This window comes from Nuphar pumila, chromosome 7 (genome assembly GCF_984573655.1).
Source record: "Nuphar pumila chromosome 7, dmNupPumi1.hap1.1, whole genome shotgun sequence".
Taxonomy (NCBI): domain Eukaryota; kingdom Viridiplantae; phylum Streptophyta; class Magnoliopsida; order Nymphaeales; family Nymphaeaceae; genus Nuphar; species Nuphar pumila.
Genome location: NC_143255.1, coordinates 42,141,917 through 42,214,005, shown reverse-complemented (window position 1 = coordinate 42,214,005; position 72,089 = coordinate 42,141,917). Strand labels below are relative to the sequence as shown.

The 72,089-nt window shown below is 38.3% G+C and overlaps 4 protein-coding genes across 5 annotated transcripts; 3 read left to right on the top strand and 1 right to left on the bottom strand.

Annotated features, from left to right (window-relative positions):
* The first annotated feature begins 12,631 nt into the window (after nt 1-12,631).
* LOC149832062 (SURP and G-patch domain-containing protein 1-like protein) lies at nt 12,632-30,690 on the top strand. 2 transcript variants are annotated; one of them, XM_090014299.1, is made up of 9 exons: nt 12,632-12,714; nt 23,082-23,510; nt 26,069-26,198; nt 26,592-26,698; nt 28,317-28,460; nt 29,419-29,556; nt 29,646-29,825; nt 30,112-30,290; nt 30,487-30,690. In XM_090014299.1, the coding sequence occupies exons 2-9, from the start codon at nt 23,114-23,116 to the stop codon at nt 30,511-30,513; spliced, it is 1,302 nt and encodes a 433-aa protein (XP_089870425.1). In that variant the 5' UTR covers nt 12,632-12,714; nt 23,082-23,113; the 3' UTR covers nt 30,514-30,690. The 2 variants fall into 2 exon arrangements, with proteins under 2 accessions (XP_089870425.1, XP_089870424.1); XM_090014298.1 differs by having other exon boundaries at nt 12,633-12,714; nt 28,314-28,460.
* A 5,793-nt stretch (nt 30,691-36,483) lies between these two features.
* LOC149832061 (SPX domain-containing protein 3-like) lies at nt 36,484-38,716 on the bottom strand. The gene is made up of 3 exons (XM_090012346.1): nt 38,414-38,716; nt 38,017-38,182; nt 36,484-37,218 (listed from the first exon to the last, which is right to left on the bottom strand). Exons 1-3 carry the CDS (start codon nt 38,684-38,686, stop codon nt 36,851-36,853), a joined length of 807 nt encoding a protein of 268 aa, XP_089868472.1. The 5' UTR covers nt 38,687-38,716; the 3' UTR covers nt 36,484-36,850.
* Nucleotides 38,717-44,178: 5,462 nt separating this feature from the next.
* Nucleotides 44,179-56,137, top strand: LOC149832060 (uncharacterized). Its single transcript, XM_090013147.1, has 4 exons — nt 44,179-44,238; nt 54,413-54,517; nt 54,616-54,969; nt 55,903-56,137. Exons 1-4 carry the CDS (start codon nt 44,179-44,181, stop codon nt 55,987-55,989), a joined length of 606 nt encoding a protein of 201 aa, XP_089869273.1. The 3' UTR covers nt 55,990-56,137.
* An 8,096-nt stretch (nt 56,138-64,233) lies between these two features.
* LOC149832059 (transcription factor MYBS1-like) lies at nt 64,234-66,305 on the top strand. The gene is made up of 2 exons (XM_090014297.1): nt 64,234-65,165; nt 65,745-66,305. Exons 1-2 carry the CDS (start codon nt 64,771-64,773, stop codon nt 66,196-66,198), a joined length of 849 nt encoding a protein of 282 aa, XP_089870423.1. The 5' UTR covers nt 64,234-64,770; the 3' UTR covers nt 66,199-66,305.
* The last annotated feature ends 5,784 nt before the right edge of the window (nt 66,306-72,089 follow it).

Sequence of the window (72,089 nt, the reverse complement as noted above, 5' to 3'; positions counted from 1 at the left end):
TCAGCAGGGGAGGTCGACACGTCCAGCTACAATGGCCGACCACCACGGTGGAAGAGAAGATGGGTGGAGAGAGAGAGAGAGAGAGAAAACAATTCAGCCGTTTTCTCCTTTCAGCCCCATTTAACTTACTTCCCTACTTAGGGAAATTTTTAATTTTTTTCAAAAACCTAATCTCCAGCCCACCTTTTTAGTGGGTGCTTGGAGTTTCCAATACTACCCCTCCCTCTTATTAGCAAAGTTATTCAAACTTCATTTTTTTTTCTTTTAGTGGTACCCTCCCCCATTTGGTGGGATATTTTTCTTGTTTCTTGAAAAAAAAGAGGAGCTAAAACCACTCCAACACGTTTTTGGTGGGAGGTGGTTATGAGGTAGAGTTTATTATTATTATTATTATTTTTTTTTTCTCATCATCCTCTTTTGGTGCAAAAATGAAAAATCCATGCACAGGGGGTTTTGAACCGGGGTCCTCAACCTATGGGGTAGCGAGCCCCACCACTTGTGCTACACTATTTTTCGTTGCAAAGTGTGTGAATTAAAGTGTATTTAAATCTTTTAGTCTTGTTCCAGATTTTATGAAAAAAAGAAAGTTTTTTCATTTCTACGTGGGCACTCTGGGGTTTTGAACTTGGGTTGTGGCTCCCCACAACCGTGCATCCTAATTCTATTTATGTCATATTTGGATGTTTTTTTTTTTTTTTGTCGATGGATTTCTTCCATTTTCAGGTGGATTTTTTCACCCGTTGGTTCTAAACTTGCCCTCCTTTACCTTAAATGTGTTTCGGATCTCACACTATTATCCCGAAACCATTTAATTTATCATTGGTTCCTGTGAACCGGGTCGGATTATCGGATCTTGCCAAGATCCGGATCCAAATACCACTTTTGAGAGTTTGTTACAGGTTTCGTTCTAGAAACCACAAGTCATAAAAAAAATTTGTACTGCCTAACTTAAAATCTTACTATTTCACATAACTGTTCCCTTTTATTCATTTAGAATTTCATAAATTTCACGGATTTTACATCCTTCCCCTCTAAAAAGAAATTTCGTCCGCGAAATTTGTAATACATATCAATCTAGAGAAAATGTTTTAACTTATAAATTTTGACTTATAAGTTATGTGAAATTTTAACTTATAAATTTTGCAGGAGGTTGCAATGTAACACCCCAAAATTTTAACTTATAAATTTTGAAAACATCTAGAGAAAATGTTTCAAATTTTAGGGTTTGGTTTTAAAGACTTCAGAGGAAGCAATTTCTTTTTAGAAAGGAAAACAAGTTAACAATTATGGACATGTTAGCTTTATAAACCAACCTTATCCACAAAAAATAGTCAGGATGCCAGCAGAAAAAGGGTGATCTCGAGCCATGTTGCATCGCGCCATCGGTCGTGTGTAAAGTTCTACTTGCCACCTGCCCATGAAATATGTCAGTTTTATAACAAACTGGTAGGTGCACAAATAGACAATGTAGAACAAATAAAGTAGGACATCACAAGATAAACAGTTTATTTCATTGAAAGCAGTAGTAACATTTATAATTGCGATAAATTAAATATGAGCAACATATGCAAAGAACATCTAAACTGAAGGAAAGAGACAACACAAGATGTAAGCAACATTACATGCAGTTAACTAGCACAATTAGCTAATTAACACAAGTAAAAAAACTACATAAGTAGTTTAACTAACAAGTGTAATGCCACAACAGGCATGAACAATTCAACTGGCAATGAGAACAGATTTATGTTTCGATATTAGTTGGCCTTGTGGGTATGCACAAGGCATGAATCGTAGAAATAATTGAGACTAGTTTGGGGGTCAATTATGCCATGTATTTTCAATACCCTGAATAGCGAGTTGAGTCTGCTCCTAAGAGGATGGTTGGTGACTGAAAGAGAATTTCTCAAAGGCCACTTGTTTTAATAGATGCATCCAACTTCTGCAGAAGTGCCTGAAAGCTATTTTTTGTAGCCCATTTCTCCTAACTCCAATGACTGGAGAAGTCGAGTCTTTTGCTCGTAACTACCATTAATGGCCAGTCCATCAAAGTTTTTGTACCTTCACGTCTTCTCTTTTGAAGGGAGTCAGCAGTTTGAATGGGTGCGTGAAGTATTAGTTAACTGAAGACCCATTCTACATGCTCTGGTCTCTCAACCAACTCGAGCATCTTGCATGTGAAGGCGAATCATCACCATTTATGTGATCTCAACATTGTATTATTTGCACGCATCGAGGTTACCACAACCTCATCATCCCAAGCATCGTAACACTAGTGTGACGTACTTGTCTAAAAGTATAGCCATATTTTTCTAAAAGTACAACTACGACAAAAGAAGATCATTCAATATGTTGCAATTCATTTGGTTCAATCTTGACATGCATAGCACTTTGAGCATTTGGCATGTGGAAGCGAACGACATTATCTTTATTTGTTTCAACAAAGTGCTTATTGCACAACTCGAGGTGCTCAACGACCTCTCATATTACTCATTATAATGAACATATAGTACCTCTCAAAAAAGGTCTGGCGATGACAGTAGGTCATGGGTTTCTCGAAGGATAACCCTACACAGTGTTTCGTATGACTTAAAAGCAGTAATATACTTGGCATACTCAATCACTACGAAACAGGAAATCTCAAACAAGTCTTGTGATCGCCATAGATCCAATCATTCCTTCTGAGTAACCGACTTGGGGTACAATTAGTTGAATCTAGCAACACAAAGATGGAACACAAGCTAGAACTAATACTAGCAAATCTAAGCATATGCAGTACGACAATAACAAAAAGCAGGTAAAGAAAATTAATGACAGGAACTAACTACAAAACTAAATAAGCATGCAAAATATGGCGGCTATAAGAAGCATATAATTTTAGGGATATAAGGACAAGCAAGGAAGAGTAAATCACGAGTCATATAAGTATCATATGTGATTATCTCAATTTCCTAAATCTATATTTAATTCATCCAAAGTTCTCGTGCGACTTTCCTCTACCTCGGAAGGTTTTGACGCTGTGAAGGCCTACGAGTGTAGGTGATATAGAGCTCGGACCGCGGAGCACGGGCAGGATCCATTGTGCAAACTGCAAACAATTAAAAGTGCTTATTAAAATACAGAAAACGTTGACTGAGTTGGGACCAACTCCATGCAAAGGAAATAGGGGGCGGCAGGAGTGGGTCATACCCGACTAACCCGAAAGTTGAGGTTAAGTTGGCCCCCAATATGATGTAACATAGGGTTTTGAACTTGCAATGTCCTGACACAAGGTGGTGTGCACTAACTGGCCTACCAAACAAGGGGAATTAGGCAGAGGCATCGCCCCTTCTTGCCAGCTGGAAAAGAAAGGTGACAGGGGTGTGCCTCTGCATACAAAAATTAGAGAGGTGATAGGGGGTGAGCCCCCTACCTGCCGAAAACAGAAGAGCGACAGGGGCATCGCCCCTGCCTACCGAAAACCCAGAGGCGGCAGGGAGTGAGTCCCTGCCTACCGAAAATCCACAGGGTGGCAGGGGGCGAACCCCTGCCTGCCGACAACAAAAAATGAAACATAGAGGGGGGAAAGGGGAAAAGAGAGCGCGGCAGGGAACCACTGGCTCTCTGACAGCCAAAAAGAGAGGGGGGGAGGCTACGATAGGGGCCATCGGCCTCCTGTTGTCCTCCCAACAGACCAAAAGAGAAAGGGAGAGCACGGCAGAGGGCCGTCGGACTCTTGTCGGCTCTCCGATAGCCAAAGAGGAAGAGGGGGAGGCCATGACAGGAGCCACTGGCTTCCTGTCGACCTCCCAACAGGCCGAAAAAGAGGGGGGAGAGTGCGACAGGGGGGCGTCAGCCTCTGTCAGCTCTCCGACAGCCAAAGAGAAAGAGGGGGAGAGGGAAGGTGCGATAGGGGGCGGCTGGCCTCTTGCCGACCTTTCAGCAAACACAAAGAGAGAAGGGAGGCGCGACAGAGGGCTGCCGACCTCCTGGCGAACGCAGAGAGAGAGGGGGAGAAGGGAGAGAACGCAACAGGAGGCCCAACTCTCTGGCAGCCAACGAGGAAGAGGGGGAGGCCACAGCAGAGGGCCAATGGTGTCCTGCCGCCCCCCAACAGTCTAAGAGAGGGGGAGAAAGTGTGGTAGGGGGTCGTCGGCCTCCCGATGAACCAAAGAGAGAGAGAGAAGGAGGGCACGGTAGGGGGGGCGTCGGCCTCCCGACGAGCGCATAGGAAGGAGAAGAAGTAGAAGTAGAAGAAGAAGGGAGAAGAAGAGGCATACCTGGGGGGGGCATCGTCGGTCAACGTCTTCGCATGTAGGGAATGAGAGAGGGAGAGTAGCAGTGATGGTCGACTGTGGCGCCAGGGTACGTCGAATGGGAGGAAGCGAGGGAAAGGCAAGTGTCTGGCTCACCGGGGGTTGCACGGGAAAGGTCACCGGAAGTGGGAGCGAGGAGGTTGCAGGTCGAGAGCCCTTCATCCCCTCTGTGTGATTTTAAAGGGGCACGAGGGGGGGGGGGTTGAGTCAATCAGTTCCCCTTTTAGTAGAAGGAGGAAGGGGGAAAGCGACGCGGGTGGGGAAGATGGTTTAAAAAAAAAAAAACTCACCCCCTGCATCGGGTATTATAACCCTAACGGGTTATCGGATCTGTTCTGAGTCTGGTTTTTTTTTATCTCATGGGTTTTACATGCAATGGGGGCTGAGCCAAGCTTTTCTCACTCCTTTGACTGTTTTGGATTGCGAGCATTTATAAATGCTCAAGATTCTGATTAAAATTTTTAAATAGTCTGTTATTATTAAATTTTGAATGTAATGGACTTTTATTTGATTTATGAATATTTAATTTTCTGAATTAAATGCATATATGAATGTGAATGTGATCAAGAAGTAACGCACCAAGTTTTTTTCCTATTTGAATTTTTTGTTGTAATTTTATAAAAGTATTTCAAAAAAGTCTATGATTTTCGAGATTCAAAATTTTAGGGTGTTACAAGGATCTAGCGAGGTGGTGGAGCCCTTTAACTAGAGGTATGGTCCTAGTTTCTTTGAATCTGGGTTGGGACCCATTTAGCCTAAAGAGAGCTAACTAGGGCCAATGAGGTTTTTGTGGTTAGAGCCTGGATGGATCTCAGTGAGATCCAACCTAGGACCCAATCCAATCTAATGTTATTTAAGCATTAACACCCCCTCTCAATCCCCTTTCACGTTTTGCCACCCTTCTCTCTCATGTATGTGCTCTTCCCTCTTAACCGAACTCACTCCCTCTTCTTCCCCTTTGTTTTCTATTTCTTTGAGCCTTGAGTGTGCTCCTCTTTCCTTTATTGATCTTTATCGTTGGTCCCGACAAGCTGCACCATCATCTTTCTCATCTGGCCTGCAGTTGAAAGGTAGCTGCGAGGTGAGGACTTTGTTGTTTAGGTGGAATGCGTAGAGGAGTTCCAAGGAAGGAGCAAGCCAAGGTAGAGGACTCAATCCCTCTTCTCACGATGGTGGTATGCGTAGGCACTCTTGTTTGCCTAGATATATACTTCTCTGGTTGTTTTGATTATGTTTGAGAGTTTGTTATGTGCATTGGTTGGGTTTTTGTAAATGTATGAATTTTGGAGAAATATCTCTATAAGGGAGTCAATTCCCTCGAAAATGTGTATGTGATGATTTCAGAAGGATGAACTGTGGTGGGTCCTTTAGAAGAATTATTGTGGGTACTTGTTCATGCTGAGAAATTGGCATGTTTGCATCTTTAGTATTTTGGATAGATGTTTATGTGATCCTTAAGAATGTTGATATGGATTCCTGTGCAGAAAGCTTGCCAAAAGATCATACTTTTCAAGTGTTTTTGAGTTCTAAGGGACACAAGAGTTGACCCCTATTGTGCAAATTCAACCCATGTATGCTCATAGCTAGTGTGAGGAAGACTCATGTATACTCATAGCTAGTGTGAGGAATACCCGATGGTCGACCCTTGGTTTTATAGGGTCAACACTCGGGTGATAGATGGCCCAGTTTCAATAAGGGTTGACCCATGTTTCTGGGAGTCAACTCCTATTGTGTGTCTAGGTTGCAGAGGCCACAAGAGTCAACCCTTGTTCTCTGAGGGTTGACTCTTGTTGGGTGTGTGTGTTGACCCTTGACCCACTAGGGTCGACTCTTGTTGAGTCTTGGGTTGACCCTTGATTGTTTGCATCGACTTTTATTAGCAAGAGTTGATTCCTGGTTTCAGGAGAGTCGACTCCAGAATATCCTATGAGTACTTTTGATGTTTTGATGAAGTTTTATTAAGCAGAAGTATTTTGTTTCAAATTATAAGTGTTAAACAAAATCTTGTGAGAAACCCTTGATTCATTGAAAGATTTTGCTAAATCTACGATGTCAAAAATGTTTTCAGTATTCTTGAAAGTTCGGATTTTTTAATACTTTAGAAATGTTCTCAAAGTTCTTGTATATTTATAGATTTAGTGTATCCATGAGAAAGTTTTTGAAAATCTTAAATATTTATAAAATCATGCGTGTTTTATAAAGAATTATGAAATCTGAAGTATTTATATGTTTTGAGTTTCTTTAGAAAAGCTTCTGAAAAGCTAGAGTATTTGAAAAAGTATATATATTCTTTAGAACAAAGATAAATGTTTCTAACATTCCACATAGATGTAGGTTTTTGTAAAATTTATCGAATGTTTGCAAGGTAGAGAGAAATTTGTATAGTTGTGCCATGTGTTATTTTTTTGTTCTAGAGGAGTTAACCAAGGTTATGAAGTGCAAAGTCAACCCCTGCTACTTCAATAGCTGCTAGATAGACCTGAATCAACCCTTGTTCTTGAGAGCCGACTCTTAATAGTCCATGGTGTTGACCCATGTTTTGAGGGTCAACCCTTGAGAATGCAGATTCAACCCTTGTTCTCGAGAGTCTACCCTTTTTAAACAAAATTAAGTTTCTGTCCAGGGAGAGTCGTCCCCTGAGTGATGAAAGTCAACTCTTCTTAACAAAATGGAATTTTGTTTTAGAAAGAGTCAACTCTATAGGTTGTTGAGTCGACCCTTGTTGGATAGAATAAGCTTTTGTTCAAAAAGAGTTGACCCCTGAGCTCTGAGAGTTGACTCCTAGTTAGGGAGAGTTGATTCATGAGTTGACAGAGTCAACTCTTTTGCACCTATATGCATGTTTATTGTGTTTTGAACTTGAGTAAAGGCTATTTAGCCTGGGTTCTGTATGGACAGACCTTGGAATAAGTTGAAGAACCTCTGTTTGATGTGTATAAGGGTTAATTGAATCAGTTTGAGTGTGGTGGTTCAATAAGGGAATCAAATTAGGTTGAGATGCACATTATGATGAATATAAATGAATGTATAAATTGGTTTTCAGTTAGTATGTTGTATAATTCTTGTATGCTTGAGCATGGGGTTCAATTGTGTGCATTTGAGCATGTTTCTGCAATATATAAAAGCATAGAGTAGAGCGTAGGTGCTTAAACATTAGGTGCTTGCAATACATGCATGATGGGGTTTTTTGCAGTTTCAATATTTTTTTTGCAGTTCTGACCCCATAAATTTGTTAAGCATGGTCGATTCATTAGGAATCCACACTTGGATCATGCGTTTTTGATGAAAAAAAGATATTTGGAGCCTAAAAATTTTATGAAGATTTTAGACTGCTGATTTTTTAAACCTTATAAAAACCACCCATATATCAAAATCAAACACTTCAAGAGTTGATCTTTATAAAATCAAGTACATAGATCACATCCATATGGTGAGAATTTTAAAATAAAATAAAAAAAATATTAAAAATCCATCAAGCACCTACACTGTACTCTATAAGCATGAGTAGAGCATAGGTGCTTGAACATTAAGTATTTGTGATATGTGTTTGATGGGTTTTTCTGCTCTTTGGGTGTTTTTTTGCAGTTTTGACTCCATAAATGTGTCGAGCATGGTCTATTTGTGAGGAACCCATAATTGCATCTTGTGTTTTCAATGAAAAAAATGACATTTGGATCCTAAAAAATTTACAAAGATTTTAGATTGATGATTTTTTGAACCTTATAAAAACCCACCCATGAGTAAGAATCGAACACTTTAAGAGTTGATCCCACTAAAATCAAGTATATATGTGGAATGATGGTTAAAACATCATGTTTTTTCAGCATTGTTAGAAATATAGTACCTTTGTTTGAGATATGGACCTGTGCTGAATAGATACTAAGTTGAGTGAAAATGTTCACATTATAGATGCTTGTAGATGTGTAAGTCTGAGTAAACTACACATTATGTTAGAGATTCGTAAAAATACTGACTTTATAAAATGATCCCTAATAGTTAGATTTAGACCTTCAGAAATGAATTTGCCCAAGTGTGTGCCTATTGTGGATGGCACTGAGGCTGAGCCTACTATGGTTAGTAGTATGACCTAGTTGAATATGATGTTGTCGAGACAAGAAGGTGAACTTAGGTGTGCAATTAAGTGCTTGCACATGTAATTGTTAATCTCATAAGTTGAGAACTTTGTGTAACTTGTGGAGCAAGGCCCTGTGTATTAGAGGGGTACAATGAGAAATTAATAATATATGTTAACTAAAGATAAAACAAGTTACACAGAATGTGAAGGTTACACCTTAAGAGATGGGGTGATCTATTTTGGACTCAACTCGTTAAGCGAGTTAGCACAAACTCCGTGAAATGTTGAGTTGTCGATCGATATGCTCTCAGAGGGTGAGTTGTCATCAATTATGCTATCAACAATGGTGTGGTAAATACTAAGTTGTTGATGGATACAGTCTCAATGACAGTGCATAAATGTTGAGTTGTCGACGAATACACTATAAGTGATGGTGCAAAAATGTTGAGTTATTGATTGATATGCTCTCAGTGACTAAGTTGTCATCGGTTATGCTCTCAACAACAACATGATAAATACCGAGTTGTTGTTAGTTATGCTCTCAATGACGATTTGATAAATGTTGAGTTATTGTTGGTTACGCTCTTAGCGACGATTTGGGACATGTTGAGTTGTCGACAGATACGCTCTCATCAACTGAGTTGTTGTTGAAACACTTCTCAGTGATGGTGGTTTTTTGAAACCATCTTAGTCACCAAGGGTGAATTTGTCCCCAACTATGAGAACTTGGGGTGCGAGGACTCCTTATGGAAGAGATCTAGTTAAGTACACTAGCAGTAGTGCACTACGATTTTTCCAATGAAAGGAATGCCATGATGAAGAGTTTCGTATTTCTTAGTGCGGGTGGATTCGTATGCATGGGGTTAATAAAAGAGAAAGATACAAGTTTTTGAAATTACCCCCATGTTAACTGGTGAGCCTATAGTAGTATCCTAGGCAATAGTGTCTTGGTAGAAGCAAGTAATTGTAAGTACTTTATGTTGAGCAAAAGAGAAAAGCTTAATAAGAAAAACATATATATTTGTTCTTGCATTTAGGATATGCATGAGTGTGTTGTTCTCCCTCTTAGATAGAGGTAGAGTCGAGTTAGATCCCGCGGAGAGTCGGGTGTTCGAACTTGTGTTGAACCATAGACTTGGTTGCAATCTTGTTAGGTTGTGACCTATCCATTCGCTATTACGAGATGGGTGGTTGAGTTTTTGGTGAGACGGTGGTTGGTCTCACCAACCTATAATTTAACTTTTTCAGGTACCCATAGGTTGGCAGTGTTGGTAGCGATGGATGCAGGAAGAGTTCAAACACCAATGGAGTTGGACTTGGACTCTTCTATTCTTGAGACTGCTATTGTGCGCTTTGGGTCTATTTCAGGTTTTGAGATCCTTGTATTTTGAAATTATCACTGTTCTTATCCTATATGAATTGATTTTGTAAATGGTACATTTAGTTCACTGTAATTTCGTATGGAATTTGGATTTATATAAATAGAATGGTTTTAGATTCTGTTGTGCCAAGATCCTAGTTATGAGGTATTTTGTTTCCATCATTCAAGTTTTAAAAAAAGGGAATTTAAAAGTTTGTCTTCGAATGTGTTTTAAAAAGAAATATTTTAATGTTTCTTTTTTGTTGCGTTAAACCTTTTAAGAAAATCTTGAAAAAAATTTGGCCAAATTTCTAAGAATAAAGAGCATTTGTTTTAGTGATTGCAAAATTCCATAAGTCTTCCCTCCAATGTTGTCAATATCGATATCGACCAACAATTGAGGTGAATCAACCGATACTAATTCTCAAGTGAACCATTTTCAATCGGCTAAAAATAATTAAAAAATATTTCATGTCAATCAAAATATGACATAGGTTAAAATAATAAAGCATTTTTTATATTTATTAAAAAATAGCAGATTCAGTTTAGTATCTTATCGATTTTCTATTGATATGATACCTATCAGCCAATTCAGACCCATATTGACAACATTACTTCCCTCTTTGCCCACAAGCAATAATAGTTTTCTGTTGACTTCAATCTTACGGCAAAGAACACAAGCCTTATGATCTTTCAACTTAAACATTTTAAGCTGATTCACTTACTCAATTGTGCATAGCTCTTTCAAGCAATTTAATGGTAAAAATGTTATTTTAGGGTATGTTTGATGGTTTGTCTAGGATTGGATGAAATGAACAAAAAAGACATAACATAATATTGGTTTTGTTTGTTTCGTAGTAAATGTACCAAGTCCAACATTTGTTTGGACCGTACTCAGATGTTATGTTACAAAATGTATGTTGTTTGAGAACGATGTACAAACAACTTGGATAGTCATGGATAATGGGTCATATTACATCATTTTAGATCGTATGACCCAATATGTCCACCATTTTACATGTTTTAACAAGTTTATTATGGATTTTTGGCCCGAATATGGATTCAATTATAAAAGTATGTATAAAATCTTGGTTTTTTGCCTTGAATATAGATTTTTATCCCGAATATGGATCTCAAATTGGATCTAAATATCAAAACATACAAAAATGTATGTAAAACAACTACGCATGACATTATAATTGGTATTGGATATGGATCTAAATATGAACATATGTCTAAAATCACAAATAATAGGTTGGATTACTTCATTTTGGATCAGATGAGCTGATCCATCTACCATTTTACTCGTTTTAACATGTTTATTATGGATTTTTGGCTCGAATATGGATCCAATTACGAAAATATGTCTAAAATCATGGATTTTTGTCTCGAATATGGATCTCAAATTAGATCCAAATACCAAAAACATACAAAAATGTGTGTATAACCCATGTATTGACAAAGCATTGAGAAGATGTATGATTGAATAACATGAAATTTATGGGTATTGACTTGAGCGTAGCTATTGTTGGATAATTGTTTAGTATGTTTGTTTACTTGTGAAATGACATGCATTGAAAACAACTTCTAAAAAATTAAGAAGCTTGTAGATATGCGATTCACTCTGAAAGATGGTATGACATTGGCTCATACTATTGAGATTGAGCAAGTGGGTCAAATGAAAATCTAAGTTTGCACCAACTTCGTGAAAATTGCGGTCCCGTTGAATGTAGACTATTGCAGTCTCATCAGGTCAAATGTGAACCCTTCTCATACAATGACGGTTTTAGGAGACTTTGTACTCCGATACACGTGATAAAGTTTGAGCTGCAACTGTATGCCTATAATAGTGCACCTACGATGTTCCACTACTAAAGATGATGTGACAACGTGTCTCAGACTTTAGTGCTAGTCTCTTGTTCTCTTGGGGATTAAAATTTTAAAAATATAAATTGTGTTAACGAACATTCTTAGAGAGATTTGAGTATACATAGTTGGCCGAGCATGGTAGCCCAGGGTAACATGATCAAATTTAAGTTTAATGTTTGTAAGCATTGCATGAATTGCAAAAAAAATTAATTAAGAGAAAAAAACTATTCCTGCATGAGGTTTGGGGTCGGGGGTGAGAGAGTGTATGAGGTATTTTTTTAACTTGTTGGTTCCCCATCCCTGCTCTTTTCGTAACACGGCGGATGATGTTCCACGTAAATCACATTTGTTAAAAAAAGTGTGGAAAGAGGCCTTCTACAATGTCACAAAGACACGTGATGCAACACCTTTTTGAAAAATCAGACGGAGGACATGGAAGTTTTTAAATTTTTGATTAATAAAAAACTAATATTTTGATACTTTAATATTTAAAATTACATTTTTACTAAAATAATATTTCAAAACATTAACAATATTAAAATATTATCTATACGTGTTAATGTTGTGTCCATGCGTTGACACCAACAAAAACAGCGTGTCCCTGTGACATAAACTGACAGGCCAATATGACGAAGATCAGGCCTTACGGTCATAGAATCAATTTACAAAATCTATTGTTTTTTTCAACAATAAAACATTAGAGAGGGGTAAGCCCCACAGAGTTTGACGCTAAAGAAACATTAAAGAGGTCGGTCGGATTAAATCCAAATCTGATTTCTATTCCGTGCCCGCCACGAATATACCTGACCAAGTCTGTTCCAGATCCGGATATTATACTATCTGGTTCCGACAACCTGGATTGAAGCCGTTTCGCCGGAACTCCGACCCGTTTGCTATTCAAGCGTGTACAATTTCGGGTCGGGTTCCAGCTGAGTGCCGACCCGCTTACAGCCCTAGCGTTTAGTGGCAGCCGGACGAGCCTATAAATACCACAGGCAGGGGATGATAAAGTCGTTCTCGTTTCCTTCTTTCTTCGTTCGTCTCCGTGGTTCGTTCTCTCTCTCTCTCTCTCTCTTGGTTTTCTCTGTGGAGACCCCTCCGTTACCGCCGGAATTTGGGTAAGAAAAGTCGTTTTTTTTGTTGTGTTGGATCTTTAGTTTTCCTTAGGGTTTGATCGGTTGCTGGGATCTCTTTCATGCACAACTCGTCTACTTCATATCTGTACATTCATCGAAGATTTCTGCGATCTTTCTGGAAATAAGATTGGATCGTCCGCAGAATCCTGCCAGCATTTGGGCCCTTTTGCATAGATGTGAGCAAATTAGGGCTTTGGTTCTCATTTTGCTCCTTTCTGTTTGAAGTCTATTTTCTCCTGGATGATTGGAATGGTTCGATTGGATTTTTCTTTTATTTGCTTCGCCTGATTGTGGAAGGGAATTAGGGGAAACCCTTAGCCCTGACTCTCGATAAACTAAAGAGACTCAAGATTTATGAATTATTATGTTTTAGATGAAAAATAACAACAAATGTAAATTAGAAAGACTGGAAATAATGCCCGTTATCTAAATGATCTTTTCAGTGGGTTTTCGTACTAAAAAAGGGTAAAAATCTATCTTTTCCCCCCTTAAGTTTTAGGTGCTTATCATTACGGCTAACGCGATTTCCACTGTTGTTATCAACATTGTCAATCACTCTACCTTGATACCAGCCAGCATCATTTGACTTTGACAATTGTATCCCTTTGATTCTCTTTAGGAATCAGAGCAAGGAAAATATGTCATTTTTGCTTGGAAATTTCTGATTTTTCCATGAATGTGCTCTTTATTTGGTTTTATTTCTCTGCATGGTCATAGGGTCTAATGAAATGGTTCTTGTGGCTTCACAACGAAAGGAGTAATTGAGTGATTTAGTGGGCTACTTAATCCATTTTCCTTGTCAAACTCTGGAATTCGGAAGAATCTTAAATGGGGTTGTTCAGGATTTCGTGGCACCAATTTTTTAATTTGTGACTTGTGCATTAGGGAGGAATTACCCCTCATTTTGAATGTTGTGACATGGTTGTCCACCTTTGTCTTACTCATATGTCATTGTGTATTCATTTGTAGGAAGACATGTAAGATTCTTGAGATGTTTGGTAAATTCTTCAAGCAAGAAATCCACATGCATAACTGGACTAGCCATGAATTACTTTTATGGCTGTAAGAAATCTCCCAAATTTATCGTGGCTATAAAATATAAGATGCGAGATCCTTCTTTAGTTGCCCAAACCTTTTGATTTTACCTTGAAGTATTCAATAGTTCTCAGATATAAGTTCCAGTTTTTGGAAACTTCTATTGGTACATTGAAGGTTCCAATTCAAAAACTAAATTCAAATCTAAAGGCTTCATGTATAGGATAAACTATAAAGGGTATACAATTGTACAGTAGGATACTAGCGATTCTAACTTTTTAGGGGCCTCTCCTAGTTGATCGTTCATTGGTTCCTACCTTGTGGAATTTTTTTTGCTAACTGCTTTATGATTAGCTTTGGAATGATACAACTCAATATATCATGGTCTCTGGATGTTATGAACTTATGAATAATCACTCTTGAAAGTTTTTTGTGTCATGCATGCAACATATTTCTTAATCTATGTGAAGCTTGGTGGAAATATATGTGATAGAAAGAATTGGAAATTCAATGTTACCAGCTGCAGAAAGCATTTGCTGAAATCCCCTGTGCCCTTACCTGCCCGGAAATCAATTCCATCCTCAATTCCTTCTTTTCTATCTCAAATTACTGATCTCCTCCTCACCGATCGTTCTTGCTTGACCAGATCTCCCCCTTTTTCTCTCTGCTTTGGTTGAGCTATTGTTCATATCACAGAGTGAATTTCTTGTTTATATTTTTGCATTTTGAATTTTTAGCTAATTTAGTGAAAATTACGAAGTGGCTATAAATGCATGCGCTTGAACTATAGATAATGGGAAAGAGGAATTATCACTTATTAAGAGTTTGTAAAAATCGTTTCCGCTTACATGCGATGATCTTTTTTTTTATGACGCACATGCGACGATCTTGAATGTTACTTAAGTTGGGTATCCGTGATGCTTCATTAAGGATTTCCCCAGCTGTCTTTTTTGGGGATATAAAAGTCGAATATACAGATATCTTGGGATTTCTTATTAGTGTTTAGGACTTTAGGGTGTTTGAGGCTTGGAGTTTTAACTTTTAAGAGTTGGAAGAACAAGAAATAAATCATGGATTTGGCATTTTGACTATGGAGCCTACTTTTTTCTTTGGTTTGACAGATTTTACACAGCACTTTTCTACAGGATTTTTATGAATTGAAAAAACATTCTAGCCAGAGAAATTATTTTTTTAATAGATGTTAGATGGCATGATTAAATGGGTCCTGCATTTTGACACCATCCCATCATCTTGGTATTACATCTAATGGTATCCAGTTGCTGTTGTAATAGACTATCTTTTAGTTGGCTAATACTGGGTTCTTCTTTAAAGCTTTGTTGCATCAATTGGCATTCTGTGGTTTTTTTTTTAAAGGTTATGTTAGTGCAGTGTGGACCAAAATCCTTTTGCGTTATTGCAATCATCTCTTTAATATTGCTTGGTAGAACCATCTCTCTCACTTACAACTATTGCCATGCATATATTGAAGCAAATTTTATTCAGATTTTAGGTTCCTTTATCGGTGGAGAAATAGTGCTAAGGCACCTTGTTGATTATTTGCAAGATTTTTTTATATGCATGTGGGGATTTCCATTTGCTTGTTTCTTTTGGGTGGTGTTTAGTGGTTGAAGTTTCTTGTTTAATGGGATTCAGTTTACAATTATTTTAGTACATTATCTGTACCGTTGTTCACTTATTTTGCAACTTGGATAGCAACTTAGTATAGGCGTTCATAAGTTCGTCCAAGTTTAGTTGCTATGCTTGAACCAAATGCGAGCAATGACAATAGTGGTTGGGCACCACGTTAGGTTATAATAGTAATGGAATGCTGCTAGTGTGTATCCAAAGACGGGGATATTTATTTGGACCTGGTGACTGCTGATTTAATTGGACACAATATAGTTATTTACTGATCACATAAACTCATTACTTGAAAGGGAGTTTATTTCGAAGGAGAGCAACCATGTTTATTAATGAAGTTGCAAAGTGCACCCATTTCTTGAAAAGACATACAATTTTTCTTTTGGGTTCAATTCATGATCCAAAGGCTCATATCATACTTACAACCAGTCTTCATGAAGAGCCTACGATGATTAAAACCGTTTTGAAGTTGCTTGGCATTGTGTTCAATTTGTTACAGAATGTTGCATATTTACTTGAAAATGAAGCTTTCCTTAACGTTTATTAGCACTTTTTCACCTTTCCTTATTAAAGAAAGTCTTTCATTGAAAAAAGCGTGCCATGCTAGTAAATGTGGGGCTCACAAGTCACCAACGTACCACGTTGGACGCCACTTCTCCCATAAGCCAAAAGATCCATTTGATTCACAGCTCGTGGGAAAGCGACCTCTTTCCTGTATAAAAGGCGGGACACTATCTCTAAAACAGACTTCCCCCAATGTCTTTCTTATCAATTTCTTCCTCCTTCATGACCAGCATGAGAGTAGTTTGACCAAACTCTAACCTAATTCAAAATCTTGTGTTTCAAAGGTTCACGAACGTTAAGAAAAGCTTCATCCATGCTTCAAAACGACTTTGATTATTAATGATCATGGGAATGCTCACCAGTTACCTGTGTACCACATTGGAGGCAGCCTCTCCTACATGCCACAAGACCCATTTGATTCACAACTCGTAGGAAAGTGGCCTTTTTCCTATAGGAAATGCACAACATTATCTCTTAAACAAACTTCCCACAATGTCTTGTCAATTTCTTCCTCCTTCACGACTTAGTTGTCAAAGGCGACACCTAGGTGTTGCCTCACTGCCTGGGCGACCAGGTCTGGGCGGTGGGGCCCTATTTTGCCACCTAGGTTGCCTAGACTGTCACTGCCTAGGATTTTTTTTGAAGATTTTTTTTTGAAGACATATTGTTTGTTCTCTTCTTCGAGGAGGAGAAGAAGAAGAAGAAAGATAAGACATGTTATTTGTTTATTACTTGTATTATGTCTATTGTTGAGAAGAATAAGAAGAATAAGAAGAATAAGAAGAAGACATATTATTTGTCTATTGTTTGTATTATGTCTATTGTTGTTAATTTTTTTATACATGATTTTATTTTTTGCGTATTGTTCATTTACATTGTTAATTGTATGGTTTGTTTATTCAATTGTTAATTTATTCTTAATTTGTTTGAGAAGGTTAAGGTTATGTAATATAATTGTTGTACACTGTTTAGCGACATATTATTTGTCTATTGCTTATTATTGATTGATTTTATGTTGTATACATGTTTCTTATTATGTTTTTATTTTTTATTTTTGGGTACCACCTAGGCCTTTTTAGGGCTTGACCGCCTAGCGCCTATGACAACTAAGCTTCATGACCAGTGGGAGAGAAGTTTGACCAAACTCTAACCTAATTCTAAATCTTCAAATCTTAAAGGGTTCATGAACGTTAAGGAAAACTTCATCCTCAAGTAAATCCGTAACGTTCTGTTACCAATTGAATGCAATTTTGTTCGTGCTTCAAAATGTCTTCGATCAACTCTCTTCATGAAGAGTAGTTGTAGGTATGATTGCAAATCAAACTCAAAAGATAAATGGTATATATTTTTTGAAGAAGCATGTGCACTTTGCAACTTTATTAATAAACTCAATTGTTCTTGCGAACACATCCAAGCAATGTTGTTAAAAGCGTGCCTCAAGGTGAGGTGCTGCCTTTGGTGCCTTGAGGCACACATAAAATGCATAAATGCCATGAGGCATGGGCCTCATAGGCTATGAGGTGCACGCCTCATAGCAAGGCGCGCCTGAGGCTGAGGTGTGCGCCTCATTGATGTTGGGTCAAATAGGGGTCAAAGCGCCCATTTGACCTAAATTAGGGGGTTCCCAATTAGGGCACTCCTCTCTCTCTCTTTGCTGAACGGAGGAGGGGGAAGAAGAAAAAGGAGGAGGAGGTATTCTCGTCTCTCTCTATGTTCTTCTTTCCCTATTCTTCTTGAACAATCAGTCCTGTTAATCAGAAAATTACTTTGTTCTTGTTAATTATATATATATATATATATATATGTCACAGGGATTCGGCTAGCAGGGTGCCGCACCCGCGTCGACACGACTCGACGCGGGTGCGGCACCGGGTGCGGTCAACCCGATCCTGGGTGCGTTGACCGCACCCAGGATCATTTAGGTCCATTTTTTTTTTTTGGATTTTTTTTAAAAATTTGCCCTATGCTGCGATTTTTTTTTTAAAAAAAAATTCTGCTGACAGCAGCTGTCAGCTGCTCGTATTTTTTTTTTTAAAAATTCTGCTGACAGCAGCTGTCTGTCAGCAGCTATTCTGTCAGCAGCTGACAGTTGTTCTGTCAGTTGATCCTTTTTTTCGTAAGGGATTTTCTCTCTCCATAATAAATGATAATGATGGTGGTAGCCTTGCTTGTGCTATCGTGCAATGAAATTTGAAAAAACCAGCGTCGGGGGAACCCCGATCCCCCCTATATATATATATATTACATTTTTGCCCCTGCCGCACTCCCGCACCCACACCCGCACCCGCACCCATGTGACATATATATATATTGATTTAGTAATTCATTGATTGGTTTATTTGTGCTTTATATGCGCGGCATGATATTTGTATTATGTAATTGTGTTTACTATGTATAATTATGTGTGGTGTATAGCATGGTTGCCAGTTGAGGAAGCGGGAGCGGGAAGTGAGGCACTTTCAAAATTTTAGGAAGCGGGAAGCGTGGGACCACTTAGGAGCGAGTCGGAAATCGTCTCGGAAGCGACCTAGGAAGTGAGGGGGAAGCGAAAAAATAAAAATAAACAATACAAAATACAAAATACAAAAAAAATTGGAAAAAATTGGGGAAGCGTGGCGCTTCCCCGCATGCTTTGGAAGGGCAATGTTTCGCGCTTCCAAAGCACGCTTCCCCTTTTACCTAGGTGCTTCCGGTAACTCTGGTGTATAGCATTATGTTGTACTTTATACAAATATGTAGAGTGGTTCTTGCTAGTTATTGCAATTTTCTTGAAGATTGTTTATTAAAATATCCAATTAATAGTACATAAATGACATCTTTATTTTTTTTTATTTGGCAAATTTTTTAATATTTTTTGTGAAGCTTACGCCCTACGCCCTACACCTCACTTCGCTTCATGAGCGGGTCTTACGCCTCAACGCTATTCACAACATTGCATCCAAGTTATTTTTCTCCTTTAAAATAAACTCTCTTCTGGGTAACGAGTTTATGTGATCAGTAAATAACTGGACTATGCCCAATTGAATCGGTAGAACTACCTGGCCTAAACAAATGTCTCCATTCTTGGGCACACATTGGCAACATTCTGTTGCTATTATGGCTGGATGTGGTGCATGACCACCACCATCATTGTTGGTATAAGACCCATGAAATGTTGCTTGGATTTAAAGCTGTTTGGCATAGTTACTTCAATGTATGTAACATAAAAATAATTGTTTAAACAATTTATAATACCATTTAAACAACAATTAAAAGATCAACAATGAAAGTGGAGATAAACTGTGTAATAACATAAAAATATGGTCATGCTAGAATGCAAATATTCGCCTAGTCTGATGCCTAACATTATCAAATAATACATAGGAAAACATCAAGGGGCAACCAAATTCAAATCAAATGACCATAGAAACTAATTTCAGGATGAGCATTTTAAACAAAACAATTTTAGACCTAGGAGGTGATGTGATGCTCTAAACTTAAGCATATCAACTAAACTTGGACGAACTTATAAATGCCTATACTAAGTTGCTATCAAAGTTGCAAAATAAGTGAAATTTCATTAACACCCTCAGCTTCTCAGTTTCCCAGCAAAGACAAAGTATTTTGACATGCCCTTTTTTTACTCGTGCATTAAGAAAGGACGAAAATTGGTTATATTCTAGAATACTTCGAAGAAAGTTTACTTATTTGGAAAAAAAGGTTTGACCCCTGATGTATCTACAATTGTATGACTATGAACTTGTTATCCAAGTGTTGTATGATATTTTCTGACACAGAAAATGATATTCAGGGCCTGTTTGTTTCGTTCCCAAGGGATGTGAAATACCTTTTTATGTGAATGTGCATGATCTTTTAAAAATATTGCCTGTTTTTTCCATAAAAATCCTGAGGTGTGAAGGGATTTTCCGATGAAAGGAGGAAAAACCTAGGGCCCACAATGCAGACAATGACTTTTCGTACTTTATTTTTTGATGTTTGTCTCACCTATGGTGAGAGACATCCTAGTGTTTGTGTCACCTTCACTAGATGTTACTTCTCAGACCCTGTTATGTAATCTAAGCTATGTCACACGGACTCGGCTAAGGAGGTGCCGCACCCGAGTCGACACGCCCCGACACGGGTGCGGACTCGGACTCGGCCCGGACTCGGTCAACGCCGAGTCGGACTCGGTCAACGAGTCCAGGCCGAGTCCGTCTACATTTTGGACTCGGTCAACTTTGACCGAGTCCAAAAATGTCCCTAAAAAATCAAATTTTTATATTTTTTATTTAAAAAAATATATATAAAAAGAGGCACAGACTGTGACTGTGCTGCAGTCACAGACTGTGACTGTGCACAGTCACAGGCTGTGCACAGTCTGTGACTGTGTGACTGTGTGACTGTGCACAGTGCACAGTCGCACAGTCTGTGACTGTGACTGTGACTGTGCACAGTCACAGTGCTGATCTATAATTTATAGGAAACAATAAAACCACAATGACAATGCAGATACAGTACAAGAAAAGTTTAATAAACGTATCCATCTGATCTATAATTAACGGAAATTGAAAAGAAAGCAGGAAATCAGAAAAGATCATTGGCCATACAAGATATATTACATGTTAGAATAAACAATAGAGCTTATTAGTTTAAGAAATGACAATCATTTTGCACAAATACCTAATTTAAAACATCATTTATAATAAATCAAATAAGCCACCTCCTTAGCCGAGTCCGTGTGACATAGGCCTGTGCACAGTCACACTGTGGCATTTTAAAAATAAAATAAAATAAATACATTTTGTGCATCCATGCGACTATTGAAGAAATCCAATACCTAAAGAAAAGAATGTTTCAGTTAATAAAAAAGGCTTCCATCTCCATGATATTTTAAACTAGAAATTATTTAACACACTTAGTAAATTTTGAGAAGATGAATCACAAAAATCTCACATAACAGGAAAAGTCAATACCGTATAAATGTTTTCAACAAGCTCAATAAAATTATAAATATATATATATATATATATATATATATATTTTTTTTTTGCCGAGTCCCCGTGTCCAAAAATTTTAAAATTGTGCCGCACCCGTGTCGCACCCGCACCTGCACCCGCACCCGCACCCATGTGACATAGAATCTAAGTTGATCTTCAAGTTCATCTTGATTTTTTCGGGATAGTAGCAACTATTGGGGATAAAAAATCATACAAATTACCAAGTGAACCCACCTCCAACCAGAGTTGCTAGTTGAGGAAGCAGGAGCGGGAGCGATATTGGAAGCGGAAGCGGGAGCGGGAAGTGAGGCACTTTAAAAAATGTAGGAAGCGGGGAAGCGTGGGACCACTTAGAAGAAAATTATGAACCGTCTCGGAAGCGACCTAGGAAGCGAACCGGAAGCTACCTAGGAAGCGAACCTGAAGCGAGGGGGAAACGAAAAAAATGAAAAAAAATTGGGAAGCGTGGGGGACTCCCAAAAAAGAGGGACGCTTTCCCTCACGCTTCGGAAGTGCGATGTTTCGCGCTTCCGAAGCGCGCTTCCCCTTTACCCTAGGCGCTTCCGGTAACTCTGCCTCCAACATTCCAAAGATGAATGATAGTAAGACACAAACCTACACATGAATACATTATGACAGTTTCTAGCATTCTCTCAGCTAGCATGGTCAGATATAATCTTAAGGTGCTGACTTATTAGCCACTGTTATACTCATCATGGTGATGGTGACCTGGGGAGGAGGAGAGAGAGAGAGAGGTGGCGAGGAGTAGTGAAGAGGGGGAGGCGGGGATCACATGGTGAAGGAGGGCAGCAAGGGGGGGGGGGTGCTTTTTTACTTTAAAACTGGGACAAAAATAGACTCGGTCATAGTTGACTGAATTTATTTTTGAACTAAAATAAGCCTGGTTGCGGTTAACCACACCAGGTGCAGGAAGACCTGCATCCCGCCACACCCACACCCACACCCACACCAGAGACATTGCATTGACGTTGGTGCGCTGGCCTGTTACGCAAGTCCATGTTACATAGTTGCCTACTTTTATTGTCATCAATTAGTTTTCTCTCTTTTCTGGCACATTTTAGGGATGAGGCAAAATTGATCACACTTATAGGTAAACAAATTTTAAGTATTTAGGTGGAACCCTTAGCCCTGACTCTCAACAATCTAAAGAGGTTTAAGATTTATGAATTATTATGACTTAGATAAAAAATAGCAACAAATGGAGATTAGAAAAATTAAATGCTATATGTACTTTTTGTTTCAAAAAGCTCTCTTTTCCATGGGTAGAAAGACTGGAAAGAATGCCAATTATCTAAATGATCTTTTCAATGAGTTTTTGTAGTCAAAGAGGGTAAAAGTTTATCTATGTTTTCTTTCTTTAGTTTTAGGTGCTTATCATTACCCACGTACACCATTGCCATTGTTGTTGTCAACATTGTCAATAACTTTACCTGGATTCCAACCATCGTCATTTGATTTTGATGATTGTGTCCCTTTGATTCTCTTTAGCAATCAGAGCAAGGAAAAAATGTAATTTGAGTTTTGTTTAGAAATTTCTGATCTTTCCATGAGTGTGCTCCTTATTTGGTTTTATTTCTGTGCATGGTCATAGGGTTTAATGAAATGGTTCTTGTGGCTTCACAATGAAAGGAGTAATTGAGTGATTTGGTTGGCCACTTAATCCATTTTCCATGTCAAACTAAGGATTTCCGAAGAATCGTAAATGTGATGGTTCAGGATTCCATGCACCAATTTTTTATTCTGTGACTTGTGCATGGAGGAGGAATTGCCCTACTTTTGAATGTTGTGACATGGTATCTGTCTTTGTCCTACTTGTATATTATTGGTTATAAATTTGTAGGTTAGAGAAAAAGTTTTAAAGGTATCTAAAAAGAATGATGTAAAGTAATATCTGCAGTTAATATTTTTTTCCATTGTTTTTCCTATTTCTGATTTTCTTCTCTTCTTTATGCAATTGGTAAGAGTGTATTCTTCCCACAAGTGCATTTGATTGGGTTGTTGGTCATATCAAGCATGAAGCCTATATGATGCAGTTATTTGTTGTTCAGTTGCAATATCAGTTTACATAGCCTACTTGGAATTTGAGACTAAGATTATTGCACCTTATTACAGCACCCCCCCAATCAATAGATTGCTGACCGCTGATGGAGAAAGGAATTGACTCTAGGCTTTTTGTGAATGACGGCTCGTTTATGGAAAAGTTCAAACAGCTTCAGCAAGAGAAGCAATTGAAAGAGGCTGCTCAAGAAGGTACAAAATCATCTGCGCTGAAGATTGATACAGCTGCTAGTAAGAAACCATTAGATAATAAGGGAAATGAGAGTCGGAAACCTATTTTCTCTGCTTCGAGTGGGAAACTTGCATTCAGTTTGAAGCAGAAGTCAAAGCTTGCTGCAGTACCTTTTAAGTTAGGTGCAGATGAAAATGAAGATGAACAAGAGGGGGATCAGACAGTGAAAGGATCATCTGATGGACCATCAAAACGACAAAAGTCTGGCCAACTGGATGCCTCAAAACAAGTATCAAACCGGGGGGATGTTGGTAATTACTGGTTGTTTACTTGCTATAAATTTAGGGTTGATGTTGTACTTATATTCACATGTATTTATCATTTGTTTAATTGGCTGCATAGAGTTGTTTGCTATTGCAATTGTTATTGTAATTGCTTGTTACCTCCGTTCCACCTTCATTTATCATTTTCCCTTAAAGTTTCCCATGGTTTTGTTACATGAATTGCATTTTCTAGCTATAACTTTATGGCTACAGTTGGTGTTTGATATCAAAAGGTTTGACGTTCAAATAACATGTCCACCAGTAGCATCATTATAATGATGGAGAGGTTCTGATTTTGAACACCAACATTTGCTGCCATTGTTGTTTAGGTACTTTGAAATGTTCTTTAGCATGATATATATATATATATATATATATATATATATATTGAAAAAGTTTAAATTATTTTTTCTGCTAGCAGTTTTAAATTTTATGGAAACCATTATCTATTTATACTGTATTTTCATCTTTGAAAAACTTGATCTTTTAAAAATATTATTTTATTTGGAGCATAGCTAGAGGAAGCTTCTAGGCACAACAGGAAGTTGGCATCTTCGGAAGCTCGATTTGGGAGCAAAAATCAGCTTGCTTCCAAATTAACTAATCAGCAGCTATAGAAACGATGATTCTTAAGATTATTGGCATTATGTAATATGTGTAGTGTTGCATAAAATTTTCTTATTGTTTTTAATACCTTGATGTTAAGCAAAATTTTACTATTTGTTAATGTTTTTCTTTATGCACAAACAAACGTAATTAAGGTTTTAAACAAACGTAATTTCATTTTGATGTTTTTAAATGATCTAGGATTCTAGGGATGTCTTAATATAACTTATGGACTGTGATATCCATTTCTTAAATACTTTCCTTGATTCTCTCCATTGCTTAACACAGAAATTATCTTTTGCTCCCCAAATGCTTCCCTACATCACTTCCTTTACATTTGTTGCTTCCTGCTTCTATTTTGCACTAGTTCCCATGTTTGCTTTCTTTTCTGATTACTATGTTTGGAGATATCGGCAAAGGTTATTGTGTTGTTTGAGAGTTGCTACTGGTACACGCTTTGGGATGGAAGGATTTTGTCCCTTCTATTCTTTTTGTTTCTGAGATTGAAATGCCAGATTTAGAAATAGGTAGAACATATTAAATGGATAACAACTTGCGAGCTTGAATTAAAAGCTTGGGCTTACTATTATTAGAAATGGTTATGTTAGAAGCTCAAAACCTCATGTTGTTTTCACAAGATATCATGTCAGGTCACAAGTTGCTCATGCTTATTTTTTGAGAAGCGATTCTCCTGAACAATGGTCTGGGTGAGTGAGAGATGTGGTTTGTGGGACACAATCTGTGACCTTCTGTTGCTTAGGACATGCAGATTTCTAACATCTTTTATATAGTTTAATCACATACAGAAAAGCTCGTTAGAGTTGGACAATTCATAAACATAATAAAAAACGGATGCACCTGTGGAATAAATGACAGAATAACATATGGAAGATATTAGGGGCCTCGTCTTGTGAGGACACACAGTCACATGTTTCGTGGTGCATAATTACCTTCTATGATTCATAATGTTCATGATCTTGTCATAACATTTCTCGTTTATGCTAAAATCAGAACTATCAGTGTTGTGATCTTTAATGCATCTTATGTGGGGATGCAAACAAACCGGATCCATTATGAGAGTTTTTTGATTTTTGGCTGTTCTGACCCGATCCAGATCTGACTTTCCTATGTATTTAGCTGATCCCGATCGGATCCATTTGCATCCCTACTCTTATGTTTTTGACATTAGCATATTAGATTTTAGATCATATTCCTTCCTTAGTGTACTACTAACATCTATTTTAACTTCAGTTCAATGATTTCTATATTCTTTTGCTTACTTGAACCATACTCTGAAATAAAACAATTTGCAACACAATTGAAGACATGTAAGATTCTTGAGATGTTTGGTAAATACTTCAAGCAAGAAATCCACATGTATAATCTGACTAGCCATGAATTGCTTTTCTGGCTGTAAGAGCTTTCCCAAAATTTATCATGGCTGTAGAATATAAGATACAAGATCCTTCTTTAGTTCCTCCAAACCTTCTGATTTTACCTTCACTTATTCAACAGTTCTCGGATATAAGGTTCCAGTTTTTTAAAATTTGTACTGGTACCTTGAAGGTTCAAATTAAAACCTAAATTCAAATCTAAATGATTCACTTATAGGATAAAGGGTTTACAGTTGTACCTCTCCTAGTTAATTGTTCCTTGATTCCTACCTTATGGAAAATTTCTTTGCTCAGTGCTTTATGAGCAGCGTTGGAATGATAGATCTCTGTATATCATGATCTCTGGATGTTATGAACTTATGAACAACCACTCTTGAAAGTTTTTTGTGTCATGCGTGCAGCATATTTCTTAGTCTATGTCGAGCTTGGTGGAAAGAGATGTGATAGAAAGAATTGGAAATTCAATGTGACGGCCCTGCTACAACAGTAATTTGCATTCACTTGTTCATGCTCTAGATATTAATCAGTTATTTGAGTGACATGCAGCCCCACCACCTCCACCAAGCGATCTTGCAGTAAAGAATGTGGCAGACAAGCTTGCAAGCTTTGTGGCAAAAAATGGTAGACAATTCGAGGATGTCACCCGTCAAAGAAACCCTGGAGATACACCTTTTAAGTATGTATCTTTGAGCATTCTATTTGTGTTATGTTTGCTGAAATTGTAAATGTTGGATGAAATTGCCAATGGAAGTCTTAGTTTAGATTCTTTGTGATCTCATGAATTAACTGAAATCTGTATGATCAAAACAAATCATCACTGCGGACTCCGACTATTGAAGATACAAACATGAAATTTAAATCTAGTTTGAACTTTAAATATTTGGGATCAAGTTTGTTTTCACTTTTTATCTAGTAGGCATGAAACATTATGGCTGTTTTTTCATTTCTGAGTACATAATTTACTATCTCTGTAGCTCATCTCCATGACATAACTAGTTTGAATCCCCATGGAGATCACATGTTTGTGGTTTTAACAGCAGATCTGCTTATGTTTTTTCATGTTTTGCAGGTTTCTTTTTGATGTAAACTGTTCAGATTATAAATACTATGAATATCGGCTAGGGGAAGAAGAAAGGGCTCTTGCACAGACAAAAGATTCTCAAGCTACTCATGCTGGTTAGTTTCTATGGTGAAGCAATTCCTCTTCTTGTTTGTTTAGCGGAAAGCAGATGACACCTCATTTTTTTTTGTAGTGATAACTGAAGCCATTTGTCTATGCCTAAGCTTTCTCATCTAAGTTCTGAAGTCAACTGGAATGCATGGTGTTTGAAAAATAGATATGTCTATATTTCACTTTAAGGGTGCATGTGGACAGGGTGGAAAGTTCAAGAACCGGAATCCCTGATTCTTGCCACATCAATTTCCTGTATTTGGGGTTAAGTGAGGAGGATATTGAGAATTCTCAACTTTTGAATTACCACCTCCCTAGGTGGTATTTTTTATTCCAAGGCCTATCCCTTTTCTCTCCTCCATCGCCTCCATGAATCTTGTCTGCAGAGCACGACAGCAATGTTGCTGGAGACCGCCCCGATGCCAGTGATAACAAGCTTCCATCTCTCTCTCTCTCTCACACACACAGCATGCACAAGCACCCTACCTTAGGGTTCTTTTTGTGCTTCTTCTTCTTCTCCAACAGAGATTGGGTATCTCCCACTCTGCTTCAAATTGCTTCATCTCTACATCAACCTTACCGCTAGCCCTAATCCTTGGAGATCAGATTTGCTAGATCTACTCTCAGATTAGAAATTACATGTATGTTGGAGATTTGATGAACTAGGTTTTTAATTTCTTTGGTGTTGACAAATGAAGAATTCTCAATAGTATTTCTGAATTAATCCAAATAAGAGACTGAGAATTCTTAATATACTTCCAGGTGATCCAAAACGAAACAAGGATAATTCTCTTAATTTTTCTCTTTATCAATCCTGTGATAATTCTTGAGAATTTATCCATATGCATCCTAAGTGTTTTTTTAATGGTTATATCTTTGTAAGGAGGAAAGAGACTAGGTGGTTTGAGTTACTTTACCTTTCATATTATAACACACAAGAAAGATTTGTCGGCTTATGGAAACTTGGACGAGAGAGAGAGAGAGCCCTTCACCCATTTACATGTGCATGTGTCTTGCCTTTGTTCTCTTTATTAAAAGCTCTACTAAAATTTGAAGGGATGATTCACATAGTCCTTACTGCTTGTTTGACATTTTATATGAGGCTCCTCTCTTGTTGTAGATTATCGTTGGGCCCATAAGTAACAATTTTCTAGGGTGTGTTTAGCATTGATATCTCTTATTCTGAAGATGTTTATTTGGTTGGTCTTTTAATTGCTGGTGCTTCCACTAATGAAAGTGATGAATATCCACTTAGTAATTAGCCATGTCACCTGGGTATGGTTACGGGTACAGAGGGTACGACAAGGCAGTTCGAAAAAATGTGGGTACGGGGACACACTATATATGTATATATATTAAATATCACATAGATACAAAATAAATTCAAAATAAATTGAATATAATCTAATTATATATGCTATATTTAAAATATATATTATATACCGAAAATATAATGGTATAAACTGAAAATGGATAGGACACAGAAAATGGCGTGTCCGATACCTGCCCTTGTGTTGACAAGTGTACGCCGACCAAAATGGTGTATCCCGGTACCATAGGTAATTAGCCATTGTAATCCGTTGATGACATCTAAAACTTTTTTGTGTCATATTTATCCAGCAGCTAGCAGTTCTGCACCTTCTCGATCTACATGCAGTTCTCAGAGTTCTTTTCAGCAGCGCTCCAATTACCAAATCCCTACCTCTGCTCTTTATGATGCTGAAGGCGACCCGAGGTCATCGTCAATGGGAAAGTGTGGCTCATATGGTATGTCTCTCTATTATACTGTTTCCTGTCTTGACTAATTGGTACAGTTTGTTTATTTTTTATTGTTTGTATGATCTTGTGTGTGACTGGTACATTTATCCTCTTTAATCTGTAAATAAATGAGAAAATGTCTAAATTGATTATTTCACTACAAGGTTTTGCTCCCCCAAGCACTAAAATTTTATTTTACCACAAGATATTGAACTCCTAAATATGTTGAGTAAATTCAGAAATTATTTATTTTATAAAAAGACTTATTTCTCTTCTTTTTAATTAAATGTTTTCCAAGCAAGCTACTTGGTGTTTGCTCTAATATTAAGTGTTTTTTACTGCTACGCATCCTTTCATTTTCATTTGTAAAAAGTTTGTTCTCTCTAAAACTAACTGAAGATGAAGTAAACTTATTCAATTTTGAACCAAACGTTGTTGTTTATCCCTTTTGGTTGTATCTGATCCATCAAGGATTGAATTCTAAACCATTGGGTCCAGTGGATTTTGAAACTGGTGAAGGCCCAAGGGGCTTGGTGAACTCTAGCGGGACCCACTCTTTCCAACTCTTTGCTAGCCACCACTGCAACCCTTAGTGAGAATTCTTGGCTCTGCCACTGGTCATCAGACTATGGTTCTGTTGGTTGAGGTGAACTCTAGCGGGACCCACCCTTAATGATGGCTTTTTCATATAGCTAACTTATGCTCCACAACTTTGTTGGGATAAATGATTTTGTTCACAATGACAATTTGCATGCAATGGCAGTTTTATTGGAATTTTTATGGAAAGGCAATCTCTATCATACAGTTTAATGAATTTAACTGTTTCTGAACTGCTGTTGTGACTTAGGGCCCATTGCTTGTATTAGTACGTTCAATGGCATTAACTGTTTGTTTTCCTTGGCTCGATTGTTAAGTTGGTTGAGGTGAAACAGTTCCGAGTTCTGATTTCAGAATCTTATGTTTATAGGTGAACCTACTGGGCCTCCATCTCCTTCTGATCCCATAGCAATGATGGAGTTCTACATGAAAAGAGCCGCACATGAGGAGCGGAAGAGGCAGCCAAGACAAACTAAAGATGAAATGCCGCCTCCTGCTTCTCTACAAGGTCAGTGATTTTTTCTATTAATTCTTATTATTGCCTTCTCCCTTTCCCTGTTTCTCATCTTTATTTATTGCCTTCTCTCTCTCTCTCAGGTCCTGCCAAAAAAGGCCATCACATGGGTGATTTCATACCACCAGAAGAGCTAGAAAAGTTTTTGGTCAACTGCAATGATGCTGCAGCACAGAAGGCCTTAAAAGAGGTCGCAGAAAAGGCTAAAATACAAGCAGACAATGTTGGGCATAGGCTTTTATCAAAGATGGGATGGAGGGAAGGTAAAGTTTGTAGCTCTTCTTTCATCTCTATCTCGGAATGTTCTCTGGATTCTGTTGTGGAATCGTATGTATGCTTGAATTATCGAGGTAACCGAGAGCTTGTCTATTAATATGATATTTTGTTTGGAGTATGAGTGGCCAACTAGTGCCACATTTCCTAATCATACCATGAGATTCTCTTCTCGCATGATCTAATCATATCATAAGATTCTCAATGGTTTATTCCTCTTTCCATTGATAAAAATTGGGTCACATGTTTGCATGTTAACTGGGTTCTCCGTTACAGGAGAGGGGCTTGGAAGTTCAGGAACGGGTCGTGCTGATCCAATCATGGCTGGAAACGTGAAGTTGAACAATTTGGGTGTTGGAGCAGAACAACCCGGTGAGGTTAACCCTGATGATGACATCTACGAGCAGTACAAGAAGCGGATGATGCTTGGATATCGTTACAGGCCGAACCCTCTGGTTAGGCCAATTCCACTTTTAAACAGACTTTGGACCATCTCTCTCTCTCTCTATCTATCTATCTATCTATATATATATATATATATATATATATATATATATATAGAGAGAGAGAGAGAGAGAGAGAGAGAGAGAGAGAGAGAGAGAGGATCCTCGGTGTTTCTGATGCATTTTCTTTGCTTGCTGGTTTTGTCAGAATAATCCGAGAAAAGCTTATTACTAGGAACTGGCTCCGTCGTCGCCACCAAGCCCATCATGGAACCCTACTTCAAGACTCATTTGTCCTTGTATATCTCAGTTGCTTGGTGTTTGAAAAATCTAGAATTGTAAGTTGAACTTGTCATTAATTATATGCTGACCAATTGGTTGACTTAATGTGATTCTTGCATTTTTTGTGTGCGTTTACAAGTTCTTGATTATCTTGTGTAAGTTCAAGGCAAAGGGGAGCAAGCTTTGCAAAATCCATGACATGAGCATGATACACGTCAAGGGTGCGGTGTGTTCATGCCTCAGATTCTGTGAACCGAACAATGCAATTTTCATGTGACACGTGTTCTTTCCTCAACTTCTCTTGTATTGAGTACCAGAAATACTTGTATATGTCTTCAAAAGTATATCTTATCTTAAAAATATTGTGGTATTAATGGGAAAATCACGGTTGGCAAATTATCATAAAAAATTGGAAAACTTTTTATGATTTCTTGCATTTTTAGCAAATATCAGCAAAGATAAATCGATTAAGAAAATAAAAATTCCACTAGTAAGAAGTAATAACAAATAAGAATATACTAAAAATGAGTTTTTTATTGCTTAATTAAATATAGTATGATATTTTCAGATTATCACAAAAAAATAGTGGCCTCATATATCATGTTTTTGCTGTGTTTTCAAAATATCGCTGGTATTTCTCACTTGCCTGCGACGCCAATTTACCAGCATTGAGATTGTTAAGAGAGTTCAGTTTTTATTTTCCGTTTGAGTTTAAAAGAAACCTGAGCGAGAATGGCTATATCCAAAAATTTAACAATACAAAAAAATTAAACATTACAAAAATATATGTGAACAATTATGAGCTTTTATCTTTTCGTAAGATTTTTCTGATAAATGTGTACGTATACTACCTACATTGATAAATCATGACATTTTAATAAAAATGATTTTATTGTTTTTTGAAGGGGAGAAATATCTTGGTTAATGAAAAATATGTTTGAGGGAGGATCAGGTCAGAGGCACCTCTCAGGGTGGTGCCTTGGATGCCGTTCATCTTGAAAATGAACGACACCCACCAAACAGTGAATAAGGCTCATAATTAACCGTTCATTTTAAACCATCCAGATACTGTCCATCCGAAAACATGAACTTCATCGGGAAAAAAAGTGGGGGCCATCCAAGTGATGGACATCTCATTAGTACCGGTTTGGATACTGTTCATCTTGAGACCAACGGCATCCAAAGGAGCTCTGACGGTAATACCTCAGATCACACTCTGACCTGATCCCGTCTCAATATATTTGGAGCTCATGTTGATATGAACCCTTGTCGGTTGTCACGAATCTCATTCTTGAGAATGCCTTGCGAGATTTTCAGACATTAATTTTTCGAACACATTTTAGAAAATCTTGATAACTATATGATACAGTTACAAAAATATATTTAAACAAGGGCAAATAAATATCAGGTTAAAAATGCATTACTCATAACATAGTTAAAGTAGCCAATAAATTGAATATGTTATGATTTTCAAATTTATTGTGAAAAAATTCATCATAGATTCAAAATATTGCCAGTATTTGTGATTATAATTTGAGATTACGTTTTTAGAAAGGGGAGTTCTCGTAAAGCATTCTTTTAATCTTTGTCGAGTTACTCTGGAAAGGCCACCCGTCTCTTTCTAGTCCCTATATAAAGAAATTTCCTAGCTGAAGATTGGGGTGAGTGATTTGGATCTGGATTCGATAACTTACCCTATTGAAGGTTAGATGCGGACCAGAAAATAATGCCTGTTTTATAAATGGGTTGTTGGATTTAGTTGGATTCACGTTGCTGTTCGATAGGTAAATAGGATCAAAACCGAGTTGGAACTGGGTATGACCTGACCTGTTTTACCTATCACATGAAAATCCATGTACTTCACCCATCTTTTGCTGATCCAGGATCAAAAGGGGACAGATCGTATTGAGATAAAAAACTCTACCACGTGTTCTGAGTTGGTTCTGAATCCAATACCAAATTCACTCATTTGAAAGTTGGATCTGATGTTTGGTCAACCATGGCCCGACACATTTGCAACCCTAGCTGAAAATATATAGAGCTGGATATGCTCTGGTCCTCTAAGAATATTCGTGATTCAGTGGGAAGATGCTTCATACTCCAGTAAAGTATAGGAAAAGGGATTGAAGGCAACTAGAGGTGAGTCAGAGTGAAGGCACTGTAGTGTCAACGGTCTAGTTTGTATCGGGTACCCAATCAGAATTCCTGGGTATAGGCATGGAAAGTGCCCACCTGAATAATATTTGACCTGAACCCGGCCTGAGCAATATGTTTGGGTCATGATTTTCGCCGGGTACCTGAATTATATATATATATATAAGATTTTATTTTCATGACCCGACAAAACCTGAACCTGGTTATTAGTTAAATGGATGGGTCCGGGTCATCCTTGATCCGATCCATTGACAGCCTTAAGAGGGAGGATCGCTTTAAGTCTGTTGCTGCATCTAATCACCCACCTATTGTGATTTTGGTACCCGTGCACTCTATCACACTAGGTTGAATATGATATTAATGCGATTAGGAAACATTGACAATCACAATAAAACCAGCAAAGAAGCAAATAATACAAGATAAAAATTTTATGTGATTTGACAAAACCGCTTACATCTATGGAGAAAGTATCAAGAGTCTATTAATATAATTAATTACCGATGCAAGAGAGAATAAATAAAACTACAAACGAGAACAACTGCACATGTGGTTTGACCTACCAAAAGAATCAATGCGTGCAACCAAAAACTTCAAACTATGTCATAGGAACACGCCATTTTAGTGGCATGTCCTAGGTGACATCGAGCACAAGAAGACACGGACACTGACACATACAAATATGATTTTAATAAAAATATATTTGTAAGCACTAAAATATCAAAAAAAATTATTGATTAGAAACTTACAATTTTTTGTGTCCAAAAAAAATTTCAAATCCCCCGTCACGCACCTCAAAGGTATCCACGAATCCCAGAACTTTGGCATCAACAAAAGGCCACATTCTCGATACTACTTATCTAGATTTTCTGTCTACTAATATCTAAAATCTGAGGGCCATTACTTGGTGCAATGGTTGCATGGGGTGGCATGGTTAGGTGATCGGACTCTAGTACTTTACAAAGTATCTGGGCCACACAAAACACAGAAAATCACTGTACAGCAATTTTATGTGTAAAAATATACAAAATGCAAAAAATCAATACCGCGTAGCAAGTTTTTGTGTAAAACACAAAACACAGAAAATCCCTACACAGCGATTTTCTGTGCTTTGTGTGGCCCAAGAACTTTGTAATGTACTCTGACCCGATCATTGGATCTGCTCCTTTTGCATAAAAAACTGAAAACTAGGACTGACCCCAGTATGCTCAAAGTACAGGGCAAAACTGGGTATGCCCTTATAACATCCAAACACTCAAAATGCCAAAGTGGTTGACCCTATGAAACAGTTGCAAGGGTTTTATTATCTTACCTTTATTAGGCATTGCATGGATCAAACCACATTCTTTTGGTATTGTAAACCATCACAGCAGAGAATTGATTCTCTTGATGGAACAAGTTGGGTAGTTTTCCTTTTTTTGACAGGGAAAGCTTGGAGATAAGCCCCATGGGATTCGGATCTAAGGCCCCTTGGCCATGATAGTGAGACCTAGCCTTTTAGCTATCTTATTGGACCCAACAAGTTGGGTAGTTAAAAATAACATTCAGACAAAAGAAATGGAAAAGTAGAAACAAGCCAATTTGCAAAAATATGCGATAGGGTGTCACCAGCTCAAACCTGTATGGGGTTATGATATCACTTTCCTTGACATAGACAGCACATGTTGACCCTTATCATGAAAAGTGTTACGAAAATCTTCAGCCAAACAAAATAAAACATAGTAATAATAAGGATAGCAAAGAAGAAAAACACACGATATACCTGGTTCGGTCTATGACCTAAGTTCACCAACTAAGGGAAACAAAGTTTCACTATGATGAACAAAGCAGGAGATGCACTCAAACCTTCAATGCCATAGATCCTCAAAGAAGTTCATCCCACCTCTCCCTTCTTATAGTTCACATACTATCATAGTTTAATTATGACTCTCTCACCCCCATGCACATTACACTTCTGCATAAAGACTCCAAAAAGAAATAAAAAAGAAGACTTTTATAAGAATACAACTTTTAATAGTTTGAAAAGTCAAAGTAGTCTCCTTCCTAGATTAGGCATTTACATGATATTATGATATTAGAAAACTGAACTGCTATGAATTTTCTATCTCAATCGAAATGGGTAATGCAGTGAAACGGGTCCAAAATTCAAGGCATACATAACAAAAAGTTTGACCCTATAGCTTACAATACATAATCCATTAGGTGAGTATATATTTGGATATTTAGGACCAAAATCTACTACTTTGGGTATGGATTCAAATAAATAGGAACTATTTGATATGGATCCTGTTATGTCTAGTTTGGATATGATACATATGGATTGACATACCAGGGTTTGTATGATGCATCAGGGATTAAGACCTCTATTCGTGGCTTAAGTGATAAGACCTCTATTCAGGGATGCCACGCGGGGCCAATATGAAGACTTCTTCTATCCAAGGATTTCAGTCGGCAAGATCTAATTATCCCTTATATCATCAATGCTGAAAGATCCAATAAAGAAGACAATTTGCTTGTCTTTATTATCATTCATTGCCCCGCTGGCACATGGGGGCTTCTGTTGCTTTATTATGGATAGGGCACGTAAAGCTGGGTGAACGCATCCTCATTTCGGAGTTTTACTTCGCAGAGAGGAGGGCCCAGACCCAGTTCTTGTTGAGGGTTTTCCTTCATCTTAAACAAAAGATATAATATTTGAAAAATATATATTTTCATTCATCCTTTTCTTTGTAAATATGCATTTTTGCGTCATTCTCTTTATATATTATGCTTAAAATGTATACTACATTAAAAAAATATTCTTTTATCTATACGAGCTCACCCAAGATGAACACCCTATATGTTCAGGCTCAATTCATTTTAGCTAAATTAGCTGCTTCTGGCTTGGCTCTCCAGCCATGTAAACCTATCATGAACGAGATACTGAGCCAAGTTGCGAGCCGTTGGGTTCATTTACCAGACCTACTTTCATGATATTTTTCTAAAATTATCAGTTGTAATTCGTTTTTGTGTTCTTACAAAGACTTCTACTGTGCGGTTGGAAGACAGACTGAGTGCTGTCAATTCACATGCCACAATGGGCTCCACTTCTTTCAAGAGTAAAAATTCTCTCTATGCATATGGTAATTAGGAAAACTGTGAAGTTGAATTCTCATGAAACCAATGTTGTCAGTATCGGTATTGACCCTGAATCGGGCTGATACTGATTCTCAAGTGAATCGTTCTGAATCGGTTAAAAATAAACAAAAAATATTTTGTATCAATCAAAAAGTGACATGTGCTAAAACCATTAAAATAATATTAAAAATAATTTTAAGTAATTTTTACATTTAATAAAAAATAGCTGATTTAGGTTAGTACCGTATCGATTTTCTGCAGCCGATACTGACAACATTGCATGAAACAAAACCCAAACCGAACAAGAAAAGAAAAAGGTAAAGAAAATTAATCCTGCCGCGTCCAAGCACACCCTTAATATTTTGCATTGCAAATGTGTAATTAGCTCAACTAGTTCTTTCATAATCACGTTTAGGTGTCTGGTTCATGTAATCGAAAACAAAATAAAGTGTCCTGCAAAGGCACACATTGACCTATATATATATATATATATATATATATATATAGAGAGAGAGAGAGAGAGAGAGAGAGAGAGAGAGAGAGAGAGAGAGAGAGATGTTTTTGCTTCTGGTGGGAGTGGTATAGGACAACTAAAGATTAAATAAGCATCCGCAACTAAGTACATTTAAATATATTTTACGAAGTTCAGAATAATTAACTTCTACATATCGACTATCAAAAAATAAAATCTACATATCTGATGCATCTTTCAAGAGCACTCAATTCGTTGCTAGCTATGACGATAGCATCAAGCATGATCCTGTGCTCCAAAAGAGCATCAACTGAATGCAACTTTCTATAATGTATTAAATATCTACTAGCAACTAGCCATAGACTTGGCACCTCTTTGTGAATCACATAGACTTTAGTACAAAAAGTATGGCCTGTTTTACGATCAACAGTTTACGCTTATAGTCAATCTCACCCATCAAACCATTCGCCATAAAAATATATATAAGCCTATAAAGCTTTTATCCGTGTACAGACAACTTAGATAATGTAAGTATTTCTATGTGCTCTGTTCATTGTATTGGAATAGGAGACAAAAGTATGAATGTGTCACTTTGATCAGGAGACTCAGCCAGATTCAAAGGGGGAAGAGAAAAATGACTGTAGGTTGAGCTACCCCTTCTCATCTCCCTCATGGTAACCAAAGCAGCCAGAGTGTTTCTAAATATGCTGTCTTCTACTGCTGTTATGACTACTCTTTCTCCATTTCTTTCTTGCTCCTCTGTGGGGAATACCGTGTGCATTGTGTTCTCACATTCTTTGACCAACTTTGAGAGCAAATCCGTGGTGAAGAATGGTTGCTGTAGGACCTTTTGAATGAAGGGCAACCGCAACAAACCACCGGTTCTCTTGTCATATTTCTTCAAGATCTTGGCAAGACCTGAAACACCCATTTCATATTTCCTAGTCAAATTTGTAATTCATTTATAAATTGAAGAGAACACTTTCAGGGGATTGTTTGTATGTAGATCTTGTGCAAAATTAACAATCCTCATTTTATTTTCTGTGCTACTTTTGGTGTCTTAAATATGGGCAGTACCCATTGAAGGCTCTATTATTATTATTATTATTTTCAGTGAAGAATTTGAAGATTTGTTGAAAATTTCCTTTGCTTGCTTTGTTTTCTATTTGAAAGTTCAAAAGGTCTCAGAATTTCATGTCTCAAACGAAGAACAAAACCCCATTTTTCATCTGTTTGCTTTGGTGTTTCAGTCACAACATTTCACTTATCCTTTTTTTTTTCGTTTATTAGACGGGGAAAAACGCACCCGGAATGACCCGGCCGTGCTGGTTTTGGCCTGCCATACCTACAGTCGCCGTTCTCTTGGTGACCCCCTTGACTTCTACCTTACTCTGGGGTTTTGTTCATCATGTATAGTTATGAAACCAATCCCCTTATTTATGTTGCTCTTTGCAGGAAATTTTAAATGACATCAAAAATTGAAAGACCCTTTCATTGTTCCTTTTTTCAATTTGATCTTTGATAAAGAAACTGAAAAATTACCTAACATGGTATTTTTCCTATTAGCTTTATATCTTCAATAAAGATTACAGAAAGGATTTCTTTTCAGCTTTTTTCTCCTTTTGGTTGTTAATTAGGAATATAGGGGAATGATACTGAAGTAACTTTTCTTATATTTGCAGTAGGAATAGAAAAGGGAAAAGAAACAAAAGATACCTGTATAATTGAGATTGCTGTAGTTCTCAAGAAGCACCATCTCTCCATGGAAATTAACCATCTCTTTTCTCAATTTCCCCATCTCCTCTTTGTACTCTGCCTCCGACGGCCTACTCCCATTTGGTCCCAAAGTAGCCGTCACATTCTGAATCTTCTCTTGCAATTCCTACAAAACCAAACAACAAAATTTTAATTATAACCCAACAAATTCTCACTCCAAGCAAAACGCAATCAAACTAAAAGCACTACTCATACAAAAGACAAATTCTGCTACCATCATCCAACTTTACCAGAGTGTAAGACCAAAATGAAGAAAAAGAACCAATTCAGTATCCTAACTTTTCCATAAGGCAAAATGCTCAATTTAACTCTACGAAGAAAGAGTTAAAAGCACCACCTTTTGCCTTATCACAAACTCCTCCTCTTGCTCCATGAAGAAAGCATTGAACTTATCAATCTCTGCATTCAAAAGGAAGATAAATTCCTCCTCCTCTGTGGAGACCTTACTCGATGTACAACCAGAGGAAGCCGAGGTATTGTTAGTTCCCTCTTCAAGGGTGGTAGATATCAACCTCACCCTCTTCTTCAAATCCTTGTAAGAAACAAACTTGTCCCTCCATTCAGGCAGCGTTTCTTCGATCTGCCTCTTCAATCTCTTGCCAAATTTCATGTTGGTATGATCCTATTTTGCAGAAAAAAATCCTAGATGGTGTTGAGGAGTTGTGGGGTTGTTGGTGTTATTTATTGTATGAGGGGTGAGGGGAGGGGTGGTGCTGGGGGGAGACCACATTCTTAATTTAATGTGGGCAGTGAGAAAAAGGGAGGAATATTTGGGAGCATAAGCGTAGTGTGTTAGTGTTGAAAAAAGTTGAAGGTTGGGAGCTTAAGACATCCAACGGATATTCTTCTTTTCGTTCACTTTGATGCTTCATTCAATTCTACGTCAACATTGGTTAGGTGTTAGTCTTTGCAGGGACATTACAAATTCAATGCACTGCGGTAAGAGGGCATGATTCCCTGGAATATTCTTTTCCCCTTATATTAAAATGATGATCTTGACCGTTCAATATTCATGATCTAGATCTCAATGTCTAATATGTACCTGCTAATATACAGTCTTGGTCTTTCTCCGCGTATTTGGTCTTGACCATCTGTTTTCTAATCCTATGACTATTGACTTCTGTACTGCTGCAGTAATGAATAGCAATAATACTCTGCAGTATAGACTCAAAGCACTTGGTTTCAGTATTCGACTCCATACACAATAAAATACAAGAAAAATGTGATGTAAAAGGTGCACAAGATTAAGGTGAAGAAGCCATTTTAGTTAGGGCTGACATATTATTATATTGGAATATGAAGGTGAAGATGCTGTATCCTAGGATCAGGTTTTCATATACAACCAAAGGCATTTTTTTTTTCAAAATAGTATGAAATATCTTGGTAATTTATTCATTGCTTTTTACGTAAGACTCCATTATGTGTTCTATTTTGATATAAAGATCTCCTTATCTTATCAACATAATAATTATCATATCTTTTAGGTGAATGTAAGACAAGAAAGAATAGAAAAGGAGTGCAATCTTTGCTTTTCTTTTCAGCTACATCACCCTTGAGCAAACTTTATCTTAAAGTGTGAGTTGATGTATGATGAAAGTCTCTTGGTTGGTGGACGTCCGTGGAAGGCCTGAAACTAGACCTGCAAATCATTTCTCCCAAGGGCTCACTTGCTTCACGCTGCATACATGAAACAAGTTTGGCATGAAAAGATCGTTTCGTGTGACTCCTTCCCCAGGGGGAGAGATGATAAGCAACTTCCCCACCAAGAAAAATGAAGGAAAACTTTCATACAAAGAAAAAATGTGAAGAATGGCGGTCTCACATGCCCCCCCACTCAAAACACGTATGTTTGTTTCACTCAATGTGAGAAAATGTCCCATTTTCATGTGAAAATGGGCCAGAAAGTTTCTTTTAGTTAGATTGGAAACTATGTGCGGTTGTGGGTTAATCTTAAAGGCGTTTCAGAAATTATAAGAGAAAACAATAGGAAAGTTTAACAGCAGAGCCTTATATTGATGATGTCTTGGGAAACATGTTGCACTGGGTAGGGCCCCTTTGGGCATGAAGCTAGGTGAATAAAATTCTTAAAGGCTAAAAATGTCTCTTCCGGCCAGCCAGTTTGATTGGGTTGTATTAAACTATGACAATTCGTCCTTGAATATAGAGGCAGCTTTTAGATGGTGTCTACCCTTAAAAAGATTACACACAACTTGACCAGTACTCTAATTTTTTCATTTCAAACAAAAGCAACTCCATGGGGGCAAAGGTCCAGCCCACTTCGCTGCCAGAACAGTGATAGTAAGTATGACAGACAGAGCCAGCGCGGCTAGGTCTCTGATCTTGTAAATATAAAAAAAACAAAAGCATGAAATGAAAAAAAAAAAAAAACCATTACTTTCCAGATGCTTAAGTCAAGTAGGATTAGGTTCAATGGATATGGGTATGAATCTCATTAGAATGTTCATTAAGGCTGAACCAACTGGTTTCAAGCTATGGTTCAGTAAACCTAATTATAAACCTGAACCATGTGCGTGTGTGTTAAAAAGAAAACGGGAGATCAGGTTCCATCACATTGAACACTTTAGATCCGCCCTTCATCTTCTGTTGGGCCCCACAGCTGACAGGCTCTACCCTGAAAAAATGGGGGTGAAGGAGAGGTGTAGCGGTACACTGAAAGTGTGCAATGTGATTGCACCTGATTCGCCCTCAAAGAAAAACCAAAAAGAATCCAAGGAATAAGCTACCCATATGGAAACGTTAGCCGTACAATTCACATGCAAGAAGAAGGGTGCTTGTGTTTTGGCTGAAATGGAGGCAATCTAGGCCAAAACACCAACAACATGAGCATGCACGGGGCAGATCAGGTCATAGTAATTGAATATAAAATTCATCGCTATATTAAATCTCCACCGCACATCTCACACTTGATCGAGGTGTGTGTGAGCCCCACTCACAAGTGGGACCTTAGATTGTAGATTCAGTAAGAAATAATTTAATGATAGAAAAGACAGCATGGGAGAGGAAGAGACCAACTTCATGTCTTAAATTTGGCTAACTGTTATGACAGGAGGGTCAGTGGTTGTTTAAGAACTTGTGAGATGAGGAAGAGCTTAATGTTTGAGCTCCAGAAAATAAAAAAAATTGCATGATGAAAGCATAAAAATATAAAAAAAAAGCGTCCTAGGGAATAGGTGCCTACCGCAAGCAAACAGGGGTTTTTGTGGGCGTTTCTCACAAATCTGATCATACATATGTGTTTGGCATTGTTGATTTGCTAAAAGAAAAATGCTTGAATCCTGTTTTTTCGATGAAAAAACATAAATTTTTTTTTGAACTACGAAAATTTTAGACTATCGATTTTCAAACATTATAAAAACCTACTCACTTGCTAGAATCGGATGATCCAAGAGTTCATTCCTACAAAACAACACATGTAGAATTACATCTGCATGGGCAGGTTCGAGAAAAACACTAAGAAAAATACCTTTCATCAGAAGCCCTGTAAGATGCAGTAGGCACGGATTGGAGTAGGCGATAAACATAGTTAGTTTTATCACAAGCTTTCCTACGAAGGCCTATTCAAGTTAGAAAGTTAGCATGAGTTTTGCCCCAAGGGGGGTTGGCATAGTGGGGTGGGGTCTTGGCTTCTAGACGGGCAGTCGCTTTGCTCCCTGAAGTTGTTGGTTGTGTAGCTTGGCAATAGAGGATTGGTGACGTCCAATCCTCTATTGGATTTGGCCATCCATCCAGTAAGAAAAAAAAGGATTGGTCGCTTTGCTCTCTAACTCTGAGATAGCTTTTCTTCTGAAAGTTAAACCACAGAAAATGCCAATCCAAATCCGTAATCCTGTCCATTTTTCCCTAAGTTCATTTGTTTATGAGAAAAACGACTCTTTCCATGGAAAAGTGTTAATTAAGAAAAATCATGGACAAATATGACACTGAATTTAAGTTTCCTTGTGCCACAGAGATATGTTTTTTTATCTCACAAACGAAAGTTTGGTGCTTTTAGAATTTTTTTTTGAATGGTGCACTTTTTAATATTACAAAAAAAAAACTACTTGTCATTTTGAGAATCACTCTGAGTCAAATGAAGACAAGTATAATTATAAACCGAATTCTTGCATCTTGATTGATCTGAAATCACATGTGATTCCAACTCATGTGATTTGGAATCACATGAAAAGTGATTAAAATAAGCGCAATTGTGATTTCAAATCTCACTACCTATTTTTCAAAGACATGTTTGTTTGCACATGAAAAATGGCGTAAATCAATACAAGAGAACAAATTCTCATTTGAGGCCAAGGAAACGTGAAGTCAATACATTTTTGTGTCTACCTGCAAGCTTATAGTCCAAAGCATTGCAGGGAATATTCTTACACTGGTTAACAAAGGCCAAGTCAAACTGTTAATGCCTGAGGTCATAACATATTGTATCTTGGAAGTATGCTGCCTCCATTCATAAAACTCAATATTATACTTGGAAGTGAGTCTAGACTCTAAAGCTTAGACTATAGGATGACGGTAGTTCTCTGTTACTAAAGTATAATTTATGTCACATATTATAAGCATGAGATGTTCATTGAGAAAAAAAAAAATGAACGAACATTTTATTAAATAAGCATAAGAATGAATTATACATGCAGCCTTTGTGTAAGCATATGCTGCATGATCACATTGAATATGTGATATGAATATAACATGGTTCATGAAGTTAGGTTGGGTTCGACAAGACTCATGGGTGCTTGTGAAACACCAAATAAAAAAAAACTTAAAAAGACATGCACATAATTCCATAATTGCCTCAAGAACCTACCAAAAATGTTGTAAAAAAAGAACGACATGTGTGACGATTGAGAGTGCAAATACCTTCAATCAATTAAAACATAGCCAGCTCCAATGGCCCTACATGCCCTTATGCCTTGCACATTAGGTCCAATGCGAATGTACTAATTCATTAGAATAAGATAAAAAGAATCATTCTCAAAATTCAATGGAATCTAATGCCAGTTTTGATCATGTAGTAGTAATTTAGTTTCACACCACCTGCCAAGACATGCAAACCAAAGTGGTGTTTCTTCCCTTTAAGAAAGAAAAACTATGAGCTAGGATTAAAAAAAAAGCAGCCTAGGCATTGAAGAAATGGAATTTAAATGCTAAATGTCCACTTTAAGTAAGTTGGTCAAACGTGTGGAGACTTCCGATAGCAAAGGGTAACCCCACAAAGTTTTACCATCAGGACAACGACCCTAAGTAGAGTAGGCAAAGCCAGCGTGGCTAGGTCTTAGATCCTAGGGGTGATTTCTCCGAGTAAATATTAAAAAAAAATTAATTTGGTCAAATGCTAGCATACATGGCATTTTGGTAAATATTAGAGGATGGGGGGACTACACGGCATTTTGGTCAAGATTGGCATCTTGGATTGGGCTTATGGTGTTCAATGACTATATGACTTCTCTTATTGTTTTCAATTTTAATGGGGTGATTATTTATCCCGGGCCGATCTTTCGGAATAGGGCATGTGCAGTGCGAAACTCTATTGAGTGAAAAATGCATCGAATGTAGGAACATGCGGTATGCGTTTGCTTGATTAATAACGTGCAGTAGTAGCACAACACACGATAAACATCAATATCATCGTTAGTGCATCACTATGTGGCGGTACAGACGTGAAACATTGTTCGGTTAAGTAGTGTCAGCAGATCAGAGGATGTTGTCTTTGGGGATTTGGTTAAGGACCTCTCAACTTATAAGAGTGGTCCCACACGTAACGGTTGGATGCACGAGAGTACATGCAGGTTAAGGATAATTCCCTCAAGAATCACCTTAGGTGGTTCCAACTGAGTATGGTGACTCGGGACTAGGCGAGTAAATGCCTAGGCACCAACGAATGAGTCTGGGTGGTGCTTTTCGCTATGGTGTTCAATTATCAATTGATCTTCAGACTAGGAGCCACACGATTTTAATTTTTCAGTGGCGAGGTTTTGCTATGTCGTGCGCATGAAGCTGCAATACGCAACATGGCACGCAAGACTAAAGAAACATTTGTACCTCTTTCGAAAGTGATAGCTGGTATGAGATGACTATACACTAAGCGACATGGGCTATATAGAATGCACATTTGAGAATGCGCTTGAAAATGATTCAACACATGGAAAGGTATTGGTACGCGACCTTTGGCCGTTAGGCTGGTCAGCTTGGCATGTCACGGGTTTGCGAAGCATTCTATGCCCGTGACAGAGCTATAGAAAGACTTGCGGCAATAAGGAAGGACCATCACGTCGTAATGACTTATTGAAAAAAGTAAGTCCGTGACAAATTGGTATCAAAGCAGAAAGATTCACGAAAACCTTGTTCTTCATTGTCTGTGACACTATAGACACTACAAGAAAATTGTGGATTAGCGACGGACTATATCCATCACTAATCCGTCGCTAAACAGTTTAGCGACGACTTAGCGACGGATTAGCGATGGATATAGTCCATCACGAATTTTTGCTCGCTAATTAGCAAAAAAACTTATTTGTCGTTACTTTCGTCGCTAATTTGTGATAGATTAGCAACAAACATTATCCGTCTTTAATCCATCACTAAATTTTAAAAACAAAATAAAAAAAAAAGTGATCCCTGTCGGGCGGTATTCCGGCAGCAATAAGCCAGACTTGTACCGCACCCGACAGGCATTGCACATAATGACAACTCTGCCTCATCGCCGGACTTGTACCATCCTCCGTGAACCGGTGCTCTCCGGCGTCGCCGTCCTCCGTGAACCGGCGTGCTCTCCGACGTTGGTGTCCTCCAATGATCGCTATGCCTCGTTGTCGTCCTCCATGAACTGGTGTCGTCGTCCTTCGTGAACCGACGTCGTCGTCCTCCGTGAACCGGCGTCTCCGTCCTCCGTGAATTGGCATGCTCTCCGGCGTTGCCGTCCTCCATGAACCGACATGCATGCTCTTCGGCGTTGCCGTCCTCCGTGAACCGGCATGCATGCTCTCCAGCGCCGTCGTCCTCCATGAACCGGCATGCTCTCTGGCGTTGTCGTCCTCCGTGAACCCGCATGCATCGCCGCTTTAAATCGAGTGAGGTCGGTTTAAATTTTGAATGGGGAGATAGAAAAATTCGCGCTCGGTTTAAATTAAAAATTAGCGCCGGATTTAGCGAGGGAATTTTTCCGTCACTAATTAGCGCCAAAAAAATTCCCTCGTTAAATCCGTCGCTAAAATGTTTTTCTTGTATTGAGAATTAGCGACAAAAAAATTGGTGTCGCTAATCTGTCGCTAAGTAGCGACTGTTTAGCGATGAAAGTTTTTCATTGCTAATCCGTCGCTACTTAGCGACGGATTCATAAAGAAACTTTTCTCTAGCTAATCTATCGCAAATTTGCGACGGAAAAAATCCATCACAAATTTTTGTCGCTAATTAACAATTTTCTTGTAGTGAGAGGACAACAATGATTTATCTTGGTTACGTAATTTTGCACAGCAGAAGTGTGGTTGGTTGAGCATAGAAGCAAGATGTTGGCAGGATGGTATGAGACATCTTGTCGATAATAAGCAGAAGTGTAAGGTTGCTATTTAGTTGGCTAAGGAAATGTAGATAAGCTAAAGATTCCTAGCAGCTGTGCGTTAGGCTCATAGGTGGAGCATGACGTTTGCCTTGTGCATGCAGAGAATGCACGTTGGATTCAGTTGGATGGATTTGCACATTTGGGTATAAGAGACTCAATTAAACTTCTAGATACTCTCTTAAGATTTTGAAAATGCGCTAAGCTACATGGAATGCGTATTTGAAAATGCGTTTGATCAGCTTCCACTAGGCAGCTGTACACAGGGTGATGCACAAGGTCAATAAAAATGATTCAACACATGAAAATGTGTTGGTATGTGACCTTTGGCCATTAAGCTGGCTAGCTTGGGCAATTTGACGTATCACGGGTTTGCGAAGCATTCTATACCCGTGACAGCACGATAGAAAGACTTGCAACGGTAAGGAAGAATTGTCGCGCTGCACTACTTATTGAAAAAAGTAAGCCCGCATCATTATTCATCTCTTGTTTAAATGTATTGACCGAGTTGCTATTAATTATCTTTTACTGATTTTTTCTTTCATTCAATAAAAAAAAACTACGAGTAGATAAACTTGATCAAATTCTAAAATGCTTAAGTTTTTTAAAGTGCAAAATGGATAACATTTCCATGCATATGTCCTTGGCCCCAAGTTTATAAAGTTTTCCTTCGTTGATGGCTAGTAAAATGACCTTGGCCCAAGTTTGTGCGCTTCGTGTAGCAAAATCTTGTGTATGTACAAAACAATTTATGTACGAAAACATGTAAAACCCTTGGATTTCACCAAGATTTTTTGATGATGAGGAACCCTTGCCAAGAACTGAGTCACTTAATGGGCTTACCTTATGGAAGATAAACCCCGGGCGGGGTTGCGGACACCTAAGCCCAAGTTTGTGTGATATATCTATCAAAATCTTGTGTAGGTATAAAACAATTTATGTGCAGAAACATGTAAAACCCTCTGATCTCACCAATATTTTTGATGATGAGGAACCCTTGCCGAGAACTGGGTCACTTAATGGGCTCACCCTATGCAAAGTTAAACCCGGGGTGGGGTCACCCACACCCAAGCCCACCTTTTCACACCAAGATCAAACACTGTTCGAACAAGATTCCTGGTGGATGCAAGGAGTTTTTTTTTTTGAAAGATACAATTAATGAGTCCAATGTACGTTACTGGCTTCCCCTATCTTGCATAAATATTGCATATTATATGCAAAAATATTTTATGTATTCCAAAAGAATACATTACATGTAATTTTACGGTTATATGATTGATGGTGTGCTTGACTCCCCACCGGTTGTTAGGAAGCATCCAAGCGAGGGAAACTCAACTCCTGATTTGGAACAGGGCAGACCATAAGGTGCCACACCTTGCGTCCAAACCACATTTTGTGCGGTCCACTCGTAGGGATGGCAGTGAGGCGGGGGACAAGGTCTCCACCCCTGGCCCCGCCTCAAGATTTTATCCTCCACCCCCGCCTCCCACTACAAAAAAACAGTTGATTAGCGACGGAATTTAGCGACAGAGTTATATCGTCGCTACTTAGCGACGGATTAACGAGAGAAATGAATCCGTCGCTATATTTGTAGAATTTTACGAAACTAGCGACAGATTATATTCCCTCGCAAAATCCGTCGCTAAGTAGCGACGGATTGTGCGAGAATATTTTGTCGCAATAAATACGGCAGTTAGCGACGGAATTGCGACGGCTAAAATTCCGTCGCAACATAGCGACGGCCTAGGCGACGGAATAGTTTCTGTCGCCTTTTCGTTTTTTGAATTACGATGGCTTAGCGACGGAATTAATCCGTCGCTAAGCCGTCGCTAAATGTCGCATTACCCCTAATCCCAGCCCTCTTTTTCCTTTCTCCTTTCGCTACTCCCGCCCGCCGCCCTCTCCCTCCTGCCGCCCTCTTCCTTCGGCCGCCCTATACATCCCGTCGACCTCTCTGCCGGCCCCCACCGTTCGCCGGAAGTCGATCTCCGTCAACCTTCCGCTGCCGCCGCCGCTGCCCGGAGAAACCACAGGTATTTCACCGTTAAATGGATTGGGGGTCGACCCCCTGCGTTTTCCGGCAAGGGGTCGACTCCGCCAGGCGGTCGACCCCCTGCCGTGTCCGACCGGGGGTCAACCCTGGTAGGGGGTCGACCCCCTGCCGTGTCCGGCCGGGGGTCGACCCCCCGCCGTGTCCGGCAGGGGGTCAACCCCTTTTGATGTCCGGCAGGGGGTCAACCCCCTGCCGTGTCCGGCCAGGGGTCAACCCCCTGCCTTGTCCGGCAGGGGGTCAACCCCTTTTGATGTCCGGCAGGGGGTCGACCCCCTGCCTTATCCGGGGGTCAATAAAGTGTTTCAAAATGGTGCATTCTCTCTGAAATGTTTTAACAATTTGCCAAAATCCTCTTATTCTCGACTTTTTAAAGATATTTTTGTTCTGCAATTAAATATAGTATGATTATCGTAAATTATTTTTGTGAACATTACACAAAATATGTAAACCTTCTTTAATTAAGCACTCTTGACGTATGCTCGAAAATATGGTATGACCTTCCCAAATAGTTTTTTGCATCACCCAAAATGTGTTAACATATACTCCAAAACGTATGTCCACCAATATGGTATGATCGTCGCAAATCATTTTTGTGAATGTCGTTCAAAATGTGAACCTTTTTTAAATAAACACTCTTGAGGTACGACTGTAAATATGGTACGATTGTCGCAAATCATGTTTGTGAATGTCATAAAAAATCTGCAAACCTCTTTTAACTATATTTCTCATCGTATGTATGCAAATATGATATGATTGTCGCAAATCATTTTTGCAAATTTCACCTAAAATATGTGAATCTCTTTTAACTAGTTTTTTCAACGTACGTTCGCAAATATAATACGACATTCGCAAATCATGTTTATGAATGTTTTCAAAATCTATGAACCTCCTGTAACTAAATAGTTACCTTTATAAATCATTTGTTTAGAGTGAGATACCATTTTTTTTCATGGTATTTGATTCACCTCCTGTAACTAAATAGTTACCTTTATAAATCATTTGTTTAGAGTGAGTTTTTTTTCATGGTGACTTCATTTTAAAATATCATTTTTTTTGTGCAGATTTCTCAACGGAACTCGCTTGTGCCCCGCCACCCGTGGTAAGTAAGTGACAAAAACAATGCAAATCGGGTAAATACCCGTGGTGAGTAAGTGATGCAAGCGCATCACATGTTATTTAATTTATTGAATGTAACACTTTATTGTTCACACACTCACTTAGTTGTTGATATCTAGGACTGCTTTGTTGGAGTTCGGAGATCATGCTGAGCATGATTTTAATGTATGAATATGGAAGTGTTCTTATTTTTGGAGTACGGAGTTCATGCTAGGCATGGTAGTAGTTAGTGGGATATTGAAGTGTGTTTGCTGCAGGTACATGTTTGAGATTTGTTTGATATGAATTATTTTGATGTATTGCAATGTTTGATGTGATTGTATCCATGCTTACATGTAGTTACTTTCAATTTGATTATGTCTATCATGTGAAATTGTATACTGAAAGCATGCTTCAAATGAATGTATCGTGTCATGAATAGTTTGCACATGAAAATATTAAGTTATCAATGCATGCATCATAATTCTTGTGATTGTATGACATCATATATTGCATGATAAATTTGATATTTTCTTCATCATAGCATTCTGATGGTTCTCTTTTAACTGGTTAGGATACTATTCGGAACATCATACGACAAAATGACTGCAAACCGTGAATGGATGTACCGTAGGATAGTGGACAATGAGTTATCGCATGAATATATGGATGGTGTTGACAGTTTTATTAAATTTGCAACGGCAAGTGTCAGTACAGTAGATCCCACAGGTCGGATTAGGTGTCCCTGCAAGATTTGTAAGAATAATCGATTTGTAGAACCTCATGGCGTTAGACATCACCTATACAGGAAGGGTTTTGTGAGTGATTATCAGAACTAGATGTTTCATAGAGAAGAATTTAGAAACGATTTTGATGCACGGGTGAATGTGGTGCACGATAATCCATATACGAATTTGATATTTGATGCCGCAGGAACAGAACTGGGTTCTGCTATGAGTTCTAGTGATGTAAGAACTGCCATAGATGAAGAATCACCAAACGATGCAGCTAGTAGATTTTATGATTTACTTAGAGATGCTGATGAGCCACTTTGGAACGGTTGTGAGAGTCACACTATCTTGTTTGCAGTTTTTCAACTAATGAATTTGAAGTCCGAGTATAATTTGAGTCAATCATGTTTTGACCGTTTGTGCATGATTGTGAAGAGTATGTTGCCTAAAGATGAGAAATTGCCACAAAATTTCTATCGTGCGAAAGTTATGGTCAACGCTCTAGGTATGGGTTACAAAAAGATTGATGTTTGTCCAAATCACTGCATGTTGTATTTCAAGGAGCAGGAAAATGACATATCATGCCCGTCATGTGGGCATCCTCGGTTCAAGCCAAAGACAAGAGGCAATGGTAGCACAAGATCAAAGGAAGTTTCATACAAGTCGCTCCGCTACTTTCCTATCACTCCTAGATTGCAGCGATTGTATATGTCTTCAAGGACAGCTAAACACATGAGATGGCATGCAAATAAAGTTCGACACGATGAAAACAAGATCACGCATCCTGTTGACGCTGAAGCTTGGAAGCACTTTGATCGTACTCATCAGAACTTCGCAATGGAAGTGCGAAATGTTAGACTTGGTCTATGTACAGATGGATTTAATCCATTTGGGGGTAGATCAACTCCATACTCATGCTGGCCAGTATTTGTAACTCCATACAACCTTCCACCAAGCTTGTGTATGAAACGTCCAAATCTTTTCTTGTCTCTGTTGATCCCTGGTCCGACCTCACCTGGCCAAAATCTTGATGTATATCTAAGGCCATTGATTGATGAATTAAAAGTACTGTGGGATGACGGTGTTACCACGTATGATGCCCACAAAAAACAAAATTTCAACATGAAGGCCGCTGTTCTATGGACAATCAGTGACTTCCCTGCATATGGTATGTTATCTGGTTGGAGCACACATGGGAGGTTGGCTTGTCCGTACTGCATGGAGGATTCCAAAGCTTTTAGATTGATGCATGGAAGGAAGCCTTACTGGTTTGAGTGCCATCGTCGATTTCTACCCAGCGATCATCCGTTCCGACGTCAAAAGAATGTATTTAAAGAAGGCACAACTGAAACGGAAGGTCCATCCTCAAGATTGTCTGGCATAGAGATTCTAAGAAGATTGCGATACTTTCCAGATGTATTAACAGATGCCCGCAGTCCTACACCCTTCCGTGGATTTGGGAAGGATCACAATTAGACGAAAAAATCTATTTTTTGGGAACTACCGTATTGGCCGACCCTATTGATACGACATAATTTGGATGTGATACATTTAGAGAAAAATGTGTTTGATAATGTGTTCAATACAGTAATAAATATTAAAGGAAAACGAAGGATAATCCGAAGGCCCGTATGGATTTAAAATTAATATGTAAAAGACCAGAATTGGAACTCAAAGAGTATAATGGCAAAGTACTGAAACCAAAGGCGAAGTACGTGCTCGGACCTGATCAAATAAAACATGTATGTCAATGGTTGAGACAACTGAGATTTCCAGATGGATATGTCTCTAACATTGCTCGGGCTGTGAAGATTGACGATGGACAGTTATATGGGTTGAAGAGCCATGATTGTCATATCTTTATGCAACGATTGATACCCCTAGCATTTCATGATATGTTAGACAAACCTATATGGGGGCTATTGTCTGAGTTGAGCGGATTTTTCAGAACATTGTGCGCATCGGAGGTCGTTGTATCAGATGTAAAGAATCTCGAGGACTCTGTCATCACCACTGTTTGTCTGTTAGAAAAGATATTTCCGCCAGCATTTTTCGATGTTATGAAACATTTGATCATACATCTGCCATATGAACTAAGGGTTGGTGGCCCTGTGCAATATCGATGGATGTACCCATTTGAAAGGTATATGTTTTTTTATATTTGTCTCTTTAATGACAGATATTTGAAATTTGAAATGTATATTCTTGTCAGATGCATGTTCGACCTAAAAAAAAAGGTTCGTAATAAAGCAAGAGTAGAAGGCTCTATTTGTGAGGCGTACACTTTAGAAGAGATTTCAAATTTCTCATCTATATACTTCGAACCTCATATTCCAACACGTTACACATGCCCGCCCCGTAACGATGATAGAGAACAAGTAACTGTAGCTGACAAGCTGTCGATATTTCAACCACTTGGGCATGCATTTGGTAGTTACTGATCAAGGCTATTGAAAGATCGAGAGCAAGATGCATCACACATCTATATTCTTTTTAATTGCTCAGCGATCGACCCATACATCGAGTAAGTATATGCATATGCAACTCAATTATAAATCCTTTTATGTTCTATATGTGTATACATGGCTCGGTAATATAAGTATTTGTGGTTTGCAGACGATTTGATCTGGAGTTGCAAAGCGAAGTTTCACATCTCACTGATGCAGAAGTACAAAAAGAACGTGAAACTAAGTTTGTGGAGTGGTTGAAACTGTTGGTAAAGAAGCTAACATAAATTTTGTACTTATAAACAACACTAAGTTACTTAATTGATCGTGATCACAATCATTGTTTATGTCTGTGCGTAGGTTCGCCATGGTGATGTTAAAGATCAAGGAATATGTGATTTAGAAAATGGTCCGACCAAAGTTGTGCAATGCTACAACGGGTATATCGTAAATGGTTATCGATTCCATACAAAAGACTACGGTATAAACAAATCAATGATAAATAGTGGCGTGTGTGTCAAGGGTAGCAGCTACGGTGAAAATGAACATGATTACTACGGTGTTATAGAGGAAATAATGGAGTTGACTTACTTAGGCATGAATAACAGGGTTACGATATTCAAGTGTCATTGGTTTGATCCAACTGCAACAAGACTTGACAAAGCTTCAGGCATTGTGGAAGTGAATCATAAATCCAGGTTTGGAACATATGAACCATTCATATTAGCCTCGCAAGCTCAACAAGTTTATTATACTTCATATCCGAGTATAAAAAAGTCAGATAGAAATGAATAGTGGGCAGTTTGCAAGGTGAAATCCAAACTATACCCCGAGTATGATCAGTTACAGGAAGATGAGTTAACTGAAGACAGTGATTACTATCAATCAGATGATGTCTATGACTTCGCTTATGGTCACGATGTTGCGCATGATATGCATGTCATATCTCCATTGGCCGATAAAACATTCATAGAGGAATGCGATCCAAATGATGTACCAAGTGGATGGGCAAACAATGAAGAAGAAGAAGAAGAAGAAGAAGAAGAAGAAGAAGAAGAAGAAGAAGAAGAAGAAGAAAGTCAAACTAGTGACGAGGAAGAATTCTCAAACTAGTGAGCAAAATCTTATACTACAAACCTCTATTTAAATGCATTGTAATACTTGATGTGAGTTGTATTGCAATACTTGGTGTGAATGATTAAAAATTTTATTTGAATGTATTGTAATACTTGATACGAATGATTCGAATGCATTGTAATACTTGATGTGAATGATTTCAATTATCTGAATGTATTATAATTATGCAACGAATGATTTGAATTAGTGCAATACTTGATGTGAATGATTTGAATTATTTGAATGCATTGCAATGCTTGATGTGAATGACTTGAATGCATTGTAATACTTGATGTGAATTATTTGAATGTATTGTATGACATATGTTATTTGTTAGAATATAGTTCGTGGAAGTTATAGTGGTCGCTCATCCAGTAGTAGCCAGGCTCAGCCTTCATCTTCACGGGCTCCTGTGATAGGTATATCATATAACTAATTGGATGCTTGATTAGTTCAAATGCGCATTCTGAGAATTTCTAATGTATTTTTTTACAGATGATGTTGCGCCTGTACACGACCCACCTACACCAGTTGATCACACAAGTCAAGAGCCAACACAGAAAACATGGTCTTCTCAGGCTGACACAAGAAGACTCAGTCGAATAGTGTATATCGATAATCGACCGTAAGTATTTTGTTTTCAATTATTGCATATCTTTTAAATATTTTATATTGATATTTACTGTGTAACAATTCATGTGCAGCACAAGGTTTGAGCCACAAGAAGTAGTACGAGAGATTAGGAATTCACTTCTTCAACATCTATCAGGACCAGTTGCTCAATGGAAAGAGTACTCAAAGGTGATGTTAGACAGATTGTGGTCCTCATTCATGGTATACAGTTGTTCCTCATAGTTAATGTGTTTCATAGTTAATTTATTTAAGCAATGTCTACAGAATGACTGAAAATATTTGTAGGCTTCGAATCGCTTCGCAACTACGATGGAAGAAAATGATGCAAGGAAGGTGTGGCAGAAGGTGGCTGCCAATCGATTTGCAGACATGTTGCACACTATGAAGACTGCAGCAAAAAAAACATCTGGCGTAGTAGATGATCCATTACTGTGGAAGGGTCATGGTCCTATTACTATCAGGAGAGATTACTGGGATGAAATATGCGATAAGTGGGCGGGAGATGCATTTAGAAATCGCTCTGCGAAGGCTGCACAAAATCGATCGAAGATGCCCGAAGCCCATCTACACACAGGTGGATCTAAGACATTTGGGAGCCACTTAAAGAAAATGGTAACTCATCAATATATAATATTAATTTTATAAGTATTGTTGCAAACTTGTGTACTAAATCTTTTGTCATTTAACTTCGCAGAAAGCAGAAAAAGGAGGCAGTGTACCATATAAAGATGTGTTTGTAGAAACACATAAACGAAAGACCACAGGAGTCTTCGTATCAGAGAAGGCGAGAACGACAACGGTATGTATTAATTATATTAATAATCATTGCAATATATATGCAAGTTATCATAATGTTATCATTAATTATTAATGAATACTTTAAACATTATTTTGTAGGAGGCATATGAGCAACAGATGGTAGAGCGATATGGCGATGACGCTACTCAACATCCATCATTTTATCCTACAGCATGGGTGACTGCAGCAGGTGAACCCAAAAAAGGTCGCGTGTTCGGGTTTGGGAGTAATATGAACACTTCACCAGTTATTGGTTCTTCCAGTTACGGCTCACCGACTTCTTGCGCCGACATAAGCTCCAAGCAACCGACTATTCTTTCCAGTGATGATGTACGCGAGATCATTAATGAATCACTGAATAACTACTTCCAATACACCGTCGCCCCCTTTCTCCGAAATGAGATCAAGGCCGTTGTTCAGGATAGGGGATCTTCGATTCCAGGTCCCTCTCAGGTATAATCGCATATTCAGTTTTTTGTCTGCCTTAGAACACATATGAGCATAATCGAATCACATATATAACTTTTTGCCTGCCTAAAAACACATATGAGCATGTTATAATCACATATTCAGTTTTTTGACTGCCTTAGAGCACATATGAGCATGCTATAATAACATATAGAGTTTTTTTATTGCATTAGAGCACATATGAGCATGCTATAATCACATATAAAGTTTTTTTGCCTGCCTAAGAACACATATGAGCATGATAGAATCACATATAAAGTTTTTTTGACTGCATTAGAACACATATGAGCATGCTATAATCACATATTCAGTTTTTTGACTGCCTAAGAACACATATGAGCATATTATAATCACATATTCAGTTTTTTGACTGCCTTAGCACACATATGAGCATACTATAATAACATATAGAGTTTTTTTACTGCCTTAGAACACATATGAACATGTTATATATCATTTATGATAGAATCACATATAAAATTTTTTGCTTTGCCTGCCTTAGAGCACATATGAGCATGCTATATTCACATATTCAAATTTTTTACTGCCTTAGCACACATACGAGCATGATCGAATCACATATATAGTTTTTTGCATGCCTTAAAGCACATCTGAGCATGGTAGAATCACATATAGAGTTTTTCTAGATGCCTTAGAACACATATGAACATGCTATAATCACATATTCAATTTTTTGACTGCCTTAGCACACATATGAGCATGATAGAATCACATATATATATATATATATATATAACTTATTGTCTGCCTTAGAGCACATATGAGCATGATAGAATCACATATAGAGTTTTTTTATTGCCTTAGATCACACATGAGCACATGATATAATCACATATAGTATGTAATTTATTTCATTATATTTTGTTTATCAATACTGACTGTTCTTTTCTTGTGTAGGCTGCTAGCGATAATCAGCGTAGTGGAGCTGAAGGGACAGATAAAGACAATGAACAAGAAGACGCACAAAATCTTGGCGATGATTAGAGGACTGTGTTGAAGAAGTTCTATTTTTTTTATGTTTCCTAATTGTAATTGTTGAATTGTAAATAATTAAACTTCTTAATTTTAAGGTGGAACGATTAATTGTTGTAGATTCTTGTTATATGAAATTTTTTGTGTGGTTTGTTTTTTATTTACAGGAAATATAAATTGTATAGGAAATAGAAATTGCTCGGTATTTAATTTTCAAATAAATTTTTTTTAATTTTTTTTCATGTTTGCGACGGATTAACGACGGAACCATCCGTCGCTATTTATATTAATCTAGCGACGGAAGTAAATCTGTCGCCAAGCCGTGGTCGCCGTTTAGTACCGGCGGATTGGCGACGGAATATAGCGCTCGTTATTCCGTCGCAATTAGCGACGGACCTGGCGACGGAATAATTCCGTCGCCAGTTAGCGTCGAAATATTCGCGACGTAAGCATACTGTCGCCTCATTGTCGCTAATCCGTCGCTAACATGCAGTTAGCGTCGAAACATTTGCGACGTAAGCATACTGTCGCCTCGTTGTCGCTAATCCGTCGCTAACCATGTTAGCGACGGATTAACGACGGAATGTGGTCGTCGCTAATCTACTGCTTTGTTGTAGTGTCCATCCCCGGCGGGGGGAATGTATTTTATCCTCCATCCCCGGTTCAAACAGGGATGAGGCGGGGCGGGGATATTGCAGGGAAAAGCGGTCGGGGCGGGGACGGGGAAAAGTGCACGTCCACCCCCACCTCCATCCCAGGCGGGGATGGATCGCTTTTAACCTTCGTCCCCACCTCCATCCCCGTTTCATACCCGCTTTCCCCCGGTCCACTGCCATCCCTATCCACTCGAGTTAAAACCCACGTGCTTAAATTCGACGATTTAAGTGGCTGGCCATTCTCTAGTATTTAAATAGTGATATTTTTCTTGCAATTATCGATATAGGATTAAAACTGATTCCTCTTTCTCTCTCTCTCTCTTATGTACATCCAACAATGATGTGGAGACCATGCTTTGTTCAGCACGTTGAACTTTGTTCGATGTCGAAAATCTTACTGAGGAACGATGTCCATCAATCGGATTTTATCTGTGATTGTACCAAATTCAATTCCGTGTAGTTACTCATGGTAAACCAAAACCATACCTGATTATAATCGGATCCGGACATGGTTTTCATTTTATGCTACAGAATCTGACGAATATACGAATCCATTTACATGTAAAGAACCGGATCTGGTAGGAGCCTTTTACCATCCGAAACTGAATCTGCATTTGAATCTGTTTAGCCCACACCCGAAACGTTTGCATCCCTACGTTGAGGAAGTTCTTGCGATAAATTAACAATTTTATTTTTTTAGAAAAATGTCATCAAAATATTGATACTTATATGTAAGAAGGTAAAATATAAATTATATAATTCTAAACAAAGAATTTTTGTCCCATTAATATTAAGATGAAAACACGTTATTTTTTATATGGGTGATATTTTAGAATGACACTCTTTGGGAATGCATATATGCACCTCCACAAATGTCATGACGGGTGCACGATATTTTCAAAATATTGTCGATATTCATGACAGAGATTTTGTCTAAGACTCGTGGTGAATAAAGCGATGGATAATGCCAAGTTATGATCTTTTTTTTTTTTTGAAAAAGGAAGTTATGATCTATTATATACTTTGATTGCTACAAAATTAATGGATATGAAAGGTACAAGAAAGAGAAATCTAACCATTCAGTTACAATTCCACTCTTTGATTACTCCAAAAGTTTTTTTTTTTTTGAAAGGCAAGCTAGGGTTAGGCGGACCCCTACCAGAACAACAGCCGCCCCATGTGGCAGAGGGATTCGATCCTGGGCCTTCAACTTGACACAGGACCCCGCTTACCACATGGCATACCACCTCGGTGGGGATTACTCCAAAAGTGAAGAAGAGAGATCTAACAAATCTTCCCAAATTCAATGTGAATCATAGTGACAAATCTCGCAAGATTTATGAAAAATCTCACAAAAATATCGTGAAAAATGACCTGAAAGTTAAAAAAGACAAATTCTCGTGATATTTTCAATTTCTGGTGTTTTTTTTAGAAACATAAATTTCATATTTTAAATACAGTATTTATGTTTTTATCAGCTATTTACCATAAAAATCCATGCTTTTTATTTTTTTAAAATTTTTTCATAAAAAATTATTATTGCCAAGATTTTGCCAAAAAATTGGAGGTTTACAAAAAGATTTTATTTTTTCACGAGTTTTTGGCTGCCTAGATTTTTGCTGTTTTTTTTACTTTTGTCACTATGCTACGAATATATTGGTTGCCTTCAAGTATTCCAAATGATTTTAGGACAGATAAGCAAAGGAAATTAATTTGATATAAAAAAAAATAGAATCCAAATAATCCATGTACCAAATAGTAGGGACGTGAAATGATGAATCCCTTCCTTACAACAATAAATAGAACCATCTATATATATTACGATTGTGTAGGGATGGCAGTGGACCGGGGGAAAGCGGGGCCCCGCCCGGCCTCGCCCCGTTTGGACAGGGGATGAAGGGTATGAAACGGGGATGGAGGCTGGGACGAAGGTTAAAATCCATCCCCGTCCGGGGGTGGAGGCGGGGATGGACGTGCACTTTTCCCCGCCCCGCCCCATCCCCGCCACGATCCCCACCCCAACCACTTTTCCCCGCCCCGCCCCGCCCCGCCTCATCCCCGTTCGAACCGGGGATGGAGGACATGAAACGGGGATGAAGGCGGGGGTGGAGGATAAAATCCATCCCCGCCGCGGAGGCGGGGCGGGGGTGGAGACCTTGTCCCCCGCCCCACTGCCATCCCTACGATTGTGGTGAAGCAAATAGCAAGTCAATTTACCAAGGGGGGCTCGGCTTGTTTGGTAGGAGCTGTTAGTGCCGTCACCATGTGTTGGGACGTTGCAAGTTCAAAACCTGATGTGTACGTTGTATAACAGGTTGGGGTCTGTGCCTAACCCCAGCTTGCCTATAAAAAAAAAAAAGCAAAGTCAATTCAAGAAAATATCAAGTGTGAATTTTACAGGAGCTCCAATATTGCACTAGAAAACTGAATTCGCGTGACCCGGTTCTCGGCAACTCTTCATAAAAAAATCGCTCTATTTTCCATTTGTGGTCCTAAACTGATCACCTAATTGACTAAACCATATATTTTTTGATCTAGCTTTGGCTCTCCTTGTTTGCGTTTTACTATGCAGTTGTTAATTCTCATTTACTTAAGAGTGAGAGAGAGAGAGGAATCAGATTTAGTCCTATATCGATAATTGCAAAGAAAATATCATTATTTAAATACTAAGATGGCCATACGCTTAAGTTATCGAGCTTAGCAGCGTGGGTTTGTAATCCGAGTATGGGCATAAAAGGTAGTTTGGACGCACATGCTGGACAGACTTTGGTGGGTTAAGGTGGTTATCTCTGGGTCCCAAGAGATGCTGCTCTGGGGGAACTTGAGAAGGACAACAAATAGTTGCGTTCTCCATCCCTTCGCTGTTTTGCAAGCCTGCCCTCTGACTTCCACCTTTTTACAGTACGCACCCATGAATCATGTAATCCATTTATTTTTCCTTTTGAATTTGTGCCATTTCTTGGCATTTTGGAGTAAATTAATTTTCTTCGTTCAAGTTTGTTCTCTTTCTCTCTCTCTCAAACACATAATCCATGCTGTTTTTTTTTCTTTTGAATTTGTGCCATTTCTTGACATTTTGGAGTAAGCACCAAATTAATTTTCTTCATTCAAGTTTGATCTCTCTTTCTCTCCCTCTCTCAAACACATAATCCATGCTATTTTTCTAATTTTGAATGTGCCATTTCGTTGTATTTTGGAGCCTAAACACCAAATTAATTTTCTTTTTCATTCAATTTCTCTCCCTCACACGAGCGCGCACACACACACACACACAAAGCCCAAACACAACACAAGATTCACGGTTCTTTTTATGATGTGCACTAGCTTGTTTGGTAGACACAAGCTAGTGCACATCCCCTTGTGTTGGGAGGTTGCAAGTTCAAAACCCAATAGTATATAGTTGTATAACTGGTAGGGGTCTGCCTAACCCCAGGTTGCCTTTCAAAAAAAAAAAATGCTCGGCACTAGAATAAGCAGCATCTAGCAACTTGTGACCTGCAAAGCAACCTCGTGACTGTGGTCCTCATGTTTTTTTTTTTTACTTGTTTTTTTTTTTTCATTTTTCAACTTGAAGTTGTAAACCTTTAGTAAGTATGTTTAAATCTGTCAACGGGTTGGGTTTGTGTCGGATGAAGGTTTTTGGAACCCCACCCAAATAACTAGTTGGGTTCGGGTACTGAATCCAAATAATGTTGGGTCAAGAAAATATATCACAAACCCAACCCGTATAATTTAAAGGGTATTTAAAATGTATATTTGCACTAAAAGATGAACCAAAAATACTCAAGTCAACACATTTATATCCCAAATTAACCCGACTCACATATTACCTGGGTCGGGTTTGGGTTGACCCAAATAATAATTGGATCAGAGTTTTTCGTGCCTGTACCAGGAGATTGGGGTTGGGATCATAACCAACACAAATCCGACCGATTGACGACCCCTATTCGTGCATTTTCATAGAAGAGTGATGCAAAAAACTATCTAGCCACTTGTACAGTGGCTTGTGAAGTACAATAAAAAAAAATACCGCGATGTAGTTAGGTGATCGGGTCCGAGTACTTTATAAAGTTAATACACGGGATACACAAACACAAAATTGCTGTGCGATGGATTAAATTGACACACAGCGAATTTCTGTGGTGTTAGGTGGCACGAGTATTTTGTAAAATACTTGGGCCCGATCACAGGATATGCTCCGATTTTTTTAGTCTTTATGTATAAATTATTTAAAGGAAAATTTTCAAAAACACAAATAAAGTTTGGGCATTATTAAAAGATGCACCTAAGTTTTAGAAAATTTTAAAAAGGCACCTAAATTTTTGCATCGTTAATAAAAAATAAATTTTCACCCACAAGATGAGTTAGGAGAGTTAATTTACTAGTTAACCCTTCAAAGACTCTTTTCCTCTTTTTTAGGTGCATTTTTTAAAATATGATATTGAGGGCAAAATAATAATTTCACATTACATTTAACTGCAAACTTGACCGTAGTAAACTCAAGCCTTTTTAATTAACCATGATAACTTTTTAGGTGTGTTTTTTAAAGAATTTAAAATTTAGATGGCGTTTTTATTAATGCCCAAAGTTTAGGTGCCTTTTTTAAAATTTCGCATAACTACCTGAGAGAATGCTGTGCAATATAGCAGGGTTATCCTTATCCTCTTTCTACAAAAAAGCACTCAACCCTAGCTTGAATGGCAAAATGAATGGTAAGAACACGGTGACAAGTACTGGTATTTGCAAATAGCACATTTTATTACTATTTTCAATGGCCGTTATTCTTCCATTGAAAATGTGATAATTTCATAAAGCATCTGTTCTGAAAATATCGCGTGTTAAAAAAAATTCTTGTAAAATTTTCATATTATGTATATTTAATAAAATTTTACATATTTTATATATGTTTTATACTTTCACATATACAGATATTTTCCCAAGATTTTCTCCAAAAAGAACTGTTTTTTTTTTTTAAATATAGCAAGATTTTCCTGACTGAGATTTGTGACTATGGATAAGAAATGGTCAAGCCATGTTGTCCAGAGAGCTAGGCTTTATACCAACCCATTGACAGCCTAAAAGTAGCCTCGGCAGACAACTGGATTGCTACGAGACTGGACATATTGCAGCATCAAGCTGAGAAACCAATAGAGCACAGCTACATGTGGTCAGGTGGTTTTCTGAAAATCTGTAGATAAGTTTACTGAATATTCTAGGAAAAGTTTGACGTTTAATAAACCATTCATATGTAAAGTAAACTAATTAGTTGGCTTGTTTCTGAAATAAATAAGGTCACAACCTATGTCACATGGATACGGCTGCAGATACGAGGATACAACCATTTTTATGAAGTTTTAATATGGCTATAGCACATACATGAGGGGACACGATATGAGGCTAAAATTTAGTATATATCCTTGTGACATAGGCCATAAACATAAAATCTAAAGTCCACATAATAAAGTTTCTTGAGGCATGCAAGTCTCTTTTTTGTTAGGTGTAAGAAGGGTGGAGACAGAATTCAAATATGAAACGTCGGCTGTTTTCCTTTCTTTTAGAAAAAGTTGGTTTTGATGACATGAAATAGTCTCATATTGATGGTGTTTGAGTTTGTTGTGGGCTTTATAACCCACATGTAAACACTTACACTTGTTTCTGAGAACAAGAGGTTGGGATGACTACCACACACGCACGCGCCCGCCCACCGTGCTATGCCGGGTCGGGGTCGGGTAATTGGCCATTTAGGGCCATATCCAATCAAAACCAAAGTATCTTTTTGCCGTTAACGGGTCACGTCTCCTAGGATTCCATAACGGGTTCCTTCCAAACTTTGTAACCGTTCGGGTTCGGGTGCAGTTTTCTCTTTCTCTATTGCTCTCTCTCTCCTGAGTTTCCCTTGCTCCCTGTTATTGTTTCGATCGTCTGTTAATCATGATGTTCATACTGTTATATTTTCTGATTTATATCATGATGATGATTGTGAAACTGCGTGATCCGAAAAGCGATCCAACATTTTCAACTTCTATAACACAACCACTTTGTGCACATGGTGGGATATATCACAATCCCCGTTGAATTTTAGACCCTAATGTTGGCTGTCCCATTACAGGTCTCTTTCAATAGTGACAGGGACCGCAACTATAGACTGTAGACAGCAGGGATGTAAATGATTTGGATTCAGTTGAGACAACTAAGTGAATCCGAACCTAATTAATCGGATTTGATAAAACAAGTGGACTCAGATTGATAATTAGATTCAGATTCTATATGCAGTTTCTGCATCTGAATAGGCCTGCATTCATAGTATAAACATGATTAGATGCAAACCTGAGTTAATTACCTGAAATGCTTCATGAGGATGGAAAACACATTTCTAACCCGATGATATGGTTCAGGCTAGAGATTCATAGAAATGTGATCCTCTAAGATCTTATATTGTCTCAAATTTGAGATAATCAAATGTACCCATGGCTCAGAGGGATCCACTGAGTGTCATTTTTGAAACCAAGTAAAACAGGAAAAGATCATGTAAGACTGAAGTCTTCTATGAAGATAATCAAATCTGCATGTAGAGATATAACTTCCAGGTAAGCTATATGGTTGATGTATATATTAAGGTAAGAAAACAACCAACCATATTATCATATTTCACCCCCCATCCTGCATATGACATCTATATGTCATCAGCCACTAATTGAGAGTAAGTATTTCAAGTTAGTGTCCAATGCACACATCAAAGACTTTATTGTAAGTATTGGTTGACATAAGACAATGGTTTTAAGGACAAATGATCCTATTGTCTGCTCAACTCATAAGAATTCTTGCAGCTATTGGTCCATGTTCATACTGTACATAGTAACTATACTTTACCCCAAAATGGAAAGAATCAGCCTCCCCAAGTTGCTCACGCTTCCCTCAGCAAAAACAAACTTATCCCGAGCACATTGAATAGGGGTACTGTGTGTTATTCTGCTGTGGTGTCAAGGACACGATATCCAAGAAAGCTGTTTGGAGACCATTGACTTGGTTTTCATGAAGGCTTTTGTAATTTGGGATGGGAACAATGTGTGATGTGGGAGATTGAAAAGAGAATAGTCTCAAAAAAATAGGAGGGGGGACATAAAATGATGTTACGTGGGCGAATGGTGCCAAGAAATCAACCATCCAAGGATCCAAGAGATCACGGTGATGTGTTATTCCGGGGTGGGGGACTCGTGGAGAAGAGGCCACGTAGAAGGGGTCTAGAATTCCTCTGGCAGTGAGAGCGACCGGATTCTGGCTGTGATCACTATTATTGCAATTCCATGATTGTGAGTGAAAATCACGAGTAGGATACGAGTCATGACCCTCTCTCTCTCTCATATTCTACTTGACATTTTGCCCGTACTTCGGTCCCACAGCCCGCTAGAACACTGAAAGGACGTGGCTTTTCAGCCTTTATCTAAAAAATCTCTCTTTCGCTCTCTCTCTCTCTCTCTCTCTCTCTCTCATAGCCTACTTGACATTTTGCCCATACTTTGGTCCAGCAGCCCGCTAGAACACTGAAAGGACGTGGCTTTTCAGCCTTTATCTAAAATCTCTCTCTCTCTCTCTCACACACATGCTTCTCTTCTCCATGAAGCCTTGTTTGAATGAACTGTGGTGGGTTTTCTCTTTCTTCGACCCCCATTGTCCCTCTATTATATATGATTCTCCTTTGGTCGAGTTCCTGTTTGCATGAATTGTAGTGTGTTTTCTCTCACTAAATCCAAAATTCATACCGAGTGACTCTCTCTCTCTCTCTCACACACACTCTCGGTCCACTGCTCTGTATCTTGTCACCACCCACCGACCAATTTCTTAAAAGCTTCCGAGATCTTCTCCTCTCTCTGAATTCTCCTTCCATTTCAATAGCCAATTGGGCTTCCCCTTCTCTCTCTAAAACAAACAGCAAGAGTTGGGCTTTTCTCTCTATCAAACTTTCAATAACAAACTCTCTCTCTCTCTCATATCCCCATTTCCCGTCCCTTCTTTCCTTGGTTTGGTGGGCATGAAGACTGAATTGTATTTGCTTCAAACCCACAAAGAATGGCTTCCTCTCCAATGAACACCCGCTTTCATTTCTGCTTTGTGAATCCCGATCTAGAGACCAAAGAAAATGTCTATGACAGAATGGAGCAGAGATGAAGAAAAGCTCTTCGAGAATGGCTTGGCGATGCATTCGGAGGACGACAACGATCGCTGGGAGAAGATCGCCGCTTCAATTCCCGGGAAGACCGTGGCCGATGTGAAGGTCCAATATGATATCTTGGTCGAAGACGTGAACTCGATCGAAGCCGGCAGAGTTCCGATTCCCTTCTATGTTTCCGACGAGATTCAGGGGAAGGAACCCGTTTCTCAGGCCGCCGAGAACCAGAAGAAGGGGAATTATGGGTATGGTAGTGGTGGTGAGTATTTCAGTCTGCCGTTGGACGTCAATGGTGGCGGGAAGGGGAGTTCAAGATCTGACCAGGAAAGGCGTAAAGGGATTCCTTGGACAGAGGAAGAACATAGGTACTCTCTCTCAGATTTGTTAGTTTTTTATGGTGGGAGGTGAGATTTTACATGGTTTTTTTGCAATTTGGGAAATTGTCCGGTTTTTTATAGAGAACTGTTGTGTAGCCAAACAGGGGATGTTGTTCCTGCGCTAGATTAATAGTTGGCTATTTTCTAGTGGAATCACCTTTTCTCCAAATGGATTATGTTGTAAATTTGAATACATAATAAGGTCATCCTCACCCACTTTGTATATCCATCTTTTATTTTCTAATTGCACATGGTTAGATATGGTTGTTTCTTGTATGTGCTATTGACTTTCTAATCCATTTCGGTGCTGTACTATCTACATATTTTGTTTCTTCTTTCTTTTTTAATTTTTCTTTTTTGAGGTGTTTTATCAACATTAGTGATCACCCAATTAGTGTTTCTTCTTTTCATATGTGGTATTTGTTGCTTGCTTTGGCTTTATTGGGTGTTTTAGTGACTAATTACAGATGGGTTAGATGGATTTTCAGTTTTGATGTACCAAAGCTACCGCTTTCTCTTACATTTTTTGGAAGTTTAAATGATGGATTTTTCTTTTCTGGAGCATAGGTTGTTTTTGTTGGGTCTTGACAAATTTGGAAAGGGTGATTGGAGAAGCATATCGAGGAACTTTGTCGTCTCAAGGACTCCTACTCAAGTGGCAAGCCATGCACAGAAGTATTTCATTAGATTAAACTCAATGAACAGAGATAGGAGGAGATCAAGCATCCATGATATTACAAGTATAAGTAATGGAGATGTGTCATCATCGCAAGGGCCCATTACCGGCCAGAGCAACACAATTACTGTGTCAAGGGCTGTTGGATCTTCTGCTAAGCATTCCTCTCAACAAAGCTTGCCTGGCATGGGCATGGGGGGCATGTATGGGCCACCAATTGGTCAGCCTATAACAGGCCATGTAATGGCTTCTGCAGTTGGAACTCCAGTGATGCTTCCTCCTGTGCATGCTCCTTATATTGTTCCTGTTGCTTACCCTGTCCCGCCCCCTCCTATGCACCAATAGTTACTTGATCTTTGTGTTATTCCCTTTATAGCTGAGGTTCTTAAAAGAAGGTCTTCCTTATTCACGGCTTGTCAAACAATTCTAATATTATAATCGTGTTACTCATCCCATCACTTCCAGCAAGTCTGCTTTACTTGCAGCAGGCAGATGTTTTTTCTTTAGTGAAAGAAAATGGTGTACTTAGTTTTGATGCCTGAAGATTGCATCATCCAATTTCCAATTATGAATCAGGTATGACTTTGAGTAAAGTATTTAATATATGATAGAGGTCATGCATGGATGTCACTGATCATGAACCTCAGATTAACACGTTTGTTTGTCTCCAAATGATAATCATCCCTCACAATTTTGATAGAGTGATTCTCGGAGATGGAATACTTTAGCTGGCCATTTACTCACTTCTCATGTGATTCGAAATCACATTGTCCACTGTGATTTCAAATCTCATAAGATGGAATCAAGAGATTTTGAATCACATGAGATGCAAACAAACGTGCCCTTGAAGTTAGCCATACTCCCTATGTTTTTCACCTTCATTTATGCTAGCATTGCACCAATTTGAATGGCTTTTTGTACTGCCTTGTCAAAGTTCTGGATCGGACATGGACTTGCAAGATTGTTTGGGGGTATCCCTATCAATGTGGTAATCAGGGGATATATTGCTTGATGATTTATGCATCTGATCACATTTTTTATGCGTTTGTCAGAGTGCAGTTTTTTTATATATATTTACATGGAGAAACCATTCTCAGGATCAGAGACCTAGCCACACTGGCTCTGCTTGTTGTACTTATGATCGCTGTCATGGCAGCGTAAAACTCAGTAGGCTTACCCCTTGCCCTCAAAGAGTGGCCACGCTTCGGCCCTTGACGCCCATGGGATTCGAACCTAGACCACCTGTCTAGCAGCCTAGGTCCCACCCCACTATGCCAAATCCCTTGTTTGGGAGCCTTGGACTCCGATTGGAAAAAACACTTCATGTGTTGCCAAAACCAATGTTGTTAGTACCGGAATCGGACCTGTATCCTGAATTGGCCAAAATCGATTCTCAAGTTAATCGTTCTGAATTGGCCAATTTTTTTTTTTTTAAATATTACGTGTCAATCAATATATGACACATCTTAAAGCTATTAAAATAATATTAAACATTAATTTGAGTTATTTTTATATTTATTAAAAATAGCCAATTCAGGTTATTCTCGTATCAATTTTCTGGCGGTATTATACGTATCACGGCCTATCGATTAAGGCAGATAAGCACCGATACTGACAACACCGATCAAAATATCCTCAGGAGTGGTGCTCAAATGTCAACTCCTTTGCCAATGCAATACTGCAACAACACCATTACCATCAAACTATAAGGTGTTGGAAAACTGCAACGAACTACTCCCAAACAGCAGATGGGCCAATGTGAAGCAAGCCGGGTCCGGCCTGGCCCACCCAATGCTAAAATCCATAAATGCTTGACTGAAATTATGTTAACTAGAGGATAGTAAGTTCTCATGCAACTAATTCCTAATTAGTGAAGCTAATTATACAAACAATAATAATTAACAAATAGCAAGTTTTTATGCAACTAATTAGGTAAATAATAATATTTATTTAAGTTATTATATAATAATTAATTTAAAATTTTTATATTATTAAAAAATTAATAAATAACTCAGACCCATGGGGCCAGCCCTGTAGCTTGCTGCTTGGCCCGAGCCGACCTATGTATATAACAGGCCGAGTTTAGGCCTAGTATCTAACGGGCCTGAGCCCAAACCCGGCCCATGACGGGCTGGGTCAGCTTGGCCCATCGAACCGCAGGTTGCCCACCCCTACCTCCAATAAAGGCTCTCAAACAGAGCTATTTCAAGTGCAAAATAGAAAGAAAAAGTGAACCTTTCTACAAATTAAACAACACGAGCAGTTAATCGATTCAATTTCTCCTTACAATATAGCCGTCAACAACAACCTCAAAGTCCCGTATCTGCCAATGTATAAAAGTAAACCTAGTGGTTAAAAGGTTTCTCACATAGGGAAACTAGTTTTCTCATGCAAATACTGAAATTATTTTTTTCCCGAAGGAATCACGCAAACACTGCAATTAAACTCAAAGCTTTAAGAGAAAATCCATGAACAACCAAAACCAATCAAGTCCACCAAATGCGTTCTCAAGGTCAAACAAGGGATCCAAAGCAGTGCATAACAAGGTTGTTAAATGTGATGAGGCGAAGTGAGGCGTTGAGCCTGTTATGAAGCGAGGCGTAAGCCTCGAGGCATTGAAGCGTAAGCTTCATGATCAAAATAATAAAATATATAATATTAATAAAATAATAAAATTTTTAAATAAAAACTACTAATAAATGACATCACCAAGACGAGGATGCAACTCCTTCTAGTGTCAATTGCTAATCGGGAAGGATTGTCAGTCTTCCTCTGCCTTCTCGGAGCACTTTGAGTACTTGGCAGTATTGGAGGTGCTCCAGATTGTGCACTTTCATCATTATGTCCAGTTCTTTTTTCAGATACTACCCTAAGCAGGCGTTCTATCATTCTAGATTTTGGTAGGCCCGTATATTTCCTTTCTTTCCCCATGGCAGCACAAATCACCTCCAGACGCTCCCGTCGGCTCCATGACTGTAGAAGCTCTGGAACACCTTCTGGCCATTTTGAGAGTTCATACACTAGCTCTTGTTTTTCTTCCATGGTCAGCTTGCTACATTTTGAAGGATCAAGAACAAAACCTACAGGCATAAGCCCAACATTAGTTTAAAGAATCCCCACATTTGCAATCCAACGATAATCAAGAACTCAAGATATAGACTAAAACAAAAAATATTTTTTTCCCTGACATTCTGTAGAATTTTTAGTACCATCTTCCAGAACAACATCAATTAAAAACTGGAAGACATGAAATAAAGATTTGGTAGCTAATGAGACATTAAAAAATTAATGAAATTGTGCAGTATAAAATAATTTGTTCAATAAACCAGATAGAAGATAAGACTGCGTAATAGAAAAGGTACTTCAAGGATCCACAAACTCCAGAATTTAACTATGTGAAGCCATTGATTTCCCTTTTACTTAGACAAGCTCTATTGGGCCTCATGACCACTAGTTCTGCATATCTGATTCAGAGAATGCTTAAAAGGGGAAAATATCCAAATATTAAAACTAAACACGAATGAAACTATCACATTGACTTCACTTGAAGCTAAAAGTCTTAAACAGACACTAGATCACTCAGGCAAACCAAACGAATGAATTAATTCGGTAGGACAGGTAGGAATTTGCAGCATGTTCATTCTGTTGAGTGCTCTGCGTTTCAGATGGCATAACTAAGCAAAAGAACAAATCCAGATTTCTTGTTCATTTTCTTGAGTCGAATTGGACAAGTTGGTTGCTTGTTTGAATCACACTATTCATTTCAAGGCATCTTGCAATAAGTTGCTTGAAGCCTTTATTGTACTGAAAGATATTATACTAAAAAGGCTTATTTTTTTCCAAATACAATGCTATTAATTGTAGTGGTGCAGCAACCACAATGTATTATAAGACACCATGTCAATGGAGAAGCAAATTTTGTCAAGATAATCCTCCAAATTGTGGATGCAGCTGAATCACTCTGATATATCTCAACATAAAATCGATTCCCACAGAAAGCATGACAAAAAAAGGACATTCATGAACCATTTTAACAGAAAAAGGAAGGTACAATAAATACCCAAAACATAAGAAATCAGGTACCAACTCTAATATGGATCTGTATATGATCTAATAAGAACAAAAAATGAACACTTGTACGCGAAAAAGGAGAAAGGTAAAAGGTTGACCTCCAGACAACAACCAATAAACAATAACATCATGCATGAGGAAGTGTCTGATTAACTGCACTATTCATGCGATGGAGCATTCATGCAGGAGCTAAAACTATATAACCCTTTAAAAACAGAGATTTTTCTCTTCAAAAACAACAGATAATGGTCAACAAAACACATTGTAATCCAACATAAACACCCATATCGTGGAACCAACATAACAAAAGAAGACCACAACCAAAAAAGAAGAACAAAAAAGAAAAAGCAAAGAATAAAGGAAACCCATAACCATCAAAAGAGAAAAAAAAACATCCAGTATTGCCAATGTCATGCAACCTTGTCCACAAGCACGCAAATACCACATACACCATCATTTTCTAAACAAAAAACACACGACCAACTCATGCATTCACCCAAGAAAAAACAATGGAAACAAGCAAGGCATCACCCATCAAGCATTGACATTGAAGAAAAAACAAAAAAAAAGAAACCAACAAAAAAAGCCAAAAACGCAGAGAGAGGCAGAGAGAGGGACGACAACAACAGTGGCGAGGAGGACGGCGATGAAGAGTGGAGGTCAGCCATCAATTCCATGGCGGCGGAGGCGACCACGCCTTCCCTCACAAAGAATCGACGACGATAGTCACTCTGACGAAGACGACGGCGAGGAGGCTAAGCCGAGGCCACCCAACCCCTACAAGCTGAAGGTTATACTCTTTTCCCCTTCACAAATTGCATTGATGCGCACGCCTTAGAAGCGAAGCGCGTTTCGACTTGAGGCGTGCGCTTCACATGAGTGAAGCGTGCGTTTCAAGCCTGCAACGCTTCACTGCAACACTTCAATACTTTGAGCGTGCGCTTCGCCTCTGAGGTGTACGCTTCAGGTATTGAGGCGTACGCCTCTCACAACACTGGTGCATAATAGAGTGAATGGCTCTGCTTGCCTCAATAGGGCAGTCTGATATGCATCTATCCTTCAAGAAAACATATACGTAAGGCTTCCACCATTATTTTTGTTATAACAGTTTATAAGTGTGATCTAAAAGGAAATGTTTAGGGCCTGTTTGGTTGGAAAATCTATATATTCAAATGTCTGGTTTTTACTTTTCATATTTTTTTTTTAACTTTCAGGTTTCTTATATTACAGAAAAGTGCACTGTTTGGATGCACTTGAAATTCTGAAAAAAAAAACAGATTAAAAGTTTTCACCTGCACGGTAGGCAGAGCAAGCGTGATTAGGTCTCTGAGATCCTAGGGGCGGTTTCTCCGGATAAATATGAAAAAAAAGTATCATGGGGGCTCTAGAATGGTTATAACTGTTGGGTTTCGCAAACAAAAACAAACCAGCTGGTTTCCTTCCCTTCACTTCACACATGGGTCTTCCTTTGGAAAGCTTCCATCAGTCTGTTGCTTGTCTCCCCCTTTTCTCCCATCAGTTTGCCGAACGTCAGGAGGTTGGCATGCAAAAGTGTTTGCATTAACATATTTCTGGTTTTTTGAAAAATAAAATCTTAGTTTAAAATATCTAATTTTGCTAACCAGACTTTTAAGAAAAAATAAACCCGATTTTTTATTTTTCCAACATCTTTTATATCCGGATGATTGGTGCTATCCAAACAGGCCCTAAGTAAATTACTTCATATCATATGTAGTTAATTTTCTGATAGATGTAACTTATTTTAAAAACGATGATTTGTTTGCTTTTCCAATCTCCAGTATTTTATAGTATTATCATTTCTTACTGATTTATGGAACCATAAAAGGGTCTGCATGCAAGTGGAGCTACTGTAAATCTCTAGGTGTTGTACAGGAATACATAATTATTACTGAAGACCTGTTCTCTTTTCTGCTAATAACAGACCCATGCTGTTTGAGAGGAGCTTTTATAACACCACGAACATACCCATGGTATAAAAATTTGAAGGTAGGTATTCTATGCCAACATGCATTTTTGAGTAATTTATATATCATAAATGTTTTTATTCTTTTTTCTTCTTGAAAATTAGAGTTATTATCTCTTGCTAACTGATTGTGTTATCAGAATTTAATGAATTAGGTAATTGCAGTTCTTCCTGATGGAAG

Bases quoted from the DNA above. Each gene is read 5' to 3' on its own strand.
- LOC149832062 (XM_090014298.1), top strand. From the start codon at position 23,114: ATGGAGAAAGGAATTGACTCTAGGCTTTTTGTGAATGACGGCTCGTTT. The intron at 29,826-30,111 runs GTAAAGTTTGTA...TCTCCGTTACAG, and splicing joins AAAGATGGGATGGAGGGAAG to GAGAGGGGCTTGGAAGTTCA. The intron at 30,291-30,486 runs GTTAGGCCAATT...TGGTTTTGTCAG, and splicing joins GTTACAGGCCGAACCCTCTG to AATAATCCGAGAAAAGCTTA.
- LOC149832061 (XM_090012346.1), bottom strand. From the start codon at position 38,686: ATGAAATTTGGCAAGAGATTGAAGAGGCAGATCGAAGAAACGCTGCCT. The intron at 38,183-38,413 runs GTGGTGCTTTTA...TTGGTTTTGTAG, and splicing joins AGTTTGTGATAAGGCAAAAG to GAATTGCAAGAGAAGATTCA. The intron at 37,219-38,016 runs GTATCTTTTGTT...TGGGTGTTTCAG, and splicing joins CAGCAATCTCAATTATACAG to GTCTTGCCAAGATCTTGAAG.
- LOC149832060 (XM_090013147.1), top strand. From the start codon at position 44,179: ATGGGCTATATAGAATGCACATTTGAGAATGCGCTTGAAAATGATTCA. The intron at 54,518-54,615 runs GTATGTATTAAT...ATTATTTTGTAG, and splicing joins AGAAGGCGAGAACGACAACG to GAGGCATATGAGCAACAGAT. The intron at 54,970-55,902 runs GTATAATCGCAT...TTTCTTGTGTAG, and splicing joins CGATTCCAGGTCCCTCTCAG to GCTGCTAGCGATAATCAGCG.
- LOC149832059 (XM_090014297.1), top strand. From the start codon at position 64,771: ATGTCTATGACAGAATGGAGCAGAGATGAAGAAAAGCTCTTCGAGAAT. The intron at 65,166-65,744 runs GTACTCTCTCTC...TCTGGAGCATAG, and splicing joins TGGACAGAGGAAGAACATAG to GTTGTTTTTGTTGGGTCTTG.